The sequence below is a fragment of the Talpa europaea genome (genome assembly GCF_964194135.1).
Source record: "Talpa europaea genome assembly, chromosome: 13".
Lineage (NCBI taxonomy): Eukaryota > Metazoa > Chordata > Mammalia > Eulipotyphla > Talpidae > Talpa > Talpa europaea.
The window spans coordinates 2,817,479-2,889,567 of NC_140080.1; the positions used below are offsets into that span (position 1 = coordinate 2,817,479).

Below are 72,089 nucleotides of genomic sequence, written 5' to 3' on the forward strand. Positions count from 1 at the left end.
GCAAGCCTGCGCTGCCTCGAGCAGAGCTGGCCCAGCCCACTGAGCCAGTGTCCTGGAGGCCGCTTCCAGAAGCCTGCACAGACGGGGCTGGTGCAGCAGCACAGAGAAGCTCCTGGCATTGCCCTGAACCAGGCTGCAGACCCGGCTTCGCCCACATTCTCCAGCCCAAGACTCGGGCGACCGCCATCACACCACCCCTGAGAACCTGGGCTGCGTGGTTTTCTGTGCCACTGCTTGACCGTTACTCGGGGCGGGGGGTGGGGGGGGAGCTTTCTAAAATAAATCCTGACCTCAGACTACAGTAGAAAGAAGCCCTGAAAGGTGAAGTCTGGAAAGCTGTGAGTAAGAAACGCAGGAAGCGCATTAGGTAATGTCTCCCACGGGTATGAGGTCATTGCAGCATCTGTTAACTTTCTGCCTTTATTTATATTCTTTGGTTTTCAAAGCTGACAGTTCGAGCAAATGAATACATTTCTTTAATTTGGTGCAATAATAAGTCCAAATCAAAGAAAAATGATTCAGTGCACTTGGATTTTTGAATTTTGCAAAAAGTTGGCTGGGATTCACTCTCAATTCCACAACTTTTATTTATTAGGATCATTTTTCTTTGAGAGACAGCACCACCTAGACATCCCACTGCTGCTGCAGGTACAGAAGACAAAGTGTGGTCCTGGCCCTTTCCTACTGTGCCTTCTATTAAAGGGGATATTTAACTTCCAAAAATAGACAACCCGAGGTAAGCAGGAAGGAACAGCACCTGGTGGGGGTGGGGGGGGGCAGGTCATGACTCAGATGAGGCTGGCTACGGGATCCGCTGCTTTTTGGCCAGAGAGGCCCTTTCTTGCTGCCGAGGAGGTGCTCCCTGTGTGCACACTGGGCTCCTGGGCTGGATGCCGCCTCCGGCAGGTGCTCTCAGCAACATCAGCACAGGAGGAGCGAGTTCACAGGACAGTCAGTCAATGGCCACATCCTCTGCAGAGACTCAAAGAACACGTCCACTGGGCCTCCCCTGGTGGCGCAGCGGTTGAGCGCTGGGCTGCGAAGCTGCCCGCAGCCTCTGCAGCACCGGTTCGATCCCTGGCTGCCAGGTGAGGGTCCCACATGGTGCGCAGACCTCTCCTGCTGCGCCCACTGCTCTCCTCAGCAGTGTATTCCGTCAGTCTGCCTGCTTTGCTCCCTGCTCTGGCTCTGGTGAATTCTCTCACCCTCCTGCGCTTCTGACTGTACCCAGTGTTTGAATAAAATAAATAAATCTTAAAAAAAAGAACACGTCCACAGACTTCACTCTGCTCGGCACTCCTTCACAGTCACCTGCGTAGCCACTGCCTGGCTCAGCAAACAGAGACGAAGGCTCCAGGAGACCAGAGCAGGAGGCAGGCGGTGAGGTCCTGCAGCCAGGACCCGGCTGCAGAGGCAGCACCTTCTCCTAGAGGCCACATAGGGTCAGAAGGTGATTTTTCAGACACCATGGGGTTAGCAATTACGTCTGCTTCCTCCTTTGATGACAGGGCGAGACATTAGGATTCCAACAAGGAAGTGGGCCTGGGGCTCCTGGCCTGGCCTGGCAGCTGTGCATGCAGATTCCATCCCTGAGTGCTGCATTGGGCCCTGGAGATGCAGGGTTGCCGCCCCAGTGGATCCTCAGTCACAGCTAGTCCATTCTGGGCTAGAGATGCCCTGCAGCCCTCACCCCACTGACCTTCACACGACCAGAGCTGGACCCGCCCAGGCATAGGTGAGCACACCTGAGCTACACAGCTGCCACCAGGTGACATCTGCTGGGGTTTGCAGTTGGGCATCATCTCCCAGGCTGGTCACCGTGGGACTTGGGAACTGAGAAATGCAGTGTCCACTCGCTCATCCTTGGAGGCGGTGGAGAACAAGGTGAACAGGGGCTGCCTGGCACCAAGACGTGGACACTAACTCCCAAGCCCCATGGGTGCCGGCCTGCATTTCAGCTCCCAGACTGACCTGCTCCTAAGGCCCGCCACGCTGCTGTCCGGTCACCGTGTCGTTAGTTCTCTCTTCTTTAACTGCCTCGTGCAGATTTCACTCGAAACAACACGGTGGCCTCAGAGTATTCATGTGTCCATTTTGCTCACCAAGAAACAGACTCAGAGTTCAAGCGAGCTGCTGAAGATCATGCGGAGTGTGAAGTGAACCCAAGCCCAGCCCACGTGGCTGGAAGTGTGTGCTTCACGCCAGGTTACTGTGGCCTGCTGAAGACATCTGAATCCACTCAGCCCAAGTCTTTCTGGTTTCATAAGGTACTGCTTTGACTTCTCAGAGTTTAACACGCAAAGCTAATACTCCCTGGAGACAGGCCTGAGCATCCCTATTTTCTCCTTCCTGCTTTCCGGCCCAGCTGGCCTTTCAAGGACTCCAGTTCTAATTGCTTTCGCAGAACACGTCTAGCCCTGGTCAAACCCATCTCCTCCCAGGGGCGGGAAATCATTTTCTTTTGGTCAAATTTGTACGCACAATTTATCACTACTTGACCATCTTTATTGTTTGTCTTCATGGACCGTTTCCCAGAAACTGACAGGAATGATGGTTCCCCTAACAAGCCGCAAGCCCAGCCTTCGCCGTGTCAACTCTGAACAGCTCTGGAGGCAGCCACTCACCTTCCTCACAGGCAGAAAGAGCAGGACCAGGCCCCATGCTTTTACTCCCCTAGAACAGCAACATCACTGCTGACAACCCATCAACTTTGGTCACTTTAAATGTGCCACCCTTCCATCATAACTACATGAAATTTTGAAAATCACTCAGATGCCCGGACACCTTTCACCTGGGTTTAACAGATACTGCTCTGTATTTGGCTCACCTGCTCTTGAAGAAACGCATCCACCCACGTCAGACGTTGAACTTTCAGTGTCTCCAGAGGCCTCCTTCAGCAATTCTAAGTCTGGTCACTGCCCGACTTCCTCCCAGGGGACAAGCTCACCATCACCCCCTCAGTAGGCGTGGGGAGCGTGGGAGCCACGTGCAGACTTCCAGCTCCTTCCTCAGTTGAACAAACTGTCGCCAAGTGTGACTGGCACCGGCTCGTGAGCGTGGCTGCTGCAGGGGTGCTTGTGTTGAGGATGTCCCCACAATCCTCTGGTTGGTCATTTGTGCCACGTAACCATTCATCTATCTAGTAAAATTTACCTCACTTTCTGACCTAATCTGGTGACTCCCCATAAAATAGGGTTATTTTCCATTTCTTACCCTATGTATGTTAGGAATAAAAATTAACAATACTCATTTTATTTTTCCCGTAAAGCCACACTGGCAGGAGGAGAGATGACCCAGGGTATGAGGCTCCACTTGCCTGGGCGGATGAGCAGGTAGTCCTTCGGTGATCCAGGCGGAAATGAGGGAGCGGGGTCTATCAGCCAGGGCCCGCGGGTGACAGAGTAGGGAGTGAGGAAGGGGGGGGGTAGAAGGGCCGGAGAGCAGAGCAGGGGCATGAGCAGCATGGAAACAGTTCTCTGCGAGCACTTAAACTGTGGGCCAGAATGTCCTGGACAAATCCAGGAGGGAGCTTTCTCCCTCCCACCACAACTCGGACAGAGAGGGATGCGGGTGTCCCTGGTCCTGTGACCCCAAAGACAGTGATTTGGGCTTGGGCTGGAGGAAGGGAACTCATGCAATCACAGTCTGCTGTTCTTTCTCGCACGCACCACACCCAGACAGGCCAGTCCATTTCCTTGCCAAACAGCTGTGTGACATGGACCCGTACAGTAACTGGAAACAAAGGTGGGAAAGAGAAGGATCCCATTTTTCTTAGGGTACATATGCAGCCCATCCCTCAGCCTGACCTGTATACTGGGGAGTCCTTATTTGAAGTCAAGTCTGTGGAAATGTACGATTCTCGACTTTGTTACGGACTTGCCAGAGCCTACCGCATGCCCAGTCTCCTGTCAGGAATCTCCCCTGCCCCTCTGCCGGAGGTCGCCACCTGCTGCCACTGGGATTGCCAGCTTCCCCAGCCTCCCAGAGTGGACACCAGCATGTCCCCGCGGCTGATTCCAGCTGGTCCCTGAATCCGAGACCAGTGAGCCGCTCAGCCCATCACCGACCACAGAGACGTGTAAGTGACGGAGATTCAGTGGTGTGGGCTCGCTTCCCCAGCAGCTGTCAATTATACACAGATATATTCCAATGGTGTGCGAGGATGACTTGTAAAAGCCAACCAAGCTTGCAAAGGGTTTTAACTTAACAATTTCATTACAGGAAGTCTGTTGAGAATGGCAGACATGTTTAAAGCTACCAACGTTAGCTTTTCATTAGAAACTTGAGTTAAAGACTCAGAGGCGTGACAATTGACATTGTGGGGACAAAAGAAAAAACAATTCTGTGACCAAAAAAAAAAAAAAAAAACCTTCCCAGAAATAGTGGAGTTTGAAGTAACAGATGCCATTTAAAACTATTTTTCGTTGAAAGCTTACTATTGGATATAGAGCCCCAAGGGTTATCTTTTCTCATTTCTGATGACACATTATTATTATTTGTTCTTCCACCACATTATCTGGTCTTTCCTCACCATGCCTCTTGCGCTATTTCTCATCTGAAAGTCAAAATATGTTGCTTCTACTCCCAAGTTCGGAGGTTGTTCAAACACAGAGGTCGTTATCAGCAGATGCACCAAAGCATGGAAGAAGCCGCAAAAAGCCTGGCAGCCGAGCCCGGCCCACCATTAGGTGCTGCGTTTGCTTTTGCCTCATCTTCTCAGACAAGAGAGAGCACACATGACAGTCAGTCTTGGCATTTCCACCATTAAGGTATTGTTCTATGCAACTTAAACTTTCTTCCCTGGGCATTAGAGGAAGCTTGTGTGAAACCTCTGAAAATGCCTTAAATACTAAAAATAGGGGTGAGCCTTCCCAGAGGTTAATGATAACTTTCTGGTTATCATTTATTCTCTGGGAGAAAAAAAATGGGGGAAACTAGCTCTTATTTCGAAAAGCATACAACAGCCTAGCCTTCATGAGAAACAGACGTGGCATGCCCAGACGGGAGCACATCCCCCACTGGGGGACGCCACAGCAAAAAAGATTGTAATTTACAAAGGCATGAACAGAAATCTCAATGATGAGTACAATTTTAAGGAGCAAGAATGATGCAGCATGCATGAAAAAAAAGAAATGTAACAGTTCATTTTTGTACCTAAAGATTTATGAGTAACGAGTAGAATGATGGGGTCCACAGACTTGAAGGAGGTCGATTAAAAGCGCTGGATCTAGGTTAGAGATGCCTGGTGTCCTCTGGAGACCTGGTGAGGTATGGTGGGTGCTGCAAAGGTCACCCATGAACACTCAGGGGTAACAGTCCTGGGCTACCCGAAGGCCTGCCTTCTAGGAACCCCTTGGGCCTGAAGTGCTGCTTTTTGCAAAAGGGAAAATGCCAAGACTTCCTATGCCACCAGGGTGCTGAATCCATTGCACACAGCACACATGGGCTGTCTAGTGAGGCGAACTCTGTCCCAACGCCGTCTCTGCTTCTGTGGGGTCATCAGCTGCACAGCCGCAGCGGTGAGGCCAATACATGCAGCATGACCTCGATAACATGACAGAGGAACCAGCACAAGTGCCGCTCTCCTCTCCCTGCAGGAAGATCACTGAGCTCCACGGGGAAGGCTGGGGAGGCTTCACAGCAAAGGCAGCATGCAGCATGTGACTGTGAGCTGAAGGCAGCTCTGCTCCCTTCTGCCTGCACCTTCACCCCCTCCCTGGAGGCTTCCAGAAAGAAGCCTGTAAGGCCTTGGTCATGGAGCTCTGCCTGCTGGGCTGTGGGTTTAAACAGGGAGGAAGAGCCAAGTCTACTTGCTGCTTTCACCGTGGACTCAGCTGCTTTTGCCCTGTGGTGGCTAGAAATGCCCTGGAGGCAGGAGACCACCTGGACCATGGGTAACAGCAGTCTCCTCCACAGATGAGGAGGATGCTTTAAGATGGTGCTCCTCATCTGGCTCACGGCCCAGCCCTACTCGGGACCCTCGGATCAGCAGCTTTAACTGCACATGACTCTGCCCAGCATGCTCTCATCATGTCCTTGAAATCGGACCTTACTATTTTATCCATCCTTACTTTAATGTGAGCTTTATAAAAATGACTGACCTTTACATTTTTAACTTTTTACAGAGATCAGTTAGGGTCCTGCCTGAGAAGAGGAAAGCCTGAAGATTCCACCACTGCCCCGGTCAGCCCAGCACTAGGACCTCAGGGAACAGGTAAGATGTTTTATTCAAAAGTGGACCAAATGTTTTAAGCTGGGATCCAGCTTCGGGACCCAAATTTTGCTCCTAAAATTAAGAAATTAGCAAAAACACTCCAGCAGATAAACAGAACATTCATAAAAGGCATGGTAACTAGCAAACAGGAAAAACATTTAAAGCTATTATGGGTAATAGTAACAGCAGCAAAATGTCCCGTCTGAGGAAGGACAATAAATGAGAAATCTCACACAGTGCTGCTGGCAACAGAACCTTGAACAACCCTTGTCCTGGTGTGTCCTCTGCACCTTAGCGCTCTGCCCAGCCCCACCCAGCCCACGCCTGCCTGCTCCACCAGCTGCCGGGCAGGGCTGTCTGTCCATCCTCCAGGACCCTGCCCTGCCACACTGGTTTGAAGCTGCTGCTCACAACGCTGACCCCTGCTCTTCTACATACCACACAGACTATGCCTCACGCTTGTGCTCCGTTCCCCCATGCCAAATGCGAGGTCCATGGGCTGGACTTGGCGCCGACGTATTCTGCACCTTGCAGTGTCCCTGCATATTTACATGCAGGCCGTCCCCACGGTCTTTTGAAGAAAGCACAAATGAGGAAGCGTGTCTAACAACGGGGGGCCGCCCCGTGACACCGTAGCGGGAAGCCTTCGGTGTGACCGAACCAACCCCAACCCTCCTGCACACTCGACCTTTGCAAGCAGGGCCCCACGCTGGGTGCTCTGGGTGGAGCAGGGGACCCACCTGCGTCTCCCCTCAAGGAAGGTGGCGGCTCCTTTGGACTTGAGCCCACAAACTCCAAGTCCAGTAAGGCCTGGGGTTACATCAACGGCATCAGTAGTTCTCTACTTCCTATCTCATGATTTTCACCATTTTAAAAAGTCAATTATCAATGAAATTACAGTGACTTCTCTCCATAGGTTCTCTGACGCCCATCGGAGCTTCCCAACTCTAGGCCCACCAGTGAGGGCTGCTGCTTCCTTGGGCTCGGCCTGCAGCCCCTGCTGCCTCCTCACCAGTGACACAGCCCCGCATTCTGGCCGCTGGCCCAGTGCTGGGGTGGGTGGCAGCCGGGCAGCGGGCAGAGACCCTCAACACTCAGAGCCACAGTGCACAAGCTCCACTCCAGCTTGGAAACCCTCCAGCTGCGACGGGCATGTCACAGAGGCTCGGGAGGACGTGGGCACATCTACTGTGAGCTGGCCCTGAGGAGCAGCAGGGAGCCTGGCCTCAGTGGGCCGAGCCGGCCTGGTGCAGACGATGCCACCTTGATGTGGGCCAGGACATTGCTACGTGACTTCCAGAAAGCAGGCTATTCTGAGTTGGGAGCAGCAAGGCCATGGAGTCTGAGAGGTGCGCTTGTCTTTGCCCTTTCACTGTGCTCTCACTGCTTCCCCTTTTCACGACCTACAAGAATGCAGTTGGGGGGTTTCATCCAGATGTAGGCTTATCAGTGAACATGTCCTCTCTGAGAAGCTCCCTTTACACAGAGTGGGGACAAGGTCAGCCCCTCCTGGTCCATCCTGTGAAGTCTCCCCCTCTCTACTTAACACTCTATTTCCCTAAACACAGGATATCGGCCCTGAGCCAGCTCATTATTCTTTAGAATTGATAACCATGTAAATGCTCCCAAGTGTGTCATTAAAATTTGACCTTCTCTCCTAATGTGTTCTCTGTCCGCCTAGCCGCAGAAGGCTGGGGTTGTTTCCTCGCACCCTGACTCTACCTTCGGGTGCGTACACACAATGCCATCTACAGCACCAGCCCCTCGGACCCACAAGAGGCCGACAAGTGATCACTAACACCGGAACAGCGCTCTGTAGATTACACAACATATTATGTGAGTGCAGGGGCTCATGATGACCATGGAAAAGGGGGGAAAGTAGGAGCACAGCTGACGAGAGCAGCTCAGCACCGGTTGCGGCAGGAGAGACGTGCAGCACAGCTCAGCCCCAGAAACCATCTCCGAGAAGAAATACAAGGCCTGCACTTCAGAAAATAACTGGAGGATGGTGCAGAGGTAGAAATCCAGGAGCAAAGCCAGTGGGTTAGGAGATAAGAGCAGGACGCTGTGCCAGAGTGAACTGGGAGGCCGAGGGCCAGGGGCAGGCCCCGGGGCCGGGGAGGGGCCAGAAGGTGGCACACCAGTCCACCGGTGTAAGGTGAGGGGACCCCAGCACAACGTGGGTGTAAAGAAATGGGATGACAGGGAAAGAGATGTTCAGAGGGTCTTCATGAGTGAGGCCAGGAGAAGTCGGGATTAGCAGCACTCAGGGACTCAAGGGGAGTAGAGAACATTCTGTTTCAAGAGCAAAGGAAGACTAACAGAGCTCATTTTGGGGCCACAGGGGTCAAAGGCAAATCCCTGCCACAGCAGACCTCTTAGCAAGCCCTGCGCGTCTCACACAGATTTGGGATGCGGCACCAAAGAGAGGAGGACTGAATTAAGGGCTGGCTGAGAACCAGGAAGGATGTAGGGCCTCAAAACACTGAGAAAGAGCCTCTGAAGTGAGACACATGCACAGGCCAGGCTGCCACGTGAAGCCTGCACCAGCAGCAGAACTGAACAGAGGTCATATGGAATGAAAGTCAGAATCACATTGACAAGAAACTTGTTAACTTGCTAATTTATAATTTTTACCTTATCTGATAGGCATGAAAGCTAATAAAATCACTGGGCACCTTCACGTACAGAAACTAGAACTAGTCAAACTCAATGCTTCAAAACTTTTGCTGAAATTAGACAAACTCTTCTCATCAATAAACATCCAAAGGACATTCCAAATCTGTTTTTATTTATAAATTGCATATCTCAGAAAGTATGGAATAAAATGAAGTTTCAACAGGAAGTCAGCACATTCCCCTAGACCTGCCTGTCGCTAAGACTGGGGTGGGGGGGGGGGGCTTAGAAGCTCTAGAGATTGGATCTTGATAGCAGAACTTCAAATGTTCCCATTCTTGCCAAGGAAGTGCCACACTTGGTCTGTGTTTGAAAAGGGGGAGAAGGGTGTGAGGGAAGGGGTGAAGAGGGAAGAAGGGAGGAGGATAAGACAAATTAAATTCAGACCTTTAGGAAGTTTCAGGAAGACAAAACCAACCACAAGTTTAGTAGGACATATTTCTCTGTTCAAAGCTACTCCCCTGGTCCTAAGTGCACTCCCTGGGCTTAAACCTTATATGAAACTGAATCTTCCTACTTTATTTCCAGATCACATTAGTCACTACTGATAATAGAAGTTAGTGCCCGAGTTACAGCAAGAAGAGGCTGGAAGAACTCCATACTGTAAGTCTGGCTGGCTGCTCAGTACCCCAAATGGGAGGGTTCTGCAGAGAAGGGCTCCGCGAGCTTCCCCAAGCAGCGCCAGCTCCGCCGTGACCCCAGGTCTGGGGGCTGCTCCTTTCTCACCATCTCAGAACTTGACTCTATTCTCATTTTCCCTCCAAATTTGCGAACTGAATACACTTCTAATGTTTTACACTAAAACAAAAACTTGCAATATTTCAAAATACAAATGATATGAACATTTGCTGGTATTTTGAAAATTTTATGACGTTAACATTTTTACTTGTTTCTTAAGACAGCTTCAAATCTTTGTAATATAAATATGGTACCTTTAATCCTACTATAACTTAAATTTTGATTATAAAGTCTTCAGTCAACTCTCCAGTGACTCATTAGAACGATGAGACATAAAAAAGTTTCCCAGATTCAGACATGTGAGTCTTTTCAAATTTAGCAAATTACCTGGAATCGCTCAGCTCATCACACAAAAGAAGTCACTACATAATTAAACTATTTTCTAACCTGAAAGTAATAAACACGCTCCTTTTCATTTTCTGCAATTAGAAGACATGCCACCTGAAAATGTTAATGACTATCGATAAAAATACTTTACTTAGGTTATATGACTTTTAAATTAATTGATTGATTTGGGGGAGGATTTCACTAAAATAAACATAACTCTAGCTCCTCAAAAACCAAAATCTACCGTACCTTCCTCATTGCTCTCTTTACCCGGTGAAGACGGCACCTGGAACAGAAGAGCAGAGAGTCACCATCCATTGAATACTTAGATGTGGAAACTAATCGGAAGTTTGTTTTTCATGAAATTATAACATAAAGTTTACACACTACGATTCTCTAACCTGAAAAGAGTAAATATTTCTCTTTGCCTCTTATTATTGATTTTTCTTTCAGATAAACGAATCAGAGAATCAAGTAGAAAAAGCAGGCTTGAAACCACTTCTTCTGATTAATCCATGGGAGTCACCCAAGGTTGCATAGCTGAGAATGTGGAAAGGACAGGGGATTTCCTTCAATTACTTTTTTGGCTGAGGTCTTGAGAACAAACGTCACACACACCTTCCACAAGTGTACGCACATGCACACACCCACATCTCATTCACTCAGCTGCCACCTAGAGCTTTCCAATCAATTTTCTGTTTATTCCAATGACTGAGTCAATATTCATGGAGCAGAGGTGATGTAATCTGTGGTAGACAACTTTAAGTTTTCTCTGAGCTACAAGCTTGTTTCCTAATTAAGAACATTCTCAAACTGCCTTCTCAGGAGAGCCTTTATCCAGAGGAATGCAAGCTGGCCAAGAGCAGAATGGCAGAGACGGGGCTGTCCTCCCCTGCTGTACCTCCTCTCCCGGGGAGTACCACTACCCTGACTTTGCAGCACACTCCTCAGATGTCAAGTTGAACAGCTGCCTTCTACATCCCCCCACATTCACCCGGCATAGGTAAGAGTGGCCTCTGAACCCCCAAGGTCGGAGAAGAGATACAGGAGGGCCACACAACACACACGCCAATATTCAAGTCACATGCCAAACAAACAGACGACCTGAGGATGAAGTGTGCCCATCCACAGCCTTGATGAGCAGACTCTGCAAGGCCTCATAAGCTCCCTCCAGGACCTGGACACTGTAGAGATGTCTGGATCTGGCACAGAAAGGCCAGGACACTCCCTCTGTCTCCTCCTGAGTCAGCCTCATAACTACTGCGAGGGTCTCAGTGCACAAGTGCAGAAATCCAGCCCATACACCTGACAATCCTCTGCCCCCCTCTGCAAGGTAACTGAGAAGCTCACGGACCACATGGGGTATGTGTTTGGGTTTGTGGGTGTGTGTGTGGGGGGTGGGGCTGGAAGCCTCTGAAAACAGGTGTGAAGCTGTCTGAGCAGGAGATTCCCAAGTCCTGGGTAGCCAGAAGGCAATCAGGAATGGAGACTTGGGACCCTGGCAGGGCCATACCTTAAATAGTCTGACCCACAAGAAACACTGGGCAAGTTTTGACACACACTGATTCCACTGTCTTCAATTTCAAATATTTTAAGATTTCTTATAACTCATTTTTTGAGGCATGATTTATTTAGAAGTGTTTTAGTTTTCAAGCAAACTTGGCAAAGTTTGGAGACAATGCTTGATTGTTGTGAGTTAGAGGTAGGTGGGTGTGCTCTGTCGCCTGCTGGGTAGAGCACAGGGATGCTATAAACATCCTACAAAAAACAGGAGCACTCCCACAATGAAGAATGTGCTAGTCCCAAATGGGGTTTATTTCTTTTAATATTTTTGTAATTGACTAGTACCTTTATTATAGTATAGACAGAGAATGCGTGTGATTTGCATGATGCCACCTCTGCATCTTTTGCAACTTTCTGGCCAAACATACTCTGTCTTGTAGTCAAAAGGCCAAGAAGCGATCTAGACAATTTTTGGAAGCATCTGTGTGTATTAGAAAAAAACTATGTGTTACTTTAATTAATGATGTGTATCTACTGGACTAAACTTATAAATTAGCTCGGGGGATGGGGGTGATGGGCAGTGCATCCAGCCTCTCCGTCCAGTGTGCAGATCTATATACAAACCTTGCTTCTGACACAGTTAGGTTTTCCTGCTTGCAAATAATTCAAACATCGACATTCATAAACACAGCCAATCATTCTTTTCATTATTTCAATTCTCCTTCTAATATCTCCCCAGACCTAACTATGGCAAACTACTTCTGTAGATATTTTCTATTTGTTTTCTGAAAATGCTTCCTAGTAATATTCCTGGGGTTGTTGGTTTTTATTTTATCTTATTGTAGTGATGACCTTCTTGGTAACTGAGTTGTACATGTAGTTGGTTGACTACTCACTGATTTGTCTGGTCACTTGCTTTTGATCAAGTGTTTTCAATCAATTTATACTCACCAGAATATAATAATATAATTCCTGGAACAGTTCTATTAATCACTCAAAAGATGGGTCCACTTCCTTTCCTTATGTATTTTAAAATAATCTGTTCAGCAATGCAAGTATTTTACCCTAAAATTTCACTTAGTCAACTCATCCCAAGCATTGTCAATATATACACCAAGGTAGCGAAATGTCCACCACTATCTGACCTTGTTCTAACTATATTTCATACACATTTAACACCTGCAGCTCAGTGTCAAGATAACGTTACTTGGGTGTATTTCATGTTTTGTGTGTGTGTGGGGGGGTGATTTTTAAAAACCACTGATAAACCTTGGGGTTATAATTTGTTTCCCTACAAACTGAGGGCTGATATGGTCTGAGCATGATCAAGTTTGATGGATGGCTTCAACACCTGAAGTTATTCTGAGCAACTGAAGGCGAATGAATTGGAAGACCCTGATGTGGGTTCAGTATGTCTCGTGTGGTATAACAGAGAGAGCTGGTGCTCGAGGACGAAGTAATTCTGATTCTGACACCTTAATGTGGTTCTGCATACATAACTATGAAGTCACAGTGCTGGGACCACGAGCACTGCGTTATTACATGTTGATTCTGAGAAAGCATTACTTAAGCCGGGGGCTGAATTGCCAGCGAGGCTGCTGACAAGCAATTTTCTGACTTGCAGATTTTTAATGGAGAAATGGCATATATGGCAAGTTGTGTTTGATATTCAACTGTAGTATCTTCACTGAAAAATAAGTGCAGTCCCTTCTTTATCATGAAGCACAATGCAGTTGCCAGACCCTCGTTAAAGCTGGAGTTACTGATCTTATTTCTAGGTTTTGTGCCCAAATCTAACTATCATATCCTGTCTTCCAATTATTTTCTTTTGAAGATAATTATTTTCCTACTAATATGATAGGAAACAATTAAAAAACAGAGATAAAACGTTAATTTTTTTTTTTAATTTTAAGACTCTAGTACTAGTTCTAAATCCAAATCTAAAATAAACTCATCCAGAATGCCTTCCCTGCATCATTCACTCTGTGTCCTCCACCGTCCTCCTCACTACAACCCAAGGCCGTACCACTACTTCAGTCAAAACCCTGCAATGGTTCCTTATCACATCCAGAGTAAGCACAAAAACTCTTAAAATCATCTCTACATGGTCTTTCATAATTTGCTTCATTTCCACCCCCAGGTGCAAACATTTCCCGTCGTCTCTACCGCCCACTGAAACAGCCAGGGCTTGCCTTCTGTCCCATTCACCGTCCTTGCGCGCCTAGGACGCGAGCTGTAGGGGGCAGGGACTTGTGCCTTTCTCTAGTGCTGCACTGCCAGCATAAGAACCTGACCACAGAGCAGGTGCTGATCAACCATTGATGAATTAGTAAAAATAATAAATTCAAAGCAGCTGGAGGGAACCAATATTTTATTGTTCTGAAGGAAAGATCTAATTTTTTAAAAATAAAATTTAATTTGTAAAGTGGGACTGCCAGCCTTAGATCACACCTGAAAATACATTACTTGCTTATCTGAATATGAACCTTCTTTTTCTGTGCTGTCTAAATAAATCAGGCATTAATTTGCTAATAAATGCAGTTGCCTCCAGCCAGCATTATCACTAAGACACATAAAAACCTAAGGGTATCGATTTAGGTAGGAAAAGGAAAGCCAAGGAGATAGTCAAGCTAAGTGGAAAAAAAGGTAAAGGCATTATTTAATTTTTCTTCCACTGATACGCACCTGTAATTTTGACACTGGTGGGAAAGAACTTATGGGACCAGAATAGCACAGAGAAGAGCAAATATTACCAACAACAGGTAATGGGGGGCGGGGAGGGGGCAGCATAGGAAAAAGAACATTACGTCCAAACATTACATGGTCAACAAACTTTAGAAAGTTCGATTTAAAAACTCAACTAAGGGCCTCCCTAGTGGTGCAAAGGGTTAAGACGCAACCTAAGAAGCTGTCCGTAGCCACTGCAGCACGAGTTCGATCCCCGGTAGGCCAGGGAGCTACACACATGGCGCAGCAATCTCTCCTGTCTCGCCTACTGCTCCTCCCCTCAAAAGTGTATTTCAGTCAGCCTGCCCATGCTGTTCCCTGCTCTGTCTCTGGTGAGTCCTCTCACCCCCTCTACACCTCTGGCCTGTACCCCAGTTCTTATATGCATAGATAAATAAATCTTTTAAATAAAATAAAAACTCAACTAAAGGGATTTAAGGTTTTTGATTTAAATCCCCTGTATTTAAAAAACTGATTTTACTGTTAATTTTTAACTTTATGCTTCTCAAAAGACTTGATATCTTCATTACTATTCTTTCCAGAATTTCTACTAGGTTCCCCCCTAGCAGGTCCCCCGCTAACCCCATGATGTTTTTAAAAAGGAAGGACACTGTGGACACTCTTCTTACCGATTGAACTAAGGATCTTGCTTCCTCCTGAGAGCAGTGGAACGGGCTTTCACACATGTGCACGTTTGTGCTATAGAGGAAAAGAGAATTTTATTAGAGGGGAAAAGAGAAATCACAGAAAGAAAACCTGCCAGAGATCTCCACACTGACTGTAGGATTCCACTCAACAAAAAAGAAAAAAAAAAGGACCTGAGTGAAAACAAATTAGGGCAATTAAGATTACTGTTCATTCTTTTAGGCAAGATTATTGTGCATTCTTTTTAGCACTACACTCTGCAGAATCAAAAAAATTTTTAAAAGATATTATGCAAATCTAAAAGCCTCCTGGTACAAGGCTCTCAGTCAAATACACTGCACCTTCACTGAAGAGCTCCCGGCCCACAGGATGTGGTGATGTGATAAACAGTGTCTCCGGGCAACGCTCTGGAATTTCCTTCTCAGACAGGTATGAGGCGTCTGCTCAGCCGTGAGAGGAGCCTCTGAATATGAAAATTCAGCTTCCCACGGGAGGACACTCAGCAAGGTGTGGACAGCAGGCCCTGCCATGACTATCAGGATGCCAGGAGGTCAAAGGCCTCCCAGTAGGGATGAGGTGCTCACAGCTGCCGCCTGCGCATCCTGGTTCCTGCCTCCTGACCAAACAGAGGCAGCGGCCCTGTCAGACACAGGAAGTCTGACTTTCAAGCATTTCACCACAGGACTCACCAGGTTACGAAGGATGCAGAGAGGCAGTAATGAAGGGAGTTAAAGCCAAATTAAATGTTTTTAATAGATACAGTGATGAGCAGAAGCTGAATGGAGGAGCGGATCAAATGAAGCATACCCACATCGGCGGATGTCAAGGATATGCTCTGCCCGCTTGGTTTCCGTGAGGACTTAGTGAAATACCTCGGATAGATATGACGAAACCACCTGTCTGGTGAGTCATCTTTTTACCTTTTTTTTTTTTTTTTTATTAATTTTCTAGAGGCATGTCTTATTTATTTATCTATTTTGTTTTGTTTGTTTGTTTTTTGGTTCACACATGCACTGGGTACAGTCAGAAGCTGGGAGGGTGGGAGAATTCACCAGAGCCAGAGCAGGGAGCAGAACAGGCAGAAGGACCGAAGTACGCTGCTGAGGGGAGCAGCGGGCGGCAGGAGAGGTCTGCGCACCATGTGGGACCCTCCTCCGGTGGCCGGGGAGCAGCCGGGGATCGAACCAGGGCCGCAGAGGCTGCGGGCAGCTTCGCAACCCAGCGCTCAACCGCTGCGCCACCTGGGAGGCCCATCTTTTTACCTTTTTAAGAATAAAATTTGAAGAATAAAATTTGATGAGAGTTGGCATTGTCATCTTTTAGACTGTAGTTCTTTTACACAGTCTAGGTCAAAGTAACCTAAAATTTGAAAAACATAAGACTTATAAGTCATATGTTTCCCTAAAGGAAGTCAAAACTGAAAAGAACAAGGTAAAAAGCTGGTAGTGCCAAGTCTCAGCACTGGTCCTGTGGAGAGAGCTGGTGTGCACTAAATGTGCCACATATCTTTCATTTTTCTTCCACTGAAGGGGACACAAGGCAGACATTCCTCAGAAATTCTGGGGAAATGGGGGTGAGTGAACTAGGGAGTCTTCTTTTTTTTTTTTTAAATTTTTTTTTTTTTTTTACAAAGAGGCATGCTTTATTTATTTATTTTATTTATTTTGTTTGTTTGTTTTGTTTATACATGCACTGGGTATAGTCAGAAGCGCGGGAGGGTGAGAGAATTCACCAGAGCCAGAGCGGGGAGCAGAGCAGGCAGAAGGACCGAAGCACACTGCTGAGGGGAGCAGCGGGCGGCAGGAGAGGTCTGCGCGCCATGTGGGACCCTCCTCCGGAGGCCGGGGAGCAGCCGGGGATCGAACCGGCACCGCAGAGGTTGCGGGCAGCTTCGCAACCGAGCGCTCAACCGCTGCGCCACCGGGGAGGCCCTAGGGAGTCTTCTTTAAATAGGGTTGTCAGATAAAGTACAGGACATCTAATTCAAATTGAATTTCCCATAAACATCAAACTAAATTTTAGGGTAGGTATGCCCCAAGTATTGCATTAGACATGTTTATATGAAAAAGATGTGTAGCTCCGAAATTTAATTTACCTGGGTGTCCTCTATTTTTCTGTTATCGGATAACCTATTCCTAAAGTATTCTCTACTCCCACAACAAAGCAAAAGCAACAGAAATATCAAAAGAGACAGTAACAAAGCCAGCAGTAAATTTTTTAAACTCAGAATAACTTTTTAAATGTCTTAATAACATATCTTGAGGAGAAACTAGCAGAACCTGGGCAAGTGGACAGGCTCTGCCATGGGCCACACGGACAGGCAGTGGGCAGCGCAGCGGGCAGCATTCATGGATGGCAAGAATGGGAACTACACACAGATGGGTGCAAGAGATGCCCCAATGTAGGACGTGAGCTCACAAGCCCCCATTAGTACTCCTCCATAGGCTCTCACGTTAGCATTTCATCAGCCAGCTTCCTTACTGACACAGGTTTAGTTAATCTAGTATGATCTAGGCTGTAACATGCTTTTCTCAGGATTTAATAAAGTGATTCTTACCGTGAATGATTGAAAGTGTAATAAAAAGCAGATTATCAAGAAACATATTTCTTTCCTCTGTATTGGATCTTCTGTAAAAAGTTACTACTGATTTATATTTACTTACTGATTAAAAAAATAAACACAGCTAGGATATTTCTAGATGCTGGAGGTCCAATGCCACCCTGTAGGGGTCTGGCGCTCAGGCTGTGACTGGGCTCTAGGGAGCGTGTAGTCACTGAGGCAGGCGCCCGCTATCGATGGGCAAGAGAGCCTGATAAAGACAGTGCTTCCTGCAGCACCGGCCTTTTCACAAGACACTAAACACTGTGCCCTAAACTGTAAGGCCGAAATACACTCTTGCTAAACAAGAAAAGCAGACATAAGCTGAGTGCAAAAGGTGGGCAAAATCAAAAATGCCAATTGAGCCTGGCTACACCTAAACACCACAGAAAAGTGGATCAGCCGACTAAATAAACAGGATTACCTGCAAATATTAAACAGACACATGAAAGATGAAATTTACAGGCCAGCAATATAGAACTTTAGGAAAGAAAAAAATTAGCTTTTTCAGGATGCACAGTTTCGAGAATCCTTCGAGACCAAGCCTGAGATGCAGCTCTGTCAAGGGTTTTCATTCTTAAGCAGGGTAAGGAAAAAAGACTAGAATGAATTTAAACAGACAAAAATGACAGCAATTTTGGACCATAACCTCTACAGCCTGTAGAAGGAACATGATGGTGCAGTAAAAAGAAACAATTGCAAGACCTAAACAATTTATATAAATGAAAATATGTGTGTGTGTGTGCACTTTAACTCAGTAAGCACTAAGTGCTAAGGCACAAACTCAGTTCACAACACAGGAAGAACACACCCAAGTGCCCACAAGGTAGGTCCAGTGAGGAGAGCACGGGGAGAATGGCCAGAGCGGAGAATGGCCCGGAAGACACAAGCGTCCAGCAGAGCTGGCACCAAGGAGCTGTGTGTCCCGAAGGAAAGAGGAAGTTTCCGGCAGGACCCAGGTTGGAACAGGAGGTCTGGACAGACTGACTGACAGAGACAGCAGGACTATATTCTATCATCAAAGAGACCCACACAAGAGGTCTGTAAGCACAAAAGGATAACCACATTTATATTTTTCAAATACAGCACTACATAGAATATATTATACAGGAGTGCAGTTGCAATATAAAATGATCTATGAGTACAGAAATGATAAGCAACTGAATTAAAAGTTTTATAACTAGAAGGGCATTTGAGAATCAATCAAAACTTGAAGAATTCTGAGAACAAATAATCACAATAAATAATGGTTAGTGAAATCAAATAAACTGATAAAATAAGACACTTCTGATTTCTTTTAATAAAGTAGATAAATAAACTCTGCTTGAAGAGAGGGTAAGAGGAATTGAGAAAATCAAGTCTCAAGAAACTATAGTTGACCCCCATGAACATAACAGGAGTTAGGTGCCAAGAACCAAGGCTGACTTCTGACTCCCCAAAACTGGCACAGCCCGCTCTGCCAGGAGCCTTCTCCAGCACAGGGGATGGCCCAGTGACATGGGTTCTGCGTGTAACAGATTGCACTTGGTGTACCCTTACAACAGGGCTAGAGAAAAGAGGAGGAAATCGAAAGGGAGAGAACACACATTTTCAGTTCTGGACTGCAGGTACTAGAACAACTGTGTAGACAGGGATCGACTATCTATTTCTCCCACACTGGTGTAAAGTTACTTTAGGAAAGAATAGAAATATTGAAATTCTTCCCATTAAAGGAATATGTAGGTGGAAGTAAACAATGAAAGAAAAATAAATATTAACAAAACTTATGTGATACACAGGGTTAAAGTGTCAATGGGGGCCTCCACGGTAGCACTGTGGATTGAGCACAGCACTGTGAAGCTGTCTGCAGCCTCTGCAGCACGGGTTCGATTCCCGGCCGGCCAGCAAAATTCCCACATGATGCCGCAGACCTCTCCTGTCTCGCCTGCTGCTCCCCTCAGCAGTGCTTTCGGTCCATCTACCTGTTCTGCTCTGGACGCTGTGTCTCTAATGAATCCTCTCACATTCCGATGCCTCTGCCATATACCCCAGCTCTTGTATAAATAAATCTTTAAAAAATATACAAATGAATCAATAATTTTTAAAAATTTTAAAAAATAAAGTATCAGTGGATGAATTTAATCCACAAACGGGTCCTGTGAACAGAAGATTCCCTACTCAAATGAGGAAATAGGTATTTGTTGGTGCTGGAACAGCACTCAACAATGCACCCCAGAGCCGCACAGGGGAGCCACCCCAGGCTGGCCACTGCAGGGCAGGGGGGCAGGGCACAGGAACAGGCAGCTCAGGATATGCTAAAAATTTTTAAGCTAAAACAATTTACTTTGCTGTGTTCTTTAAAAATGCATTGGTCGGGCCTCCCCGGTGGCACAGCGGTTGAGTGCTGGGTTGCGAAGCTGCCCGCGGCCTCTGTGGCGCCGGTTCGATCCCCGGCTGCTCCCCGGCCACCGGAGGAGGGTCCCACATGGCGCGCAGACCTCTCCTGCCGCCCGCTGCTCCCCTCAGCAGCGTACTTCGGTCCTTCTGCCTGCTCTGCTCCCCGCTCTGGCTCTGGTGAATTCTCTCACCCTCCCGCGCTTCTGACTGTACCCAGTGCATGTATAAACAAAACAAACAAACAAACAAATAAATAAATAACATGCCTCTTTAAAAAAAATAAATAAATAAAAAATAAAAATAAAAATGCATTGGTCAAGAGGTTTGGAATGTTACTTCTACCTCCACTGGTGTGGTCTTCCTTGCACAGGCAATGAATGGCTCTGGGCCTTAACTTCCTTAGATGTACAATGGGGGACACAGGAGACCACGTGAGGGCTAATAGGTAACATATAAGACACGCAGAACCTGGGGTGTGCAGAGTCCAGTAAGCATCAGCACCCCCATGAAGGAGGCCCTTACCCCAGCCAGGAGGCTAGACAAATGGCCCAGCACTTAGCAGTAATGCCCCTCCTCTGGCTGAGAGTCTGCAGCTGCACAGGAGAATTTTAGCAGGCTGCAGGAGACCCACAAGCGGCCTAGAACTGTCAACTGAGGAAGCAGGAACACAGGCAGGCCCCGCAAGGCAGCAAAAGCTTCTCGGTGAGCGCCACAAGAAGGACGCTTAGGTAAGTAAGCAGGCAGCAAGCAAACACTCTTCAGATGATCTTGTCTCCATGGGGGAGCTCCACCACTAAAAACTGATCATAAACAGCTCGGTCTGCCTGTCACTGGGACAGCCATGCCTAGAAAACTTCTGTTGAACCCAGTTTTGTTGTTAATAACTGTACAATTAAAGTAATACTTACCTAAACACTAAGACTATGCTTAAAAAACCAAACAGGTAAGAATACAGGGAAGTGACATCAGTGAGTGGACAGCGTAGTATGCCTTCAGGCTGGGAGGCCCAAGCACCCACGGAAGGGGGAAGGCCAGCCTCTCTATGACCTGGCTGGACACTGCCTTAGTCTGGCTGCCTTGCTCCTCACTCCTCTAGCAGCTCCCAGGGTCTCTGGTCCCCCAGACCTCACGATCAGCCAGGGCTCTGGTCCTCTGTGCTGACAGCAGGCCCTCATAGGCTTGGCTCCAAGAGTGCGGGGGCCTGGACTCCTGGGTCAGGAGGGCACAGGGACTCCGCCCCACTCCATTCTCCAGACACCTGGCACTTTGCTTCCTGCAGTCAGGCTCACCAAGGGCAGCTGCTTCTGTTCCCAAACCACTGTCCGAGGGACTGAGTTCACAGTGTGGGCAGGAATCAAACACACCGTGAACAGAGTAGGAAAAGCAAACAGGAAGCCCTAAAACCACAGAGGCCGCAGACACTGCTGAGGCTCTAAGAAGCCTCGGTAAAGGGGAATCTCTATAAAAACTTGATGTTGGCTACACGTGGGTAAGAAAACCATGAAAGGATAGAAAAAAGAACCCTAAAAATCTGTAAAAGCATAAGGAGCTCAAGGATTACAGGATGTGATCTTTATTTTCTGTTATATATTACATTAGAATATAAAAAATCCATATGGACACTATCTAGAAAAGATCTTAGCCCTATGTCCATAAATGTGCAACTGAAAGTTCTAAAGTAAAATGAAATGTTATCTGTTACTATTGCTTGGTTTCCTTTAATCAATCAGTCAGGGACCCAGCTCATGCCGGGTGAGAAGGCTCTGACTATTCTCATCACATGAGGTGCCAGTTATCACAAGGAAAATAACAACATTTGCATATTGAAAACCATAATTTTTTTACTCTATTTTGCACAAATATTTTGCGAAAAGGGACCAAGTCAAGTCCCAGTTTCATGAAGTCCAGCACCTGTGATGCCTTCCAAATATTTGTTCTATAAGTACTTTTTAAATTAAAGGGAAAAGCTGCAATTCTCTTTTTATAAAAATCAGATTGAGTATAATAAGTGGCTGTTTAGCACCAATAAATGATAACATTACACAGAAAAGACAAATTCTCACCAGTTTATAGCACCTCCATCACACTTCTTCATCAGCAGTTCTTTCCAACATTCATGAGCAGATTTGATGACTTCAAGAGCAAAAGCCTAGGTGCAAACCAAAGAAAGAGCAACTGCATCACCACATGCAGGCAAGGAGCTGTTAAGAGTGAGGATGTGGGCTCAGGAGCTGCACAGACTTGAGCGTGGATCCTGGCCAGCAGGGTGCCTGGGCAGGCAGCTCATGTCTCCATCTGTGACTCGGGATTGAAAGGGGGACCCCAAAGCCAGGGGCCAGCAAAGGAGGGCCAATGCTGTCACCTGGCTCTTGTCAGTGCTGTTCATGGTGTGGTGTGCATGAAGGACGGCAACCGCTCCAGGCCACAGCAGCAGAGCTGGGCGGCCAAGACTGTGACCCAAGGCCCCACACAGCCTGAAACATTCACTCCCTGGTCCATGACAGCAAAGCCTGCTAACCCCTGCCTGAAATCAGAGCTGCTGAGGACAGAGGAGCTGCTGTTTATGAAGTGCTTAACCCAGCACCTGCTGGCCCCACCTTCACAGACTTGCCATTTCAGACCAGGCCCTGTCTCGGGGCAGTAAACCTCCCCAATACCTTCAAGTTTTGTTTCTTAGTATGAATACACATGGTGTCTAAAAGTGCCAAATCAACAACAGATGTACCTGTCACCTCATCTAGAGAGACCATCTTTGTTCAGCTTTCTTATTCTAAAGCAGAAATTTTTTTTAGATTTTTTTCTCAAAAATGTCGCTAATTCTCCTCAAGTAGAGTTCTTACGTATTAATTAATTCATAGTAGCTCCTTCTTCCTTCAGTAGCAACCAAACACGTTACAAGAAGAGAGAAAGAAAGTTAATTGTCTTGGGAACTGAAACACAGTCATGGGCACTCCATTCTGAAGAGGAATCTGAGGAGGAGGAGGAGCAGGCCTCCACTCTCACTGAGGAGGTGCTGGAGAGTCCTGATTGTGGGACAGGAAACCCCAGGTATTATCTAGATATTGCAAGGAGAGATGGTGAACCAAATCACAAAGACAAAAATGATCACTTCAGGCTCCCCTGCAGTACTTGCATGAAGGCGCGGGCAGGGAAAATGGCCACGGCCGTGCCTCCCACCAGGCTGAGAGGCATGACCCAACTTTCCTGAGTCAGACACTATTATATAAAAAACAGCAGTACAAAGCAACGCCAACAATGATGGCTTTTTGAAAGGAGGTTGCATGGATGACCTAATCTTCATTCAGAAAAGAATTAATGTTTATCAAAATCAAAAAGCAAAACCACCTCATTCTTTTTATAATTCATGGTTTGACACTTTTACCCTGAAGCAGCATGGGGCCATAAAAACACTGCATATTTTTGAAATTTATGTTATTTTGGGTATAAAACACAACATATTTTTGAGAAAAAAGATAAAAAATATATTTATATGTCTTCAATATTTTAAAAGAGAATCAACTCTAATTATAGTTCCTATTTATATTTAATAATCCAAGGTCCTGAAGATCTGAAGGGTTCTTTTTAAAAAATGCTGGGACTAGTGATAAACTCTTGTATAGTATAATGCTTACTGTACATACCACGTTTTCATTCAAATGGCCTACTTTCCTTACAAAACAGATGTTCCTTATTAGCACCCGCTTCAATGGCAGCTTATATAATATGTAACTTAAGCAGTGGTAGTATCTTTTTAAAAGACATTTCAAATTCTAGACTTTAATTCTCTGGCCTATTTTCTCTATTTGTGTATTAGAGACACTTAACGGCAACTGTAGTAGCCCAGTAGAAAACCCCATGACAGTAAGACACTTCCAGTGCTTTCTTAATTGCTGAGCAGGGTAATTCAAACATTGCCGAATGAGCACTTAGGAGCTCCAGAGGGGGTTACATGAACGCCCAGGAACTCTCCCCCAGAGTGGGAAATAATACACAATTTGTGGAGTTGTTGGACTGATGAGGAAATTCCTCCATTTTCTGAGATGAATGCAATCCTGAGAGACAGCTGGAAACAGATATTTATCAGCCTTACCAATTCAGTCAGACCTCTTAAAAAAAACCTTTAAGTAAAAATAATAATGTCCTTACCAACGAAAGTCAGTGAGAAAAGCACTTTTGCTATCATGCTTTATATATAAACATTCACACAAAAAAGCCTCCCAAATGAACAAACATTGCAGAGGTATCACGAAATAGGTCGCACAATAAAAATCTCCACCTTGTTTTTGAATTCTCCATTAAATGCGAACTGGTTTTCTGGTTTTCCATCTGGGATCTTATACAATCTAAACCAATTCAGCGTGGCTTCCAAATAACCTGGCTTGTACTTCTTAACATCATCAATATCTGTAAACGAGGACACAAAAGACTTGTTAAAAATCACACTTTCTCGAGCAGTCAGAAGGCACTGCGTCCAGCCCAGCTCGGTGGCAGCAGCACAAAGTCCGCACTCATCTCCCCCAGGATGTCCGTTTTCCCAAATGCAAACTGAAATCCTTTCATCTACGCACACTTCTCGAGCCCTGCGCACAGGTGTCTCAAAGCTCTCCTCTTTGGGAAGCCCTGAGGTGTAATCAAAGGAAGCAGACAATGAGCAGACTTCAGGCAGAAGTGAGAAGAGGGTTAACAGAGCCCCAGCCAGGCGATGGGCCCCGCACGGGAGGTGAGAGAAAGCACCATGAGAGCGGGCCACCAGCCAGCAGAGGAGGAGAGGCAGAGGGGTACCATGGGTCGGAGGAAGAACTGCAAGCCATAGAACACAGACCCAGATGTTTCCGGGCTGTTAGGAGGCAGGGGCTAGGAGACACTCCACAGGGCCAAGGGCTCAATGATGTCATTCAGGGACAGTGGAGGTGGAGGGTGCTGACGAGGGAAGATTCAGGATCCATGTTCCAGAAATATGAGGTGAAGGAGAAGAGAGAAGAGAGGGTGGCGCCCAGAGCAGAGCACATGGGCGCTGGGCGAGGGGTTCCCACACCTGCACGCCAAGCATCTAGCCAGTTCTCACCATGTGTCAGGCGCTGTTCTAAGCAGGGAAACAGAACAGTGGACAGAACAAGGCCCCATTCTCATGGCTTACACAGCAGAAGAGACAGACAACCAGTAAAGAAACAAACACAAAATGCTAAGTAGTGGAAAGTTCCATTAAGAAAAAGAAAGTGAAGTAAGGGAGACAGTGTGGACAGGATGGGTTGGCGGGGGACTCCGGATGGTTCTGGGGGTGTTTTCTTTCAAATTTTGGGAAGACTTACAGGATTCATCACAAAGTTCTATTACCACAGAAACAGCTTAACCATTATCTTCTGATGACAGTTAAGTATGACTGGAAATAATGTTACTGGACTTATAATACAACCTTCTCCCAAAGAGGTCCCCAGGGAATGTATCCTTTCCATAAATGTTGATTCAAAAAAATAGGACAAATAACTACATCAAGCCAGAGCTCAAGCTTAAGTTGTCTGGACTCGAAAAGAAAGAAACTCTTCAGCACAACAATCTGTTTCAGGAAGTTAATTTTCTGGGACATCAAAATCTTGGAGGAGGGCTGCCATCTCTCTCTCTGTTGGTGAAGGAGAAAACACCGAGTGTGGAAACAGCCTGGGGCTCCGAGGAACGAGGAACGGCTCCCTGGCCTTTCTCCTGTTACTCAAAAGACAGATACAATAACTGAAAGAAAGAAAGAAAGAAGGTGGGGGAGCGAGGGCGCCCACTCAGGGCCCTTAGTTAGCAGTATCAGTTGTCTGCCACCTCCCTGCCTGTCCCTGACCCCCCTGCAATGACACCCCTCAGCCCCAGTCACTCGGCTGCCCCACGTTTCCAGGAGAGAGAATGAAAAACAAAGTGCACACTTAAATCCCAAACACGTACATTGTGTTTTATGTGGGTCCCTTCTGAATTCTAAGACTTCCCAAAACACTTCTTACTTCTGCTTCTGAGCCTTACAGACTTACCATGAAACTTCGAGGCATCAGGGTCATTCATATTGATAGCAATTAATTTCCAATCTGTTTCACCTTGATCAATAAGACCCAAGATTCCAAGGATTTTCACATGAATAACTTCTCCACGGGGAAGAACCTGTGGAGAGCAAAGAAATTCAGCCTTTGCAGGATCTGGAGACGTTTGTTCATATATCACAAAAATTCACATGAAAAGATTAAAAGCCCTATGGAGTGAAATTTAGCAAAGCTTTAATAAACAAAAGTAATAATGAAAAAATTAGCCACAAAGACTTTCCTGAGTATGCTGATCTTCTCGAAACTGAAGTCACTCATAGATCTTGAAATGTAATGTCCTAGGGATAAGATACTCAGCCGCACACACAAAATCAACCTCACAAACCTGGCTCCAGCAGCTCTGGGGAAGGCCCAAGAACACTGTCATTTCTTCACAGTGCCTTTTATGTAAACCACAGTCATCAGTGACTAGTAAAAATAACTTTTAACATTACTAGAATACAGCCCTAAGACAATGAAAGAATTATTAATCTGCTAAATACCAAAAAAAAAAAAAAAACAAAAAAAAAAACAAACCAGGTTTCATAAAGTGCTTTCAAAAGACTTTGAGAGAAACGGAAATAGCACGACACTGAAGCAGACGCTCTGTGCTTAAGTTATTTCAGTAGTTCCTTCAAATTGTCAACACCAAATTTATATGTATGTGTTCTTTCTATATTCTTTTATTTTTAAAGGTTTAGCTGGCTATAGAGTTTCACTGCAAGCTGCACACAGGATTCAAAATACATTCCCTTATTATTCAAATTGGAGCTTTACTCTTGAAAGGCAAGGTATGCAAAATAAAGTCACTTTTGTGTGACATTATTTCAGAGGAAAAAATGGACCTTAAACCATACAGTCAAATAAATCCTTTCAGAATATTTGCAAAGGAATCTAAAGTCTTAATGTAAATCTGCATGAAGTTGTAATTAGTTTACACAACAGATTAGTGTGATTATGTAAACTAAACTGAAATGTCACTTTGAGGGGCACTGACACTATTACATCAGCTCTAGGAAGAGCCAGAACTGCATCGGGCACTGCATCCTACAAAGAAAGGACCCCTGTTCTCAAAGGTTTACAGACTTGACGGGGAGACTTAACGTACCCCGTGCCAGTCACCACTGGCAATGAAAGGCTGGCCGCAATGGCTTACTCAGTGATCAGCCACATCACTGGTCCTCAAGCAGAGGCAATTTTCTCTGGAGACAATCCAGCAGTGTCTGGAGACACTGATGGTGTCACGGCCGTCAGGGATGCCCCGCCTCTCATCAGCAAAGGCCCAAGCTGAGAAGCCTGTGGTAGACCCTGGTGGTAGGGATGTCTAGCAGAATTCCTGCTTCTTAAAGCACATTCTAAATTATTTTAAGTTTATTCATAAAAGTTCATTTACCCTGAAAACTCACTGAATGTAAGAGCAGTTTGAGATTTTTCTGGGTTCCCAGGGCAAGCAAGACACCTCTCTGGGGGTTCTTAAGTTCCATCAGAATGACACATGCTCTTTGAGCTAAGAAGCAAGGAAAAGGACAGCTTTATTTTAGATAAGCCCCACCTTCCTAAAATACTTTTAAAAATTAGAGGGAACTAAACCAAAACTCTGAATAAGATGCTGAGGAGCAAATGGAAAACTTATCAAACCCCAACAATTCAATTCATTCTCAATTCAACAAATTTATGATGAACCTACGTTAGACACCAAGTGAATGATTTATAATCCCTCAAGGAACACATGAAGATGTCTGTAGCTGTGAGTCTCAGCCTATAACCTTGTGGGATGCTCTGTTCTTTTCTCTTTGCCCATTTACAATGTGGTGCTAAGAGAGCCTTTCTACCAAGACACTTCTCAGAGGCCTTACAGACAGCTGCCAGGCACGGGAAGACAGGAGCATGCTCTTAAAATATTACAGTCAAGTCAACTGAAAGGACGTTCACGTGACCATTTCTAACACTACCTTTTATACACGAAAATAACAATAGTCGGTATATTTTTTAATAAAACTGTGCTAAATATTCTGTACCAAGTTTTCTATGTAAAATGTAAATGTATGCTTTCATGATTAATTATATATACCTTATGAAAAATCACTTATACTGAAACCTTGAATTTTATTCTGCATATTCAGTGACTTTGACAGATTTATTTAAAAAACATGTATATCAGTTTTTCTTACATATTACTTTGTTTCATCATTAAGAAATTAGTGTTACCAAGTCAAAACAATTTATTAGGCACATACATTTTATATGTTTCCTTTCAGTTACCAACCTCAGTAATTTATACATTCACTGACAAATGTTCGCATAAGTGAAAATAAGATACTCCCATTTAATCTTTCACTCACACTTGATATCTGTGAAGATTTAAATTAACCTACCATGAACTCAATCGCCCAGGGATTACACCCTCAGTGTAAGCATTTTCTAAAATATCATCTTGCCCTCAACGTAGTATTATTTAATTGAGTGACTCCTGCTAATGAAGTAAGTCATGGGAAAGTGACTAGAGCATCTCGCACAGCACTAGAACACACAAGGTACTCATTTAAACATACATTCTTCCTTCCTTTTAATCTATTAATTTTATATACACGTTATTACCTCTCTAGGGAGAAAATGTCCAAAATGACAAAGGAAGCTAACAATTCAGCTTTACCAGAAGAGATACAGGAATTACACATACACATGCAAACACATCCCTATTTGTCCTATCCATGTGTAAAAATACATGTAAAAGTTGGAATGGAAATCTCCACTGCAGGAAAGGAGCAGGAGAGAAAGAGAAGGAACAGAGGAGAGAACAAGGAAGAAAAATAGGACATGAAAGGACAGAAGGAGAAACAGAAGTAGGAAGAAAAGACTACGAGGATAAAGTGGGGGGAGAAATAAGGGAGAAAGAAAAAAAGAGAGTATCAAATGAATATGGTAAATATACAAAGTGACAGAAAATCAGAAGAAACTATTTACTAATATTCTAGAAGTCTGAAGTCCTAGCATGAGTTTCTAGAGACAACTGAGTACCTCTCAGCTGGAAGAATAGGACTCCAGTCATAACCAGACATAGCATTCCTTGCATGTCATGTGCTGGGTGGTGAGTCTTGTCCTCCAGGAGCTGAGCACACCCCATAGAAAAGACAAAGAGCAGAGCAAAGACAGCACACAGAGCAAAGAGCAGTTATTTCAGGCCGTGGAGGGTGAAGGGAGACACCTGAGAGGAGACGATGCTTTAGCTGAGGCCTGAGGGGTGAGCAGGGGAAATGCAGTACCAAAGGGGGAGAGGAAGGAGGGAGGTGCCTTGTGCAGAGGGGACAGTCTACGCTCAGCCCGAGTCCCCACAGGCAGACACATCCCAGTGCGGCAAGATCAACAAGGTGGGACGCAGATCACCGCATGACCCAGGTGTGGCAGGAGAGGGCAAGAAAAGAAGTGGGTGTCAGCGCTGAAACAGTAAAGCAGGAGGAGTAGGGAATAAACGATAAAACAGAAAGTAAGACTCGACAGGAGCAGGAATAATTCCTGAGATTTAACAGAGGTCTACCCAAAGCTAGGGGCTGGAGGACTAGAAAGAAGCACGTTAATGGCTATTTAAAACATAGAGTCACTGTTTCACAATTAATGGGAGGAAAAGAAGAAAAGAGTAACCAAGGATGACCCCCTCAGTTTCTGATGTACACATCTGGGGGTGGGGAGCAGAAGAGGAGAGTCATTCACCAGACTGGTAATACTGAGAGAGGAAGAAATCGTGGATTCGATTTTGGACAGGATGAAGCTGAGATGCCTGGGAAACACCAAGTATGGCTGCAGGCAGTGGAGAACATGGGTCTGAGCTGGCATATCTAGTGGAGGGCAAAATCCCAAATGGCCAGGATTGGGTCACCAATCCTGGGTGGCCGCATGGGAAGAGGATTTGGCCAAGAGCTCAGTCTATAAGTTAACCAACTCTCCTGCCCAGGCAGAAGAAACCAGAATGATCAGACAATATCCCAGATGTTATGATACAGTCAAAGCAAAGGAAAAAGAGGCTGTCTCAAGAGGGCAGATGAGGTTAACAGTGTAAGATTCTAAGGCAAATTAAAGCTACACAAAGTCTGTGAAGCAGGCTTGCAGGTTGTAGCAAAAAGTCACTGGTAACCTTAGTGAGAGCAGTTCCAATGAAGTGATGAAGGGATGGAACAATTTTGAATCACGCTGGAGATTAAGTGGGAAGTAGGAGGAGATAAGCACGGAAAACGCTTTTGACAAGTCTTCACCTGAAGGGAAAGGAGAGAGGAGGATGTGGGAGGCAGCCAAGAGGAAGTGAAGTTCACTGCAGGACTGAGCAAAGACAAGAAAACACTGTCACTCATGAGGCAGGATGGGCAGGGGCCCAGAACAGAGAAGGGAAGCCTGGTCTTAGAGGAAAAAAGCCCGCTTTGTGGACAGAAGGCCAGGAAGACACGGCATCTGGAGGCACAGGAAGCGTACACGCTAAGGGGACAGGTGAGGGGGCTCTTTCCTGTCGGCCCCCATGAGCTCCACACAATTAAGGATGGAGGTTCAGCTGAGAGGGTGAAGCAAGTGAGAGGGGAAGAATGTCTGCAGATGAGCGGAGTTAGCACAGCAAAACCTAAATAAACTTACATACCAGTGTTTCGTCAATAAAAAATTTTTAAGAAGTATTGGTAAAAAATACAGGGGAAAATAGAAGGGCAGAGCAGAACACATTGCGTTCTATGGGCAGCACCGATGTGGGAGACTGGGCTTGTTCCTCCCGAGTTGAACTCGGACCCCAGAAGCAGGCTCGCTGCAAAAAGCATCCCAGATGTCTTTCTCACTCTTGACCTGTGGTCTGGAGGATGGGCCAGGGGCTAAAGATGTGACCCAGCAAACGTCCCGTGTAAAGGGTCACATAGTGCAAGCTTGGACTGCGCACGTACCTCAGCTTTGCTGGGGGTGCAGAGTGACCAGACAACACTGAATGACCAGCGGCAGCTGAGCTATTTATAAAAACTGTACCTCCCCAACCCGTGTCTAAAGGTACAAGAGCGCACTGACACCAGTGGCAGAGTTGGAGAACAGCACCTTCTGGGAGAACTGGTTTACTGGCATGAACAAAAGAACATGTGGATGCAGAGTTCACAAAACCAACCTTTGAGCCTATTTCACACACATCGATAGGATCGTTATCTCCACAGCAGCCTGTGCTCTTATCTTTTCGATGGGGATCTTCCCAAGTCTGAAAAAGGAGAGGAATTATAGGTTAAAACAATAATGTATCTAGCTCTTTCCACATGATCATGAAGTTTTATAAACAGCCATGATCCAAAGGAAGAAGTCTCCGAAGTTCCGTGGGTTCACGGCCAGTATGCCAGTGCATCCCCAAGCACTGTCATAATTAAAACAGATTTATAGTATGTCCTCCCTCTCACCTCACACTCATCTGTATGATCACATCTGAATGTCCACATCCTGTCCATGTCTGACCATCATATTATGATACCATGTTTTGGTAGTAATAGCAATTGAATGGTAAGTACTATACATGTATAACTATATTTTATTTCATGATTCTCTTTTTAAAAATACCTTCTCTTACTCTCAGAATCTTCTAAGTATATTTCCTTTTTTCCTTTGCTTGTGGTACGTATTTATGCCAGTATGCATGCATGTATATAACATTGGTTTACAACATTTACGTCATGGAGAGGTACAGGATGACCCTCCCGGTGTATACCACCACATCTCACCCTCCACCACAGCCCAAGTGCTCCCTCCCCACTTCGCTCTATCCCGTAGTAGCCTTAATTCTACAGGTTTGTTATTGGTTTGTTATTGTTCGGTTTCTCTATATTCGACACAGACTTGAAATCATCCAGTAATCATCTTTCTCCTTCTAACTTGTTTCACTGAGCATGATCCCCTCCAATTCCATCCACACTATCATGAATGGCAAAGTTTATCTCTCTGATCGCTAAGTAATACTGTGTATACAGATCACAGTTTCCTAATCCACTCGTCTGTCTGTGGGCATTTCGGTTGTTTCCACAGCCTGGCTATTGTAAATAATGCTGCCATGAACACAGTGCTTACATCCCTTCCAATCAATGGTTTTACATTCTTCAGGTGAAGACCCAGGAGTGGAACTGTTGGGCCATATAATACATTCATTTCTAATATTTTCAGAACCTTCAACACATTTCATTCTTTTTGAAGCAGTTGTAAATGGAATTGTTTTCTTGGTTGCTTCCTCTTCAAGCTCATTGTTTAGATATAGGAACACAACTGATTTCTGTATATTGATATTGAGGTCTGCCACTTTGCCTAACTGACTTATTGTTTGAATTAGCTTTTTTAGTGGAATATTAGGGTTTTCTATGTATGTCATGTCATCTGCAAATAATGATCAATTTACTTCTTTCCCAATTTAGATTCCTTTTATATCCTTGGTTTGCTTAATTGCTCTAGCTAGGAATTCCAATACCATGTTGAATAGCTGTGGTGAGAGTGAACATCCTTTTCAGGTACCAGATCTTAGTGGGAAAGTGCTTAGTTTTTGCTCACCATGGAGTATGGTGTGAGCTGTGGGTTTATCATATATGGTTTTTATTATTTGAGAGATATCCAATCTTACCCAAATTTTTGAGTCTATCATAAATGATGTTGACTCTTACCAAATGCTTTCTTATCTATTGAGAGGATCATATGTTTTTTGTCTTCCCCTTTGTTAATGATTACTTTTGTTGACTGTCGAGGTTTTACCATTATCACAAATGTTACCTGCGGGAGGGCACCATAATTCCATATGTAGCCCTTGTGAGGGAAGATGTTGGCCACGTAGCGCAGCTTGTCACCCTTCGTATCTTGTTTAATGGGGTTCAACGGCTCTTCTGCAGCAATCTAAGCAGGCCACAGAAGTGGGGGGAGAGAAATGTTAAGAATTCATTCTAATTCTATATTCAAATAGTATTTTTGAATATACTAAATCTGTAAATCTGTATTTTCAGACTAAATATTCACAAATTAAGGCAGCTCTATTACTAATTTATGGTACTGTGTTAGAACTACTGTCCAGAAAGGAGAAAGGAAACATCAGATTACATATTTAGATAATCTGTTATTTACATACTGCATTATTTATATTACAAGTAATAAAATGACTGAAATGCAAAGATAAGGATTTTTTTTTAAAGATTTATTTATTTATTTATAAAAGCACTGGGTATAGTCAGAAGCGCAGGAGGGTGAGAGAATTCACTAGAACCAGAATGGGGAACAGAACAGGCAGACTGACTGAAGTACACTGCTGAGGGGAGCAGTGGGCGAGACAGGAGAGGTCTGTCGCGCCACGAGGGACCCTTGCTGGTGGCCAGGGATCGAACTGGAGCTGCAGAGGCAGCCTCGCAGCCCAGCGCTCAATCACTGCGACATCAGGGGAGGCCCAAAGATAAGGATTATTCACCTTGCCTTTTCTTAGAAATCTTGGGCTTTTTTCCATTAATTTTACATTAATCAAGTGAACTCAAAGATTTTCAGGTGATTTCATTTTAAAGTTACGCTTCTACCAAACATATCCAAATTGCCATGCAAAAAAATAAAACAAAAACAAAAAACCTGTGCCATAAAGTGAAAACAAAGTAACTAAAGCCAAGTTTGAATGAAGAAATAAAAAATGTTCAACATCACTTGTCATCAGGGAAATGCAAATCAAAACTACCATGAGATACCATCTTACACCAGTGAGAATGGCACATATTAAAAAAACTAGCAACAACAAATGTTGGCGAGGTTGTGGAGAAAAAGGAACTCTCCTGCACTGTTGGTGGGAGTGCAAACTGGTCCAACCACTATGGAGAGCTGTGTGGAGATTTCTGGACCTACTAAACATAGAGCTTCCATATGATCCAGCAACCCCACTCCTAGGTATTTACCCAAAGGACATAGAAACATCAATTCCAAAGAGCACCTGCACGCCTATGTTTATAGCAGCACTGTTTACAATAGCTAAGCTTTGGAAACAGCCCAAATGCCCAAAAATAGATGACTGGATCAAGAAGATGTGGTACATATATACCATGGAATATTCCTCAGCATTCAAAAAAGATAAACACATGCAATTTGCAGCAACATGGATGGCGCTGGAAGGGATCATGCTCAGTGAAATAAGCCAAAAAGAAAAAGAAAAATACCCGATGGTCTCACTCATAGCAGGAATCTAGAAAACTTAAATAAGGGACCAGGAAAATGAATAACTATAAGAAAGTGAAAATCAAAATCAACAAAAAACTATGAACCAGAGACACTTTTGGGGGGTGGGGGACGGGAGGGGAGGGATTGGGGTCAGAATGGGGGGGTTGCAATTGTATGGGGAATATAAAAATAAAATTTATTATAAAAAAAAAAGAAATAATGTTTCAGATAGAGGCTCACAGATTCTTAATCCTACAGCTGAACTAGAGAGAGGCTACAATGGTAAGGCATAGTATCTTTGTCAAGACCAATATTCTAATACCCAAAAATATTACCAGGACTTGGTAAAACTACTGCCAATTCCCCAAATATAAATTCTGAAAAATATATATCTACAAAAAAAAGTCCTACTTTAAAACCTTGGAATGATCTGCCATCACATCCAAAATAGTAGGAAAAGTTTAAACTGAACAAAATGCCATGCACTGAAGTTCACTCAGAAATACAAGGGACCTTACCCAACGAAGACAAAACAATAAAATTCTGAAAAGCACCAAGGTAATTCTTGACAGAGCCAAGTCTCATGGAAAAGAGTAAAATTCAAAAAAACCAAAAAATTCTAACTAGGGAACAGCATCTGCGCTTGGTGCTCATAAATCAAGAACTGGCCAGGAAAATGCTTTCCTTCCAGGCAGAGAAAGCCTACGGGGCAATGAAGTCCTTTGAGGCTGCCATTAGTCCCCCAAAACGTTCCAGTGGAGTCCATGAACAAAATACTCTGAGTTCAGTCTGAGTATGAAATGAATGAGTGCCATTCTCAAAGACAGGAGTCAAGGAAAAGTAAATAGAGGAATTGCAAGGTAGTCAGGCAAAAATAGAAATCACTCTCTTTAAAGCATATATTCAGCTTTGAATATTTTCTGAAATGGGATTCAAAGTCCATTCATAAGTTTTTAAAAATTGTTTTCATTATAAAGAATTGTGTCATCCATTCCCAATTCAAAATTTTATGGCAAACAAATTTAAATAAACTTTTTATATTTGATGTTAATACAGGATATTCGTACCTCCATTTTTGCATTTGTCCACCGAGGTACTTCTACAACCATATTAAACAAATTCTGCAAAAAAAACAAAAAACAAAAACAAGTAGAGAAAATTTAAAACATATTACCTGTGTTTTATTTTTTTACTTACCTCCTGTAAAAGAATGCTGAGCCCCTGGCCCCCATGTGTAAAGTCTATGTCAAACATATGCCTATGCCTTTAATTTCTTCTAAGGAAGTCAGAGCAGCTCTCTAACCACAGAACTTCGGTCACTGTAGCACATGACCAGGATGGCACGGTGTTAGAGGCTGCTGCATTTCTGGGAAGGCCTCTGCTGTGCAGCCGCAGAACCAGAATGGAGTCGGGAAACAGGCTGCACTTTTTATTCTCCAACTAAAACAGATCAGAGCAAGGCCAACCACGGACACTGCGTGCCTTGCCTTTCCAATCTGCAAGGCAAGTGTGACACTCACTCTGTCCTACTCAACACGCCAAGTTCTCACCAAGACCAATGAAATGAATACACACCAAAATTTATGAAGTAATATGTGTTGAAAATTATAACAGTTAAATCCCAGTTAGTATGGACATATTGTAAAATGAGGGGCCTCAACACAGAGAGTTTCAAAGCTTACACAGAGCAGCCTGACTCCTTTTTATGCCCAGTTGCAGAGCAAGTGGCCTCCAGTTTCCTAAGTCACACAAGAATCCTGAGTCTCTTTACCATTTCTGAACTTTGCAGAGTGCTGCAAGACTATAAGGAGGACTCCAGGTCAATGGTGAGAAAATATAATTTTCAATAGTCATCAGGAATGTAAGTTTCCTACAGTTTGGCCTCACAAAGAGGAAGTTTTTGGTTACAGTTGACTTGCATGCCATTTGATACCAGTAACTAACCACTCATCACAGCAGAGCGCTGGTTCAAAATCAGGGTTCCTTGGGAGGCTGAGGGTGGCTGGTTCATTTGGAAATATCCTGAGCAACCTGACAGAGAAATCTTTACATCCTTTGAATATAACAATTAAAATTTGAAATTTGAATTATACTTTTCCAATAATTCATTTTGATTATACTTTCAGAAGAGTCAGTTCACAAGAGACTAGAAATAACTCAAAGTGAGTACTTCACCATGGATCACATGAGAAGCAAGGACTGAATGTACTTGTATTGGGTGGAGTTACACAGCGGAATCACCTGGAGAGTAATCAATTCCAAGAAGAAAAGACTCCTAGGGTCCTACCTCCCATATATTTGAATTGAATATTTCTGGGATGGAGCCAGGGCACAGCTTATTTTCAAAAGCTCTCCAAGCATTTTTATGACTTAAAGTACTCCTAGACAATATCTGGGGCTTCTTAATGAAATATAAACAGAGCCGCAAAAGCAGTGATGGTTTTTAAGTTTTTCTAGATGACACTAAAGTTCACAAAGGATAGAGCTGCAAACCCTTATGAGATGATGTAAAAGGCCACGAGTGAATTCTTAACAACTGCCCCTTGCAGGACGGCCTAGCACGTTGCAAAGTCTGCTGCTGAGAACGCTCCCCTGCCCATGGTCTTTTGTGAGCTGCCGGGCACCGCTCAAACAGGTCTGAAGTAGTAATTATGTTCACACAATTAATTCATCCCCGGAAGTAAGTCAGAGGAGGAGAGGACAAACGCATGTGGAGGGTCACTCAGGAGGTGAGAGAAGGCCAGGCTCCTGACAACTGTTTACGCAGGGACAGACCACCTGCAGAGACCCAGCTGGGTTGTTCCTGCTCCTGAGGAGCTGTTCTCAGCCTGCTTTCCCCTCCCTCTGACAGAAACGCCTATGACGTGTCACTTTTAAAACCAGCATTAATCTGATCAATGTTAAGATTAACATTAATTTTTTTTATTTCTTCTTCTTCAGATTTATTGTTTGTGTACAGGAAGGCTACTGACTTTTGCGTGTTGATTTTGTATCCTGCCACTTTACTGAACTGATTGATGAGTTGAATTAGTTTTTCTGTGGAGTTTTTGGGGTTCTCTATGTATATTATCATATCATCTGCAAATAGTGATAGTTTGACTTCTTCTTTTCCTATTTGGATTCCTTGGATGTCTTTCTCTTGTCTTATTGCTCTGGCTAGGACTTCCAGTATTATATTGAAAAGCAGTGGTGAGAGTGGACATCCTTGTCTTGTTCCAGATCTTAATGGAATTGCTTTCAGCTTTTCACCATTGAGAATGATACTGGCTGTTGGCTTGTCATAGATGGCCTTTATGATGCTGAGGTATGTTCCTTGTATCCCAAGAATTTCAAGGGCTTTTATCATGAATGGGTGTTGCACTTTGTCGAAAGCTTTCTCGGCATCTATTGATATTATCATATGGTTTTTATATTTCTTTTTGTTGATGTGTTGGATAACGTTGATTGATTTTCGGATGTTAAACCATCTTTGTGTCCCTGGAATGAATCCTACTTGGTCGTGGTGAATTATCTTATGGATACAAGAAACATCAATTCCAAAGAACACCTGCACCCCTATGTTTATAGCAGCTCTATTTACAATAGCTAAGCTATGGAAACAGCCCAAATGCCCCAAAATAGATGACTGGATCAAGAAGATGTGGTACATCTACACCATGGAATATTACTCAGCATTCAAAAAAGATAAACACATGCAATTTGCAGCAACATGGATGGCGCTGGAAGGGATCATGCTCAGCGAAATAAGCCAGAAAGAATAAGAAAAAATATCGGATGGTCTCACTCATAGCAGGAATCTAGAGAAATTAAATAAGGGACCAGGAAAATGAATAACTATAAGAAAGTGAAAATCAAAATCAACAAACAACTATGAACCAGAGACAGTTTTTGGGGAGTGGGGGGCGGGAGGAGAGGGACTGGGGTCAGAATGGGGGGGTTGCAAATGTATGGGGAATATAAAAATAAAATTTATTATTTAAAAAAAAAGAAATAATAGTTTAAGGGAAAAAAAAGATTAACATTAGTTATAAACCAATAAAGTCTTGCTGAAATTTATCAGACAATCAGAAAGACAAAAGGGATTTAAAACAAATCAGCGAGTTGGGGGTGGGCGATGGACACTGGCTTTCAGTTCTTTTCTTTCTTTCCACTCCATCCCTGACCCCCACTTCTATTGAAGAAATCACAGAAAAACTAGTAAGATATGAAAGAGTATTCAGTAAATTTTATGTAACTGGAATAAAAAATGGAAGAAGTACTTCTTTCCTCTAACTCTTAAAATATCAAATAAAGTTTGGATTTGACAGCAAAAGCAAAAGCAACAAAAGCAAAAGCAAACAAGCGGGACTACACCAACTGAAAAGCTTCTGTACAGCAAAGGAAATCATCACCAAAATCAAAAGACAACCAGCGGAGGGGAAGAAGTTCTTTGCAAACCAGACATCTGATAAGGGGTTAATATGCAAAATACATCGAGAACTCACACAACAGCAATAAAACAACTAAATTAAAAAATGGACAGGAGAGCTGAATAGACACTTCTCCAGAGAACACACACAGACGACCCACAGGTACATGAACAGGAGCTCGACTTCTCTAAATACCAGGGAAATGCAAATCAGAACCACAGGGAGACAGCCCCTTACAGCAGCCACAAAGACAAGCAACCAGAGTCCATATGTGCTGTTGGTGGGACTGTGAGCGGGTGCAGCCTCTATGTAAAACAGTATGGGGGTCCCTTGGACAATTTAAAAAGTAATTTGCCATATGATCCAGCAAGTGCACCTCTGGGTGTATATTGAGAGGATGTGAAATCAGGATCTTGAAGAGATGTGCATGCCCATGTTCACAGAAACAGTACTTCCCCAGAAGCAATTTAGGAAACAGCCTAAATGCCCATCAGTGGGTAACTGGACAAAGCATATGTGGGAATACCGTATACACACACATGTATGCACAAGGGAGTATTATTCAGCCCTGAGAGAAGGAAATTCTGTCATCTGTGACAACATGGATGGCTCTCGATGGCTTTACACTGTGTGAAATAAATCAGAGAAAGACCATGTGTGAGGGCAGTGGGGGGTGGTGAAACTCATATAAACAGAATAGAAAAGTGATTGCCAAGGACTTGGGGGAAGTGGAGAGAGGAGAGAAAAAAAATCAAATAAATTCAAGTCAGGCAGTCTCCAACATATAAACTATTCTAAGAATTAAATTTTAAGTCTGTATAGGTTAAGAATACATTTCCCACAGAAACCACTGCTTCCAGATTAATACACAAGATTAAAGTCCCTAGGAACCTATAAGCCTTGACCTCTGAATTCCACGCACCCAACACTCAGGGCCATCGTCCCCTAACTTCAGCGTGGGCAGGACGCACCCGGAAAATCTGGTAAACATGGAGATGAACGTCTCTAGCAAGCAGAGATGTGGAATTAGGAGGTAAGAACGGGCTGGGCATCCGGACTTCAGCAAGTGCTCTGAATGGCTCCGACGCAGCTGGCTCACGCACCACTCTGACAAACACCAGTTTAGGCAAATACAAGACAAACACAGGGAAATGTAGCAGGGATTAAACAGCCCTGCACCTAAGTTGGGATGCATATCCAGAGACTGGGGTCACTGCATGCAGAGCAGGAACTGGGTGGAAGTAAGGCTGGGAAGGGGGAAGAAGGCTGAGAAGGTCCGGGCAGGGAAGCTTGCTGGGACCACAAGGGACAGGGTGACAAGTCCTGGTCAGAGACTCTGGTTCCAAGTGAGGAGGCTTGTGAGGGCAGACAGTCACCCATTTGAAAGACGCATTTAGAACACTTGCTTTAGCATATAATTGGTGTAACTGTTTTTTTCCTTTTCCTCCACTCTTGAAAGGTTTATTCCTGGATTCTAAAACAGACTGTCATGCCCTATTTTCCCCTTACAATAAAAACATCTATTAAGTGACCAATTTTCATGAAGTTCCTTTCTTTTAGATGATCTACCGTGATGAAAACCTTACTGTCAAAATCTGGGTTCATTTCCTGATTCCCTCTGGGTTTTCACCTAAAAATGAAATGGTAAGGAGGGACCTATGACGGTCCAACTCACAAACAGGAGCAGGACAGGGGTTCCCGAGTGGGCCGAGGGCACAGGGAGTTCCCGCTCCCTGTGCAGAGTGTGGCTGGGGAAGATGGGAAAGCCTGGGGCATGGCGGCGACCATGCCCAGCACAAGAAAGGGCCTACTGCCCCCTAACTGCACACTTTACAAAAGTGTGCAACCAGTAAAACGTGATTCCATGTATTTTACCAGAAGAACACAGTGAAGCGGGTTAGCTGTCTTAAAGAGAAACTAGAAGAAAACCCCAGCATGCACACCAAAGTCTTGCAGAGGGAAAAACCCAGAAGCACTGTACAAATGCAAACGGTCGTCACAGTCCTGCAGACAATACAGGAACAATTCACAGAAATAAAAGCCTTTCAATATACCTCATATTCACCACTCCGCGCTCTCTTTGTGGGAATGCCATTTTCCTATAAAAGAAAAGACGATCATGCTTGCAGGATTTCAGGGATGAGGACAGCGGCTCCACAAGTGGCTTGGCACAGAGTCCTGTCTATGTACAGAGGCGCCGCCAGGGCTGGGGAGCGCCTCCTCCGCACCCACAACCCCAGTGCACGAGCAGCAAGGGCTTCATAAATGATCAGAAAAGCCGGTTCTTGTTCATGTATATCCTAGTTTTTATGGCATAAGCAAAGGCTCTGTGCCGTCTTTAAGGAAGACTGGCAGTTTCCAACAATTACGCTAGCAACATCCGCGTCATTATTGAAATGAAACTCTAGGGAGCATGACTAACGGGCCATGAAAGTACTCGCACCTCCTCCGGGGGACCCCACCACGTGTGATGGGATGTCTCCACCAGGCACCGGGAACAGTGCGGTGGGCTGGGAAGGCAAGGACACCTCCACAGGGACGCGTGTGTTACACACAACTGTTACTCACCCAAGCGAGCGCTAATGAAGGAAACAGAATGAAAATGATTATTCCAAGTCAGCTCTGCCTCGTTACTCTGTTCCTAAGATACCACGTCCCAAAGTGCAAGTGCAACAACTCTAATCATTACAGCTGAGGAGGGAAAGCTACTAACACAACCTGCAGACCAATCTCCGCCAGCCCAGAATCCATGGGCAAAGCCTGGGGTACTCTGCCCTGCCCTGTCCTAATCCTGCCTATCTCCTAATCTCTTAGTCCCCAAAGCCCATCCTCCTAGATGGGCTATTATGCCACTGGGATAGTTCTAGCTCACTCGTGCTACACCTCCGTCCCCATGACATGATTCCTGATGATGATGGTGATGCTGCTGCTGCTGCTGCTGCTAGCAGGCACACAGAAGCACTCCCCCTATGGAGCAGTCCCCACCAGCCACCCCTAAACTGTCATCACCCTGTTCTGGTGTAGGGTACTTAACATTATCTTACTGACTTACTTGTTTCCTGATTGTCTGCTTCCTTCAACCGAGTGCAAACCATTTTTATCTTACTTGCCACAGCAATCCCAGTACCCAGAGTAGTCTGGCTCATAATTAGATACAGTGATAATTTACTGGGTGATTACATTAATGACCACTGAATACATGCACTTATAGTCAAAGCAGGAGAAGTGTTGGGACACATGAGATATTTTGGAATGAGAGTTCACTGGCCAAAGAAGAAGACATATGCATGTTCTCTCCCCCACCCCGCTCTTGCACGCTCTCCCTCCCTCCCCCCCTCTCTCAGCTGGAAGGATTACACAGGACAAGCTTTGGGGTTAGAGCTCCTAAGTTCACATTCTGCCTCCACAGGTGACTGGATGCATGATCCCAGGAAGGGACTCACCTCTTAAAGGAGGAAGGGTAACGGCAGCCTGGAAGCACCGACAACAAGAGGTCCAGCACTTCTGAGAAGTGTGACTTATTGATAAGCCCGCAATACATCTCCACTCTCATTACCCACTTGCATCTCAGCCGCCAGTCCAGGCTCCAAAGGGCCACAAGGCGGCACCAACCCACAGCCTAAGAATGAGTCTGGCATCGCTCCAGTCAGTGACACAGAGGTCAAGCCACTCCAGCACCAGGAAGTTTCCAAGCCTTTCTTGGATGCTACCCCCAAAGTTCTAGGAAATCCAAATTCATTAACCAGTCGAATCATCTCAACCTGGAATGCAGCCCTGGCTATTTACTTAAGAGCTATGCTCCTCAAAAATGTGATAATGAAATATGCCAATTAACTGCTCGAAATTAAAGGAAAAAAATTCCAAATTAGTGATGATCACTAACTCATGTCTTCCACACAAGCGGGGTTGGAGGCGAGCACCCTCAGTTCCATATCTGGTAGAGGTCACCCACTCCCACTTGATGACAGTCTTCATGTCCTCACAGCTGCCAACGCCAGCGCGGGAGAGGACTACCTGGGGAGGACTACCATTACCAGCTGCTCCTTTCTGACATCCACAAAAGGGTGCTTGGGGAGCATGAGCTGTGTGGTCAGAAAAGCTGGCTCAAAACCTGGACCTGGGACCTTACATGGCTGAGCACATGCCTTCGGCCTCAGTGTCCCTGGAGGCCTTAAGAGCCACGCACAAGGAGACAGGGACACAGCACGGTCACCTGGTGAGTAGTGAGCAGAAAGGAACCCACCGTGCTAACTCGATCATGAGTAAAATAAACCTCTAGTGAACCTCCTCACTTCTTAGTTTTAAATCTTTATTCCTATCAAATTCTAAGCTTGACGGACCACCAACACCCCCTACCCCAGGAGCTCCTGGGAGAAGCCCCTTCTCCCACACATTCTAATTCATGAAGGAGACCGAAGATCCTGTTAGAGGAATTGCGCCACCATTCCTGACTTTTAGCCACATACTTTCAAGATGTTTCCAAAAACATTTCACGGTGATACTGAAGGCATATGCTTTCCTGTCCAAAGCCAGGTAAAAACGTACCTCTCTGGAATCCGCCTTCAGAGGGATGTCGTGAAAGGGGGAGACGTAGTGACCAGCTACATCCTCTGCAAAGGAACAGAAGCACCATTAAAGCAGCTGACAGTCCTGCTCTCTAGGGGTTATATGCTCTATCCACTTTCAAACGTAACCACTGTTGTCAAGCTAACTTTAATGCTAAGTTTAATTCAACTCCAGCCTGATGACCAATGACAAATGCAAACCAAACAAACCATATCTGGGCTGGTGAGATCATTTACTTATCTCTGTGGCTTGAAATAGCCAAAGCAGGAAATGTCTAAAATACACTAAAATCCCAAATATGAAAAAAATCTCAATTTTGTCGTCTCTTCAAGATTACACTGGATTAAAATTAATGTCAGTTTCCCAGTGAGAAACAGAAAAAGGGAATTCCCAGTGTCCACCTATAATCCATAGGAAGAAAGGATCTGGGGATCCTGCCCAATTACAAAACAAATCACTGTCATTTCTGTTCAACCTGATAAGGATGCTAATACTAAGGTAAACATAAAAACAACTTGGGTAACAAAGTATCTTTAAAATTGCCTCTGAAACATGTATTTTAAATACTTTTAGCAGTAGATAATATTTACATAAAATACAATGACCCAACCACCACCCTTCTACGGGAATACATGCGTTTCCCAGAGCTGGGCTCAAGAATGCCACAGGTAACTTCCAGTTTAATTTCCTAAGCCAGGGTCTGTTTTATTTTAGCCGGCTACTTCTTGGATGTAATGCTGAAATTTTTTTAAAAAAATAACACAAAGTTTATTTGACACCTCAGTAGCAGCAAGCACAGTCAGCACCTTTAAGGCTGACTTCTACATGACCTCTCCCAACAGAAGAAGAAAGACTTCCTGAAGCAGGGGCCAAGGCTGAGCTGGAGAAAGAATACAGGGTGAGCCTGAGCAGCGGTGAGTGAGCAGGCACTCAAAGACAAAAGGGCAGAGGTTTATCCAAGAGAAACAGGAGCCAAATGAAGGAAAGAAAAACCCAAAGGTCTAAGCAGGGATGATTTGAGCAACAAAGTAAAAATGAAGGGAAAGACAAATATACACCAGTCCACACTAACACACGAAAGACTGTGCAGGACAATGAGGGAGGAGGGTGACTCTTCTTTACAGAAAATTCCAGACACTACCTGTAGAGCCTCCCCCACAGGAAGTAAAGCCCCTGCCTCTTGGGGTGTGAAAAAGACTTGGAGATTCACCTCTGAACAGGATATGGACATGGGGACAGGTGACAAGGCAGGTCAGTGGCATCTATCTCCCAATGTGCCCTGATGACGTCATCCCCTAGCTCCCTTCTTGAAGAAGCTCGACAGCAAGAGGGTCACTAAGCTTTAGGGTTATCCTTTTCATTCCCTGACTGTCACCTTAACAGGAAATTAACCAGGAGGAGGGTAAGAGAAACACTGTATTCACACCTATCAGACACCAAACTGCACCCTGACATCCTGTCAACCCACACGCCATCACTAGATATCACATCCAAATTTCCCTTCGACTCCTGATATGAGACTGTATCCTATCATTTTGCTACTTATCTAATGTTTCCTCTCATTACAGCAAGTTATTTAAAGTTTATTACCTGTCGCAGCAAGTAAGAAAGATAAATATAATGTAAAACCTGAATCTGATTTTACATATATACACTGAACAGCTACCTGTATATGTCATGGACCAACATACTACTACATATTATTACTAAAACCGTTTACCCATCAGAAGAGCAAAAGAAATAATTTTTCTATATTCATACAGTAAACACTGTTCTATTGTGCCAATTCAAGTTCTATGAAATGGGTCGACTTAAAAGAGAAACAGCTTAGGGGGAAGACATATGTGTAAGACTTGAACACATGATTTTGTGGATTCCTCACAGGAATTTTTTTTTTAAAGATTTATTTATTTATTTATTTATTTATTTATTTATTTATTTATTTATACAAGCACTGGGTACAGTCAGAAGTGCGGGAGGGTGAGAGAATTCACCAGAGTCAGAGCAGAGAGGAGAGCAGGCAGACTGACAAAGTACACTGCTGAGGGGAGCAGTGGGCGGCAGGAGAGGTCTGCGCGCCATGTGGGACCCTCGCCCGGTGGCCGGGGATCGAACCGGCGCTGCAGAGGCTGTGGGCAGCTTCGCAACCCAGTGCTCAACCGCTGCACCACCGCGGATGCCCAAGAAATGTTTTTAAGGTCATGTAAATGGCACCTCCAAAGTCAGATTCCATCTCTCACTCCAATGACATGTTTAGGAAAGGAAACTTAAAGTAATTTCAATATACACATACATGCACTCTAAGGGCAAAGCAAAGTCCTGACTGCAGAATGATTCATTCTCACATAAGCAGAATCAACCTCAAGTACCCACAGCTCTTTTGAGGGACCCAGTTACCTCAAAAGTAGTAGAAACAATCACTGTCATTATGAAAAGCATAGCTTCTCCCCTGTCCTTTGAGAGAAGTTAAAAAGTCTAAACTACTGAATCTTCAAATTACTGGCAAAACCAAACAAAGACACGCAGGCTACTGACGGAGTGTCGACTGGCAGCGCTAGCTGCATCCCAAGCAGACCATCAGGCTTCACAGCAAACTCAGAACCCACTAAAACTGGGCCCCAGGAAGGCATAAACTGGGGCACATTCAAGACATTCCATTTTACCCACACCCTGTTGTTTTCAGCCTACACAGAATGTAACAAGCAGACTTTTGATCTTACGGTTAGAAGTCATGAGAGAAAAAGAAGTCTAGTAAATATCCATTCTGTGTGAGACACTTATCTCGCGCATGGTCTCACTGAGTGGCCCCAGGGTTTTGCAGCGGATGAGCGCTACCCCCTTACGCTGGGCCAATAGCCCAGCTGCTGTCACCAGGAGTCAGAGCAGCTTCCATGCACACTTACTTCTGGAGTCTGTTTCAGACATCATCTCAGTCCGTGGTTCCCAGATTGAATTCAACGAAGCTCAACACGTAAATCCCCATGATGTTAGCAAACACTGAGATATCGTGGGTCTGGGGTTCAAAAGTCTAGGGTAAGTGACATCAGACTTTCCCAGAACTTTGATATGTGCGCTGCAACTGACCAAGAAAAACCAGTGAAACGGGCAGCATTCTGCTAACTCCCCAGAGCCCAAAGCCATGTATTTAAGGGAAAACCTAGTAATAGCCCATGGGATGCTTGTACTCAGCAAGCAGAGTTTGGAATGAGACCATCTAGTCCAGTCTCAGCGGTTAAGACACTTGCTCCAGGCCACAGAAAGGGTTACTATCAGAGCTGGGCTGCACTAGGGAGGCCTATGAAGCCCCCCAAGATGCTCTTTCCCAGAACTACCCCATCCACTTCTATACTGCTTCCAGTATAGAGGTTCAACGCCTTAAAAAGGAAAAATAAAGTATTACATCAATTCTTCACTCTGACTTCTCAACAGCAGCGAGGAGAAACATCAGTAGAAACGGGATGCATATCTGGAGATACGGGAGTTGTCTACACACTAGTAACGCCAGCAGGCTGCTAGGGAAAGAGCTGCACCAGCAGCGCAAAGAGACGCTGCCAGAGTATAAGACACCCCACCTAGTAGCTTGCTCTTACCCCTCCCCCAGACCCAGGGGGTCTTTTCTCTCTGCCCTTCTCTCTGTCCCACCTCTACTGCAGTGGCAAGACCTGAGCAAGGACACCAGGTGGATAGCTCGGAATTGCTGCCTGGCCTCTGCTCAAAACCACACTGCCCTTTCTTGCTATTTGTGCCCAAAGACCTCAGCACAGCCTTCCTTTTTCTTTTCTGCTATTTATACCAACAGAGTGAAAAAATATGTTATCGGTGTACTCTACTTACAAAAAGCCATGAGTCTGAAATACAATTGCAGCTGAACAGCAAACCACAGGAAGAGGAGAATGTAGCCCAGAATCATCCCAACAGAGATCCTCTTCCTCCTGCCATTCCTCCAGGGCCCTCAAGGAGCACTGGCACCAAGAGGGACATTCAAGAGCACAGCCAGGTTGGCTTCCATTTAACAGCTAAAGCAAGAGTTCCTGCAGGAATATTGCATCATTTCCCTCCCTGCCTCCTCCCCAGCCCCCAGGCTCCTCAACACTGGTTTTTAGTAATCAACAGTCAAGTAAAATGTAACCAACATTCAATTAAAATGTAACCAACAGTCAAGTAAAATGTTTCAGTGTTTTCACATCTACCTTAATTCATTACACTTTACAATGATATCAGCAATCTCTTGAGGGTAGACTAGTCTCCCCATGGGTCTACTGTGTCCAGCACACCTCATTTAGTCTACTAGTAACTGCTGTGCTCAGGGAGATCTAGTATACTTGCATCATCTTCAGGGTGAAGCAAGTTTTTATCCACTTACAAACCTAACTGCCACTTAACAGTTTCTAAGGAAATTGTCTCCAGTAATCATCACTTTATAACTTTTTGGAACACAATTCATTCAGAAAATTGGGTAAGGAAGGGGTCCTGTCAATCCTATCAGTTTGGCAATAAAAAGCGGGGGGGGGGGGGCGGGGAGTGGAAAATTATTTACAGCAGAAGGGGAACAGAAATAACTAATTTTTAAGAAAATGGTTAAGTTAGTTCCAGGTGCATTATAACCACAAGCTGAGTTTTCTCTCCTGTAAAATCTTCTCCACCCAAGCTCATATATGAGCTTATAAATCTTTTGTAAATTATAGATCTCAGTGATAAGGTACTAATACTAGTATTTTATTGCTGGGGCCTGTGACTCATCACTTTACATGCACTAGGTTATGTATGTAACTGACAGGTGAGAAAAACCAAGGTTTTAATTAGAACAGGAATTCAGCACAGAACTGAAGTCCCTTCTCTTCACCCAGTCACTGAACAAACAGTTGTGCACATTCTGAAGTACAGCCCCAGCCCCATCAGTTTAGACTCTTATCTCACATTGGCTGCCACTAGTTGTAAAACATCTATCATACTCCACCGACAGGATGTTAAGGCTCAGTGGTCTTAATTAAACAAAACTGGTCAGAAACTGTTCAGAACCCCATCTGTGGTCTCTTGTCCCCTCAGGCTACTCACATATTTCTGACAGCAGCCTTAAAACCCAAGGGGCCATTCTTCCTGGAATCTGCCTGCACTCTTTATTGAGTGTGTCCTCTCACCTGCAATCAAGTTTCATTTCTAACGCACCTCTTCTGATTCCATGAGAATTCTTTCTTGCACTCAAAAGTCAAGAATCCCCGGGGTCCCTCAGCACCTGCCCCGCCCCCCCTCTTCCCTCCAGTTTAACAAGCTAACTCATTGGGGCCAAAGAGCTGAGGAGGGAAGGCTCTACAACCCGAACTCAGACGTGAACTCTTCAGGGCTGCGCTCTCAACAGGTGGGCGATAATGCAAAGCCTACTTTCCAGAAAGAGGTACCACTCCCCAGAGGCTCTGAAGGTAATTCCACCACCTCATCCAGCAAACAGCAGCGCAGAGGAAAGTGAGAATAACCTAGTCCTGGTGTCCTCCTGGACCCTGAAAGTCCCCTTGCCCTCTGAGCTTCTCAATTGGGGGAGCAGAGGAGGCTATTCTGGCGCCAAGAGGCCCCTAACCACAAATGACAAACTTGGGAGTACTATTCGTGTTTCGGGGAGAAGAGCTGCTGGGGCCAAAGACAGGGTGCCGAGGAGTGCCTGCGTGGCATGCTGGTAAGTGGGTTCCAAGGAATTAAGAGAAGGTGCAAGGACTCTGGCCTAATACTCCACCCTTCCAGGGACAGGAAGTCCCGCTCTCCTGAGGGCCATCACCAGCGACCAGAGGAAGGCAGGGTCTGTTTAACACGCCTACGCCGCTAAACACCCTCAAGCGCCTTCTTCTCTCAGGTGCCGCGTTCTTCGCGGTGTCTCCACCTAACTCGGTGGCTGCGGCTGGCTCCACTACTCTAGACAAGGGACTCCGGGGGCCGGTCTGCGCGGCTCGTCCTCGGCCCTGCGCCCGCGCCACGGCAGTCGGGCTCGCTGCGGGGCAGAGCCGGGGGCTGAGCGCCAGCCCGACGGGCCTGCCCCGCCGTCCCCGGCAGGCGGCGCCCCCGGCGCACGCGCCCGGAAGGGGCCGGCCGGCTCCACGGACAACCGCCCGGCGCGCGGGGACACGGCCCGGCGCGGAGGCCCCAGCCCGCCCGCGTCTCCGCGACTCCGCGGCCGCCCGAGGCCCGGCGCGGCGAGGGCCCGCGCGAGCCGGCGACGAGGAGGGAGCGGGAGCCGGAGCGGGAGCGCGGGCGGCCCCACCCCGCCCGCCGGCCGGCCGCGCTACTCACTGAAGAAAAGGCGGTAGGCGGGCGAGCGGGGCTGGCCGCGCTCCTCCGTGCGGTACGCGGCCATGGCGCGGCGCGGCGCGGGCCCGGCGCTCGCTCCCCACGGCCGGCCGCCCGCCCCGGGGACGCCGCCGCGCCAGCCCCGGCCCGCGCGCAGCAGCGGCAGCAGCGGCAGCAGCGCGCGCATGGCGTCCTCCGCGCACTCGGGCCCGCGCGCCCCCTGCCGCCGCCGCCAGCACGGCCGCCCGCGCGCGCCCCCTGCCGCCCGAGGCGCCCCGCGCCGCCTGGAGTCGGCGCTGGCACGTGGTCCCAGCACCCGCCCGCTGGCCCGCAGACGGGGACTGGGGACGCCAGAGCGGTCAGCGGTGCAAGTCCAGGCGCTGCACCCAGGACGCCGGGCTGTGCCGATGAGCAAGGCACGATGCCCTGAGGCGCTCACTGCCCCTTAGGAACGCACGCATCCACCATTCCTTCCCGCACCCGCTCGTATTTACGACCATACCAGGTCTACTGTAACACAGCGACTGCTCTGTGGCAGGACCTGCTCAAGATCCTGCCAGTGTGAGAGACAAACACGCACACACGAACATCTGTTGGACAACGATCAGGCCTCCTTGGGAGACTTGACCTTGACCCCAGCACACCAAAATACAAGAGTAACTTCCTTACATGGCATCTAGAGGCCCCTTCCTACTAACCAGACGAGAGGCAATTTATCTTTTTTTCCCTTACACTTCCACTCTGTGAACCTATCATGTTCCCTAATTCACCTGTCCACTCCATTGTAACCGTGCCAAGCACTTCGACTTAAGATTGAGTATCCGGCATCCCTGCAGGCCTTAGGGCCCAGCCGTGCACATAATAAAGCTCCTTTGTTGCTGAATTAAATGCTCCCAGAACACTCCCTCCACCAAATCTTTCTCATTACTATATGAATTTTCCATTATTGATTTTGCAGGAAAACTGTGGAAACAGTTGTCTGCAGGCGCTGTCTTCATTTTGCTCTTCCCTCACCTCAGTCTAACCGGACTCCCTCCACCTTCTCAGGGTCATCACTGACCCCCTTGTCAAATATCATAGTCAGCTCTATAATGAATCAGTGACAGAATCAAGCCTTAGTCTATAAAAGTGAAAGCAAGCACAGAAGCAATTTTAGAGAAAGTGGCAAAAAAGATGTACCCTTATCAGCACTGCAAAAAAGAAGTAAAATGTTTTTAGTTAAAAGAAGGAGTATCTGAAAAATAATATATTGATTAAAAGTACTGTAATAAAATTGGCTTATAAGTAAAATTTTAATGAGCACAATATATACATTAATGAAAATTTTAAATAGAACACAGCCATCCTTACATAAATTGTGTTAACTAATGTATAGTAATTAAGTCATGATCACAGTTCTGACCCTATTTTAAACTGGTTAACGTATCTCAGTTCCATGGCTACAAATTAGATCCTATGGTTATTAATGTTAACAACACGGACAGGATTTTATAAAATTGGTGTCACAAACTTTTACTCATAAAAAAGCCTGAAAGCAGAAATCTTACCCAAGATGGCTCTATAGCCATCATGTAACTTTATAGGGAAGGTGTAGATACTACATAATAGCCTTTATCTAGGCAGAGGTCAGGATTTGGGTCAACATAAATGTCTGGAGGTAGATGACACAGAACTCTCCCATCTGAGGAGAGCTCTTCTGTCTTTCAGTTCTCACGTCTGATCTCTGCTTCTTAGGTCAACCTCATGGTTCAAAATGACTGCCACAGTTCTGACCATCATATACTCATTCAATCAAGCAAGAAAGAAGAAACAGATGCAGCGTTTGCCTTTTCCTTAAGAACTCATCCCACAGGGCCTCCACTTATGGCCCAGGGGTTAAGTCTCAGCACTATCATCTCTATGGCCTGAATTCAATCCCTGGCCAGGGAGCTGACCCACATATAGCATAGTAGTCCTCTCCTGTCTCACCCACTGCTCCGCTCGGCAGTGTATTTCAGTATATCTGCCTGTTCTGCTCCCTGCTCTGTTTCTTGTGAATCCTTTCACACACACACACCCCACTTCTGGCCTACATCCCAGTTCTTTCTACAAAATAAATATTTAAAAAAACACACACATTGGGGCCTCCCCGGTGGCGCAGCGGTTGAGCGCTGGATTGCGAAGCTGCCGGCAGCCTCTGCAGCGCTGGCTCAATCCCCGGCTGCTGGTGAGGGTCCCACATGGCGAAGCAGACCTCTCCTGCCACGCCCGCTGTTCCCCTCAGCAGTGTATTTCGTCAGTCTGCCTGTTCTGTTCCCCGCTCTGGCTCTGGTGAATTCTCTCACCCTCGCGCGCTTCTGACTGTACCCACTGCTTGTATAAATAAATAAATAAATCTTTAAAGAAAAACAAACACAAAAAACCACACACATTCCGCAAATTGCATACACCACTTCTACTTGCAGCACTTGGTCTAATGCCCACAACTAACTGTAAATTAGCAGCAGCAATTTTTCTGCATGATCATAGGATCAGAAAAAAATTGGGAGTGGTGCTACTACAGAAAAAGGGGGAAATGAACATGGGAAACAACCGCAAGAATCAGTTTCAGTTTCGGTCCCAAGGAAAGAAGTCCAACTTCTTAGGAAAGGTGGGTGAAAACACCCCAGGTTCTTCCACCCCACTTGTGATCAGGCTTCACATGCTTCCCTCCTGAGCACTTGGGCTCTCTTAGCATCTGTCATTATTTCACGGCAGTTAATAATAGGCGCCTGGGTTACCCAAGTCCAGAAAGGATTTCCAGGAGACACGGCCACCAACTGCTCTGATTTTCTGCTTAGATTGTAGCTCCTAAAATGTTAATGTCAGGTGGTAGCTTTGTAATGCATCAACTAGAGTAGGCTAGACTGCCCCATAAAAGGCAGGGGCAACTTCTTTTGTGCATATATCACAGTGGTTGTATGAGTTTGTGGTTTCCTCATGTGAGAAAAAAATCTTAATTGTTGTGTTAACCTTTGAAGATCAGACATTTCAACAAAGCAAAGTCCTACTGAGACAAAATTGTAGACTAATTTCTGATGATATATAGATTCTTAGAATAAGATCAAACTTTCCAGGTGTCTGATTTTTATACATATTACTGCTTTGTGGCATTAAAACAATGGTCCTCTTAGCAAATGGCAAGAAAAGAATTTCCCCAGAGAATCTGTCCTCAAACTAACCCCATTCTCTGCTCCCTAACACACTAGTTATACACAACATGCAGTTATGCATGCCCCAATAACTTTCCTTAGCTCTAGCATGGGATGGGTGTGAGGGACATTTACAGACATCTGCAAGATGGAAAAGTGACACAATAATCACCATTCACACCATTCACCATTCACAGTAGAAACACCATTTCTACTGGAGACAAAAATCATGGTGAGCACTAACACCACTACAGGGTCTTTGCCTACATTCATCAATGCCATATCTTAGTTAGAAATTAATGAAAGATGTCATCTCTTTAAAAATCCAAGTTCCCTGGCCCCCTAAATTGTAGGCAAACACCTAGCAAAGGGCGGGGCCATGTGTTCCTTCTCCATTGCTGGTGGAGGTTTAAGGAGCATTAGCAAGCAAAGCACGCTGGTATATCGGGTTCCTCTTTAGATGGCCATGATGGCAAAGCAGGAAGAGGTGTACCTGCTGGTCCTCTGTTTGATTTTTAAATGTTTTTGTTCCCTATTAAAGATTTTGATCCTAGTTTTCATGAAAGAAATGGCCCAAGAAGCAAACTTACCCAGCAAATAGAGACAAAATTGGGTGAAAGCTGAGAAATTAGTTTTGCTTCCCCTTGACTGGGAAAAAAAAAAAAACAAAACTGTTAGCAGTAGGTTCTTTTCTGAATGACTTTATGTGTGAGTCCAGACCACGCCTGGAGCCATATGTCTCCTAAAAACAGAGCACAGTCAGGTCATCCATCCTAGTCCCAAAGAGATGTACAAGACATCCAGGGTTAAGCTTTCAGTCATTTTTGGCTATTTACTATATTGTATCTAATAAAATGTATCCATCATACAAAACTCACATGTGATTTAACTACACATTGTTAAATGGCATGAAAAAATAAGAAGTTTTGCTTGATTAAGTATTATTTCTGCTTCCAGGCTAAAATAATCATGAGAAATTTCAGCTCCAAATGACATATTATAAATCCCCTGTAAAATTACAAATATAGTAATCATGGTAATAGTCTAATCCAATTCAAGGGCAAGTTACTAAATTGGTAATAACAGGTCCTGAGCAAAACCTAATGAGACAACCCATTTTCTCTGCCCACTTTGTAGATTTTCCCTTGAGGCCTTAAGCAGTAGAAATTATTTTTGTTTTCACCTGGGCTAACCACAGAAGTGCTATTTCTTTCTCTTTTATACTACTTTTAATTACATGGAATAGTGGTTTTCAAACTGGATTCAAAAGAACCCTGGGTTCCAAAGGTGATTCCTTGAATTAAATTTCAAGTAATCCATTGCAAGAAAATGTGGACAGGATTAATTTATATCAAACCACATTCCCATATCACAAAAGAATCCCAGGGCCCCCAAAAGAATGCAGAGCACTTTCATAGTTTCAGTTGATGATTCCTATATGAGAAACTCAGCAGCTGAGGGCTTTTTCATGTTTGAAAATCATGCCCCTGGAAAGAGAACTCCTCTCTCTTCTGCCTATATTCATCCCTTCATTCATTCAACTGGTACTTTCTAAAGCTGTATTATCTGTCAGGAGCTATGAGAGTAACTTGATATGGAATGATGAAAAAATAAGGAAATTACCTGCCCTCATGGCTTTTAGATGCCAATGAAGGATTTTGGCATTAACGGATTATCACATAAATAAACTGATGGGATTAAACACTGCGATAAGTGCTATGAAGGCACACAGAAGAGGTATGACAGAAAATAATATGGAGACTTGATTTAGGCTGAAGATGAGGGAAGCTAATACCTGAGGATATATAGAAGGTAGCCAAGAGGAAGTGGTAAAAGCAAAAGAATATGCAAAATAGGCAATATTTGCCTAAGAAATATTTTTCTGAGAAAGCATTTACTACATGAAATATCTATTTGCTGCAGGTTGGGTTCTCCAGAAAGCAGGCACTGAAACACAGTATGTATTTCAGGAAGAGACTTTAAAGCCGATTCCTATAGAGGGCAAGGGCAGAATTCAGGATTTGGCCATGGTTCCAGTTCTACCTTACAGCTCTCACCTTGGTTGGAGCCGGACCAGTTGATGGACGGTACAAGCACTGACCTTGGGGATCTGCTTAGGAGACCAGCGGCAGGATCCAATCCGGACACAGGCACTGGGAGTGCTCCCCAGAAGTGATGGAGAACAGTCACGCTTTGGCAGACACAGAGGAAAGCCAGAGAAGCTGAACCAGAACAAATCCAGCAGGCAGGAAGACGGAGAGTCTAAGGGAAAGGGGGAGGACAAAGCACACTATGGTTGTTCCCCTGTTACAGAAGAGTTTCTCTTTTTTATAAAATTTCAGAACACGTGACTCATCTGTTCAGCGGTACCTGCGGAGCAGCTGGTTCATCATGACTTTCCTGACTTACCTTTGGAGCTACTTGATTCTACAATAGGATTCCCCCAGAGCCACTTACTATGCTTTCCTCCAGCCAGGGGACTTTTCTGTTGTGCCTCACACAAAGCAGCATGCCTTTACAACACATCTGGAGGCAAAAGACTTTGTGTAAGAAAGACTTTTGTGTAAGAAAGGACTCGCTCAGCCCCATCCAGGTGTCAGGTTAGGAGCCCCTCAAGGAAAGCTGTCATAGAGCTTGGGGGGGCTATGGGCTCTGAGGACCTGGAGAAGGGAGAGCACTTACATATCCTATTCATGCTGGGGGTACCAGATTCCTTATGGGGGTCCCATTCCTGTTTTTGTTATCAGTTACAGTCCTGGGTACACCAACCCTTCTCATACAAGACCAGTGAAGGCTAATGTAACAACAGAGTCTCCAACCCGCCAGTCAGACAGACTAGAGCTGGTGGCACCAGCAGCAAGGATGTGGGCTGTCTGCCCACCCAGGGCTGGGACTGGCCTCATGTGTGGGGGAGCAAAAGCCACCTGGGGGCCCCTGGCAGCTGGCACTGCCTTTGGGTTTGGGAATAAATAGGTGGGTACATGGTCTGCAGAGAGACTTTTAGGACAACACAAAATCAGCTAGATGTTAATCCACTGCTTCCCGGAGTACAGGGACTTGTAAAAGCTCTGACTTAGTATTTGTACTTATTCTGATAAAACATATTTATCCCATTGTAACATATATGTACAAGCTTATATTTATGTACATATATGATTAATGTGAATTAATGTGGAGTATTTTTTTTAAGCAAATTCTTTTTTTTTTTTATTTATACAAGAACCGGGGTACATTCAGAAGCACGGGAGGGTGAGAGATTTCACCAGAGCCAGAGCGGGGAACAGAACAAGCAGACTGATGAACTACATTGCTGAGAGGAGCAGCGGGCGAGACAGGAGAGGTCTGCCGCGCCATGTGGGAACCTCGCCAATAGCCGGGGATCGAACCCGCACTGCAGAGGCTGCGGGCAGCTTCTTAGCCCAGCGCCATTACTGCTGTGCCACCAGGGGAGGCCCGGAATATTATTTATTAGATACAATTTTGGTTTTGTATTTTTTACACCCATTTTCTCTCTTTTAAAACATTTTTTCCTAAGCCTTATCCCAAATAGAAATATCAGAATTACCTAACCATTCTGCTCACACCCGTCTGTCTCCTCTGATGCCATACTGCCACCCACCATGCTGATAGACAGTGAGGCCTCCCCAGGGAAAGCCAGCTGCTACCCCAGAGACGTCTGACCATGCTGGTCTTCGATCAGCCTCATTTGATCAAATCATTTTCCTTCTTATTAATTATTTTTGTATCAGGGCCTCCCTGGAGGCCCAGGTGGTTGAGCGCCGCACTGTGAAGCTGTCCACAGCCTCTGCAGCATGGGTTCGATCCCGGCCGGCCAGCGAGAATTCCACATGGCGCAGCAGACCTCTCCTGTCTCACCCGCTGCTCCCCTCAGCAGTACGTTTCTCTTCAATCTGCCTGTTCTGTTCCCTGCTCTGTCTCTGGTGAATCCTCTCACCCTCCCGCACTTCTCGGCTGCACCCTGGTTCTTATATAAAAATAAATAAATCTTTTAATAAAATTATTTTTGTATCAGTGACTAAGAAATCATTATATGTTGTAAGTAAAATGAAACTCCAGATGTAATACTTGAAATTAATTTCCATTCATCATCTCCAAAATAGAAAAAAAATTCAAGCTAAAAAAATGATATCATGGTAAGCAAATATTAAGATGAAAATATAGAAGCGACTATACTAAGGTACTTATAACTTTGAAAATCAACACCTTGTCCCTACTTGTAAATTGCTTATTTCACTTAATTCTTGTTGGCTTTTCTTTCAAATGATTACCAGCAAGATTCAAATTTCCCCACCCTAGAAATGAGGTTTAAATCTTTCCTTAGACCCTGGGCAAGAGAGATAGATGATAGCACAGCATTTAACTACTTTGTAACAAATGTTCAAATGAGCCTTTTCCCTTATTTGCAACCATCATCCAGTTATTTCAATTCCCCTGCCTTGGCTCAGGACACTTGAGTAACCTTTTCTTGGAAATGTCCAGACCAGGGCACAACCATGTTTAAAATGTCAATCTCATCAGAGCATAACATGTCACTTTAGACCCCCAAATATTATTGCCCTGTGACATATGTCCTTTCCCTACTCCAAATGACACTTAGCGCTTTCCAAAAATCAAATTATTCAGAGGGCAAAGATGGGACACCACTGGCAATATTCCCAAAGAATAACACAGGCTCTGCATAAAGGAAAGACAAAGAGTATCTGTAGATGGTCACCCTTTCAAATTTACAAATCATTGTCACATTTCATTTATTCTTCAAGACTTCCCCTAGGTAATATTACTGCCATACAGGGGAAAAAAGTGAAGCCTAAAGTGAAGCCACGGTGACTCGTGGCAGTTTCTCCCGCATGCACACTGCTGGGCTGTGTTCTCCTGTTGACGTGTGATCAGAAACTTGACATGCAGTTTCTAGCATCTCCCAACATCACTCTAACCACCCCACTGGCTGCTGCCCGACAGTCTGTCCACAGAGGGAGGCATTCAGGCACTGTCCTTAGCGTTCAGAGTCTGACACATCATAATTCTGAGAAAAATTTAGCAATAAATGAGCTTAATGTTTTGAGATCATATGTAATTGTTAGTGCTGGAAAGGGGCCCAAAGGAGAGGAAGCAGGTCTGCTCACGGCTTGCTTGGACTTCATGGGGGCCAGTCTTTTCTGAGTCACAGATCCAGATTAGGGTCTGATGAAAGCACCTACCCCAGGAAGAGCACAGGACACATAAAGTCTGCTCACGTTTTCAAGAGGCTCACAATCTTTGAACCTGTGGTCTTTACTTTAAAAGTTCTGTTAAAGCAGAGTGTGAAACAATGCAGAAAACTCTTTTTTTTTTTAGATTTATTTTTATTTTATTTATTCATTCATTCATTCATTTATACAAGCACTGGACAGTCAGAAGTGCGGGAGGGTGAGAGAATTCACCAGAGCCAGTGCGGGGAGCAGAGCAGGCAGAAGGGCCGAAGTACACTGCTGAGGGGAGCAGCAGGAGAGGTTTGCGCGCCATGTGGGACCCTCCTCCGGTAGCCAGGGAGCAGCTGGGGATCAAACCGGCGCTGCAGAGGCTGCGGGCAGCTTTGCAACCCAGCGCTCAACCGCTGCGCCACCGGGGAGGCCCAACAGAAAACTCTTCATAGTCACTTCTAAGTGACTTTGGGGCTAGGCAGCCTCATCAATTCTCCATAGCCTGGTGTCAGGATGATTTAACCAAATTAAGCGCTCTTTAAATCAGTCATTTTGAAAAAGGAAAAGACAAACTCTTAAAACTACAAGAACCAAATGGTGGTCCTAGGGGGGAAAGAGGAGGCAGGGAGAGTTAATTGGGTGAAAGGAGTCAACAGTATGGTGAACAACAGAAACTAGACATTAGGTGATGAGCACAGAGTGGCATATACAGATGTTAATTTGCAATGCTGGGCATCTGGAATCTGCATCATGTCATAGAACAATGTTACTCCAATAAAGAATTGAAAAATTGAAAACAAAACATGTTTATTATTATTATTACTTGCAGTGGGCAAAAAACCAACCAACCACGGGAAAAATGATGTCGACTCCCCCTCCTTGCTGACTTCCAGTCCTTCTCCCAATTTAGAAAATCTGTAACCTCAGACTGGACAAGACGGTCCAGAAGGGTGAGGTTAATAACACTCTATTAACAAAACCTTACCACCTGAGTCTGAATATTTGTATGGACTCTGTTCTTGATTTGTTTTTAAGGGTAAGATGAGATGAAAGGGAACAAAAAAAATCCACTGATTTCTTAATCAGTACTTAAGAAAATCTTCTCTAGTATTATGCTTTGATAGATCTCTGCTGCCTGAGAACCAAGGAGGAAACACAAGATGATAAGAGAATTATTGTCACATAAGTTTAAAGTCAAAGGCTACATCATGTAACCTGACACATTGGTTTCACAAATTAAAACACTGAGACACAGCGAATTTAAAGTAACCTTTTCTAGCTCTCTAGATCTTTGCCAGGACCCCTGTAACAGATTCTTCACTCTCTCCATGTTAACAGCATTATCCTCCAACACATTACCAGGTGTCACTGCAATTCATCACTGGAGCAGGTAATATTTTTCTATCTCATTCATGCTGAGTTTGGCCACATGACTTGTTCTGGCCAATGAAATATTAGCAGGAACTTCAAAAGTGTTTGTGAGATTTGGCTGGTCTTTTTGCTTCGTCTCCACCATCGGAAGCAGAGAGTGTAGGCAGCTGCCAGACAGAAGATGTCAAGCGGAACATCCACTCTTGACGTGGAGTCTGGAGCCTGCCATGCTCAGCCCAAAACATCACCATAACAAGGTCAGCAGAATGGCACTGATGTGCAGACCCATCGCCAGAAAAGCCTGCTGTCTTAAGCCACTGGGTGGTTGGGGACTGACCTGCACGCAGTCTCATCACAGTTCAAGAGCTGAGAACAGACTCTCCTAAAGAACTGGCAAAGGAGAACATCCAGACACTTTTTCCAAATGATTGTACTGATTGAAATTCGATTCACATGCATATAAGAGAAAAACTTAGAAGACAATGATTTAATCAAAGTTGAATTTTACTTCTCTCTGAGAAAAGGGAGTCTGGAATTAGGCAATTCAGAGAGTTACTGGTTCTCTGAGGTCCTCAGGCTCTTCCCTGAGCTGAGGTCTACCACGAGTAGGATATGGCTCTGGCCTTAACAGTTCAAAATAGCCTGTAGTGTTTTCCTGTCCAAGACTCAGGAAGAAGATAGGGGAAGAAAGAATGGAGTGACACAACCTCTCTCCATTAAAGAGACTTGCTGAAACTCTGCCACAGAATCTCTGCTTTGATTTTCTGACCAGGACTTACTAAAATTACCATTCCTAGATGCAAGGGAGACAGAAAAATAGTGTATAGCTAAACAGCAATAGGCCAAGTGAAGTTACAGGGTTCTAGTTCTGAAAAGAAGGTAAAAATAGACACTTTCCAGCTACTGGCAGCTTTTGTCTTATAATAGATAAATAGTTGTTGCCCTATAGGAAGTACCCAATAAATGTTAGGTGGCTGAATGAGAATATTAATTAATCTTCATCATCTAAATCACCAGAAGGGAAAAGACATAACTCGGATTTGATTAAACAATTTATTTAAAATTTGCTGCCTGGTAAAGATGATGTTTTGCTATGCATTATAAATGTTTGCAATTTCACCCAGTAAGTACAGTCCTGAGCACTGCAATGAGCAAAGCAACAGTGCCTGGAACTGTTAGAATCCCGACAGAAGGAAGACACAGTTCCCAACTATATGGGATTCAGACTCTAGAGGAAATTCTGTAGCTACAACACTGAGTTACATGCTGTACTGGACCTTTTTTTTTTTTTACACACTGAGCTTTCTCCAAAGCACCTGGTCCGTCAGTTTCTCTTGCTGAGAAATTTCTCCAGCATATTGAATCCGTGGATAGGATAAGCCAGAACTTAACTCACCCTGTGTGTGAAGGGGTCACCATGTGCCTCGTAGGATGACTATGTTTATCATTAGGTTTAACTGAAGAGACTGGGTTTCTCAAAGCTTTCAATATATACTAGATACTCAATATACTTAAATTGATTAGAAGCTGTAATAGAAGGCATAGCAAAAGTTGTGACTATGATGAGCTCTTTTTAGTCTTTTTGAAATAAAAAATGTTTGGGGCCTCCCCAGCAGCGCAGCGGGTTGAGCACCATAGTGGGTTGAGCACCACGTTGTGAAGCTGTCTGCAGCCTCTGCAGCGTGGGTTCAATTCCCGGCCCGCCAGGGAGATTCCCATATGGCAGGGCAGGCCTCTCCTGTCTCGCCCGCTGCTCCCTCAGCAGTGTATTTCAGTTGTCTGCCTGTTCTGCTCCCCGCTCTGTCTCTTGTGAATCCCCTCACCCTCCTGTGCCTCTGACTGTACCCCACTTCTTGTATAAATAAATCTTAAAAAAAGGAAATGAAAAATGTTTGCAAATTATTAGCAGGAATGAGGAACAACAAGCCAATAAAAAAGAGCAAGCATTTTACAAAAGAAATATACAAACAGCTAGTGAGCACATGGAAAGATCATATTATCAGTCATCAAGAAGATGTAAATTAAAATCACAAGTACCACCACATACCTACTAAAATGGCTAAAATTAAAAAGGTTGATATCTTCACATATTTGAGAGGATGTGAACAATTGAAATTCACATACATTGCTGGAAGAAAAAAAATGGCATAGCACTTTGGTAAAGAGTATGACAAAAATAACTCTTAGATTGTGAAAAATATAGTGGTTATAAGGCTGGTAGGGGGAAGGAGAAAGCTGGGGAATGTGGTGCAATAGCGTAGAAGCACTAGAGCTTTGGTGGGGGTGAGTGCAGCAAGGGCACGTGTGCACATGTGGAGGGGAGAAGCTGTCCTCCCATAGATATAGTTACATAAATGATTGGCAAATGAATGAAATTTGAGGAGAAAAAGAGATGGACTATTTTCATAAGGTTTATAATAGGCACAGATTACATCAGTAACAGAAATATCTAGTAGCTCTTGTAATCACGTAGAAAGGGGGTTTAACAGTAATGCACACACCATAACCTAGTAAGAGTGTTCCGAAGTAGATGAATTAGTCAAGTTTCTTAAAGAGAAATGTGTAGACCTGTTCTTGCTTTTCTTAAGAGATGAAACTCTCAAGTGACCCTACAAACAGAAACAAAATGCTAGTAAGGAATAAAAAGAGTTGAAATAATGCTAGCAGGTCAGGGAGCCATCCAAACACCTCACTGTGAGCAAGACAACTGGGTGCAACATATAGCCACAGTAGGACCATACTAATCATGGTCTCGATTGCTTATCTGCTTGGAAGGTTCAGGTAAGCTCCATACCTAATTCTCTATCGATTGTCAATTGGTTGCTCACTCAGAGCCTCACAGCTTGGCTACTTCAAAAGCCTGTTTCTTTTTTTTAAATCAGGAAAGGTAAGTACCCCCTGGACATATTATATAAAATCTTAGGAAGCTATTAAATTGAGTAAAGTGAACACACTATACAATAAAAAGAACTATTGAGAATATTAATGAAACCTACAATGCTGATATTTTGGAATAAATATAAAAATATATGCAACAACCAGTCACATACTCTTTGTATTTGCATATATTATGTCCCATTTAAGGTATTCCAAGACACTAAATAAGGAATTGCTGCTTATCCATTTTTCTTTAAAGATTTATTTATTTATACAAGAATAAGGGTACAGAGCAGAGGCACGAGAGGGTGAGAGAATTCACCAGACACAGAGAGGGGAGCAGAAGAGGCAGACTGATGAAATACACTGCTGAGGGGAGCAGAGGGCAAGACAGGAGAGGTCTGGCCCGCCATGTGGGTATCTCCCTGGCCGGCCGGGATCGAACCTCTGCCACAGAGGCTGTGGACAGCTTCACATGGCTGCACTCAACCTGCTACACCACCAGGGAGGCCCTGCTGCTTATCTTTTTAAGCAAAAAAGTTAGATAGCCAAATTTACATCAGTGTAAATACATGAGTTTAGTACATAAGACAAATTAAAAATAAAGAATAAAATTAAACAAAGTATAAATACTACTGGTTTTTCCTCTCTGTACACAAAAGCCTCTGGGCACTAAAAGATAAATAATCAAGCACAAACATAAACATATAGAGCTAACTGATACCAGCAGCTCAAGGTTGAACCCCAAGCCTAGCACAGAGCCTGACATAGTAAGAACCTGGCCAATGTGTGTTAAGTGAGTAACATGAGGGCACTGTGGGAGGAGTTACAGATTCTGGGAGTGCAGCGCGACACGATGTATAGGTAGGCACCTGCTGGTAGGCCACGACGTACAGGTAGGCCTCACGGGGCATAATGGAGCGTGAAGGGGAACTGAGCTAGATGTACACGTGTTTAAAATAAAGTGAAAACTGAGAAAATGGCAGTCTTACTCTAATATCCAATCACACATGACCCAGCAGGAGTGACTTACTTGAAATATTTGGCAGCAAAAAGAGGAAGAGAAACTGGATAGCAGCTTGAATGAGCCAACAGGGCAACCAGAGCCCACTTTCTTTCCCTTCTCTCTTTCTGAAGCGTAAAGCCTCATAATCAAGTCTCTGCCCCTCAGCACAACTAGGGAGAACCGGGCACCCTCCAGCCTGGGCCCAGCCTGAGCCTTCTCAACTCATTTCCTCCGCTCCCACACAATCTCTAACCGCACGAGTAAAAGCTGCCGTGAAGACAAGCACAAAGACAGGAGGGCATGGTGCAACCTAACCAGGAGAGCATCTCGAAAGCCCAGAGGGGCTGCTCAAGAGTATGATTTAATTCAGAACCAAAGAATTTGCTGCCATGACTTCAGTTTCTTTTGTTTCTAATCAATAAAATTATAAAAATTGTTGGTTCTTTGCTCAGTCTAAGTGCCTAGGAGGCTGAAATGTGGAAAAAATTAACTTCACAAGTTGCTGGAGACACACTGTGGACACATCCAGAGAAGGATTTCAGGAATGAGCCATCTTAATGTTTTGGGCTCTGATTTTTAAATCAGGCACTAAATCAAAGATTGGTAAAAGAGAGGGGAAAAGAAAGAAGGTGGGTGTTTTTGGTACCCAATTAGTTCACTTTGCATCTCTATCCACCATTAAACAGAGGACTCCTTCAGATCTGATACAAAAAACATGGCTTGCTGGTTATGATCACAAGAACCACACATGACTGCTGCCGGTTTTGATATCTTTTCAGCAAAATGGCTTACGTTGACCATGGATGTTATCAAGTACCTAGAATATCACATTCTGCATATTCCCCAGTTTTCAGCTTTCCCAAATAATCACCATTCTTCAAAAGTATGTATCTGGACATCTTCATCGCTTCATTTAAAAGTTACTACTATTGTCTATTAATGCTCCACCCAGCTTGGAACTTGAAATGAACTTTTTTTTAATTTTTTTTTTATTTTTATATTCCCCATACAATTGCAACCCCCTGATTTTGGCACCAATCACTCCTTTCCCCGCCCCCCCCCCCAAAGTGTGTCTCTGGTTCATAGTTGTTTGTTGATTCTGATTTTTTTTCTTTCTTATAGTTATTCTTTTCCCTGGTCCATATTTAGGTTTTCTAGATTCCTGTTATGAGTGAGACCATCGGGTATTTTTCTTTTTCTTTCTGGCTTATTTCGCTGAGCATGATCCCTTCCAGCGCCATCCATGTTGCTGCAAATTTCATGTGTTTATCTCTTTTGAATGCTGAGTAATATTCCATGGTGTATATGTACCACATCTTCTTGATCCAGTCATCTATTTTTGGGCATTTGGGTTGTTTCCAAAGCTTAGCTATCGTAAATTGTGCTGCCATAAACATAGGGGTGCCGGTGCTCTTTGGAATTAATGTTTCTGTGTCCATTGGGTACATACCTAGGAGTGGAATTGCTGGATCATATGGAAGCTCTATCTTTAGTAGCTCAAGAAATCTCCACACAGCTCTCCATAGTGGTTGGACCAGTTTGCACTACCACCAGCAGTGCAGGAGAGTTCCTTTTTCTCCACATCCTCGCCAACATTTGTTGTTGCTAATTTGTTTAATATGTGCCATTATCACTGGTGTGAAATGGTATCTCATTGTAATTTTGATTTGCATTTCCCTGATTGCAAGTGACGTTGAACATTTTTTCATATGCCTGGTGGCCACTTGTATTTCCTCTGTGGAGAAGTTTCTTTTTAGCTCTTTTGCCCATTTTTTGACTGGATTATTTTCTTTGTTTTTGTTGAGTCTCATCAGCTCTTTGTAGATTTTTGTGATCAGTCCTTTATCGTTAGTGTTGGGTGCAAAAATGTTCTCCCAGTCGGTGGAGTTTCTTTTTGTTTTGGTTATTGTCTCTTTTGCTGTGCAGAAGCTCTTTAATTTGATGTAGTCCCAGCTGTTGATCTTTGCCTTCACTATCACTGCTTTGGGTAATGCGTCTGTAAAGTTGTCTTTGAGGTGCATGTCATGCAGTGTTTCGCCTATATTTCCTTCTACATATTTTATGGTTTCAGGTCTTATGTCTAGTTCTTTAATCCATTTTAAGTTGGTTTTTGTGCATGGTGTGAGGTAGTGGTCAAGCTTCATTCTTTGCATGTAGCGACCCAGTTTTCCCAGCACCATTTATTGAACAAACTTTCTTTGCTCCAGTGCATATTCTTTGCTCCTTTGTCAAAGATTAGTTGACCATAGATCTGTGGGTTTATTGAACTTCTAAAGAATTTTGAGTTACTCTACTAGCTATCAATGAAGTCAGGAAAATATATTGGTAAGAGTTGTTTCACAATATTGATTTATAGCATTTATTTTTTCCTTATAAAGTTACATTTTTGCTTCCTATTAAATCACTATAAATCTCCAAGAAACACAGTAAAGGAATATATGATTTCTGATTATAATTTTCAAAATAGAAATACTTGTATTGAGCTGTATTTGAAGACTCAAGACGATGATACTTTGGGGTGGGAGGGCAAAGTTAGAAAATAAGTGAACAGGATAGCATGCATTTACTAATATTCGTGAAGAGAACAAAGCATTTTGTTCCTTGCAAGCACTGGCTTTTTGCTACCCTCCTTAGAGTTCTGTGAGCTGATTATCCGTGGAGATGCTAGTCAATGTAGCAGAACTTAACTGAGGACCTCCACTTAGTAAGGTCCCCTGAAAAGAGATTTGCTAGAGGTTTCTACAGATAGAAACGTTCTCATTTCTTACAAAAAGGCCTCTATGTGGCTCCCCAGTAACAGCAGCAGCAACACTAACCTTTGAGGAGCTGGTGACAGACCAGCACCATGAGGGGGAGCCAACAGGAGAGTGAAGTGGAGGTGATCCCAAGCAACTGGAGACTTGGGGAAAATGAGCTGTCAGAGAATGGGTTTAGCTGCTGAATCAAGCTTATCCTGATCAATTTTTAACTTCCCAATTATTTGAATCTCTATATTCCTGTAACTGTTCACTCCAGTTTTTGCTATTGAGACTCAAAGGTTAGTCCTAGCCAATGCAGAGGTCTCCAATGTAAATACTGTGTACTTCTCTCCACTGGCACTTTCCCAAGGGGATTGTGATCACCAGCGACCTGCCGATGCCCATGCATAACTAGGGGGTCTAGAACCTCTCAGGTATTTGCTGACTGTGCAAGAAGAATTACACTATCAAGGAACCTAACACAATTTCTTTCTTCCACTTATTACGCACTACAGAAAAATACATAAATCCCTGTATGTACTACCTGCAAGCAACAAATATTTATACTAAATAGTTCTTAATCCCAATTTCTTCTTTTTCATCCAGAAACAATGATTATCCTTACCCACCAGGGGATAGGCTAAGTTTTTTTAATAGTACCATCGTGTATGATTTTTAATAGTACCATCAAAAATTTATGCAAAAAATTAATATTCAGCCACCTATTTTTGATACTCGACATAAGTGTTCTTGATATTTATCAGTGGTAATTCATATGGCTCTAGTTCATTCGTCTAACTGCTACATGGGTTTTCATTATAGGAAAATGCCACATCTTATTTATGCAGCCACACATTAGCACAGCAATCTTTGTTTCTGTCTCCTGTAGACCTCATCTACCACAGGCCTGCGCAAGGAACTGATGGTCATGGGGTATGCACATTCACAAGTGTACTAGATCCCCAAACTCCCTTCCTTCCAAAACAGCTGCAGATGTTCCATTTTTTAACATGGTGTAAAACTGCTTTCCAAAGTAGTCAGAGCAATTTACACCTCTACCAACAACGAAAAAGAGTAATCATTAGTCCTCATCACTAACACCTGGGATTATCAGACTCTTTTACACTTCACATCGTGATGGATGTGAAATGATTCTTCATTATTGACTTAATGTTTTTGCCAAGATTACTAGCGACATTCTGTTTTCTTTACACATTTAATCATCGGCTTCAGTTACTCGCCTGCTCAACCTCCATTGCCCACTGCCAACTCTGGGCCGAAAGGGTGGATTTCAAAATCTTTTTTCTGCTTTAATGTAATGATTTATAACATAAGTTTGATATAGTGCAATGTGAATGTCTTATCCTCTTCTTACAATTATCTTTCAGACGTGTTTTGTGATGTTTTTTGCTATTTAGAAATTCTTCATTGTGAAGCCATGTATTTTTTTTTTTTTTGGTCTCAGTTAAAAAAAAAACCCTCCCCACTCAAATGTAATCAATATATTCTTTTATTTTTTTAAAGATTTATTTATTTATTTATACAAGCACTGGGTACAGTCAGAAGTGCGGGAGGGTGAGAGAATTCACCAGAGCCAGAGCGGAGAGCAGAGCAGGCAGACTGATGAAGTACACTGCTGAGGGGAGCAGCGGGCAGCAGGAGAGGTCTGCGTGCCATGTGGGACCCTCGCCCAGCGGCTGGGGATCGAACCGGCGCTGCAGAGGTTGTGGGCAGCTTCGTAACCCAGCACTCAACCACTACGCCACTGGGGAGGCCCATCAATATATTCTTTTAAAAATAACTAAATACTTAAATTTTTTGTTATACACATTTACATCTGTAATTCATCTGGGCTTTACATTGCTTACAGTAGAAGGGACGTTATTTTTTCATAGAATACACTCACCACACCTACCTACCTCTCCTGGATTTGTAATGCTTCCTCTAGGATACATCAACTTCTTCATGTGTTTTCACCGGTTTCTGCACTTCCTATTCTGTTCCACTGATCTACGTGTTTGTCTCTTAGCCAATGCTACATTTGCTCTTAGAAATTCTTTTTTTTTTTTTTAAGATTTATTTTTTCATGCATTACAAGAACCAGAGTACAAGCCAGATGTGCAGGAAGGTGAGATGATTCACCAAAGACAGAGCAGGGAACAGAACAGGCTGACTGACTGAAATACACTGCTGAGGGGAGCAGCGGGCAAGACAAGAGAGGTCTGCAACGCCCTGTAGGTCAGACCCCTGGCCGGCCGGGGATTGAACTTGTGCTGCGCGCATGTACTGGTTATGGCATGTCTGCTCTGAGTGAGTTTTCCAGCCCCAGGACACAACCCAAGGAGTGCAGGGAGCACTGCTGTATGAAGCCCAGCCTCAGCACAGTGGGAGAGCAAGGCAGGGGTCCAGAAGGGTGATAGGGGGTCCAGGGCTGGACATTACGGCTCCTGGCAGTGGAAAAGGCCCGCTTACTGCTGAACTGTCTTTGTTCAACTCACCATAAAAGGCCAGCTGGAAATGAAATGGGAAGGCATTTCTTTAGGGTGTTAACCCCCCATCTTCCAGATTGCCAGCTGTCTGATTAAATCGCACCTTAAAGATTCAATGCACTTTACTAGCATTCGGTGGTAACAGGTGGCCTGAACGCCAGTCTTCCCATTACATCAGAATCTTGGGGTAATATCTCTCTTTCTGTTTCCTTACACTTATGTGCACTTTTCAAATATTGATGTTCCCTCAAAAAACACCTAAAAATTAACAGAAGTGGGGCCTCCTCGGTGGCGCAGCAGGTTGACCGCAGCTCTGTGAAGTTGTCTGCAGCCTCTGCAGTGCGGGTTCTATCCCGGCTGGCCAGGAAGATTCCCACATTTGAGGGGCAGACCTCAGCAGTGCTTTTGGTTCATCTGCCTGTTCTGCTCCCCACTCTGTCTCTGGTGAATCCTCTCACCCTCCCGCGCCTCTGGCTTGTACCCCAGCTCTTGTATAAATAAAAAATAAATCTTTGTATGGGTAAAAAAAATTAACAGAAGTTAAGAAGTCAAAACAGGATCAACAGCTATTATCTGCTAGACACACGTAGAGTTAAGAAGTATTTTCCTGCCAACCGTCACCCTGGGGCGCTTCAGGGACAAGCTTCCTGGATGCACGCCCATGCCTTACTCTCCAGCTGCTCTCCCACAGCCATCCCTCCAAGTCCCCGAATGCTGGCTGCTGTCACTCCACTCTTCTGAAAAAGCTCAAATGCCACCAGCTACAGATTGCTTCCTAATGAACATTCTCCTAGCTATGACCTGTAACTTCTTCTCCTTAAAATAACCTCATAGAAAGTGGAGAAAAATCATGTCAGCAGGGAAGTAAAAATGACCCAGTTTTAGAAAGAGATGGTGCTGTCCACTGGGAAGGGAGACAGAGGGAGCAGCGCTGCTGCAAACCGCCATGCGTATTTCCTTGTCGGTGAAATGTGTCTGTTCACGACCTTTGCCCATGTTTTATGAGTGTGTTGTGGGTGTCTTTCTTATCAATGTGCTTAAACTCGTCCCATTAAGATAAGCTTGAAGACCCTAATTGTGTTTCACACTCACAATTTTCTCCCCGTTTACTACTTGCCTTCTAACTTCATTTTTGTCTTTTTGGGTGTTTATTTTCATTATAATGTCAAACATATCCCTTGTAACAAACTCAAGCATAAAGCATAAGGAAAGGGGAGGGCAATGTGGTATAAAAATCATCCTGAATTTAAACTAGCCCCACCGACGCACTCTGAGAGTGTGCCTAGCCGTACAACTCTGCAGACCTTCAGCAGAGGTTTCCAGTCTCTCAGACGGCGGGTGTTCTGGATTTAAAGCAGAAGAGAAAGGGGTACACAGCCTCAGTTGGGTCCCCATGTACCTTCTGCCTAGCATTCTGAGGGGAAACCTCACTGAACACAAGTCACGTTTTTCCAGGACTTCCAGGGCAAGTAGTTGTCGGTACAATAATTTGGTGAAGAACATGAACTGGCCCTCTGTTTAAGACATGATCTGTTAAGTCACCTATAAAAACAAACAGCAAAATCATTAATAAGAGTTAGGGAAAGCTAGGTTCAAACACTCGACAAACACAAGCAGCTGTTCCCACAGTAAAGCATGAAGGGACCTCCTAGTGCTTGACTCGCAGCAGGAAAAGGCACTGTGTCCTGAAGTCCAGGGGTTCTCCAGCAGGGCAGGCACAGGAAGTCACTCAGGGGCGCCCCAGGCTGTTGGTATTTGCTGCTCTTTGCTTTCTTTGTGAAAAGTGAAAAGGGAGACACACATTTGTCCTAAGAACCCAGATAAACAGTTTTTTCCCTAAGTCGAAAACCTCCATTAACATACTATGGATTCTGTGGTTTTGCTCAAGTTTGCGCTCTGCGCGTGTGTTTAACTGAACAGGCTGGACACACAGCGAGAAGCCGACAATTTGCTCATAGGACTGTTGAGTGCAGAACTCCTCCTCCTTTCTTCACGTCCCTCCTCTCTCTCCCTCCCTCCCTCCCTCCCTTCCACTAGTCCTCTCCTCTCTTCTTCCAACAGTTCCATTTCAGGCAAAACACAGTCCAGGCAATACATTCTCCCGACATCTCCTGTATCCCCATCGGAACAGTCAATACAACTCTTTTTTGGGAAGTGGTAGACTTGCCTTTCATGTATGCATCCCATAAACATGCAGAGAGTAATTTGCAAATGCTAGCTACCTCTTACTCGCCAGAGAAACAAAGATGAACAAAACACAACTGCTCTTTGAGTCCCTTCCAGAGAAGTCCAAGTTACCAGGTATTCGTACAGTGATCACAAGCGGATGATATGACACACAAAGGAAAGAAGCTTGATGTCTAAAAAAGTAGCTTAGAGAGCACACACAAAAACTGCCCCATTACGAACACCGAACACGGGGGCAGGTGATGGAAAGCCTCCCTGGGAGGTGATGCTCCCGCTGAATGTAAATTTAGGTTGTGGAAGGCTTATTCAGGTAGACAAGGCAGGGACAACTAGTCTCGGAAAAGCAGACAGCAAAAAAATGAGCATAAAAGAATTGGCTCCTTTCTCTGTCTTCGCGATAAACTCTTCCCTGCCACTCTCTTTCATTACTCTCATTTTAAAAAATTGACCCACAAAATGAAGGGAGGTAAGTCTTATGAATATAAAATAATTTAAGTTGTTCTGAGGAAGGAAGTTCTAGAACTATAAATAAATGTTAAAATATCACTGGGCTAATAGATCAGCGTTTCTGAAATCCTATTTTCTTTTCTGAAAGATCACTCAGCTCTGTGACAAGTTGAACAAAGAGCATGCACGCAAAGATTCATGTGCAAAGACGCTTAGTGTCAAATTATTTATAATAAAGAAAAACATGAATATTGAAATTCCAACTTGAGACAACTGGCCATATAAATCATTATGCTCCCTCGGCTGAAACAGCTGCAGAGGCCCAAAGCATGGTCTCGTATTTGTACAGAAACGTACATGGAGAGACAGCTCAGTAGAGGACATACTGTGTATGAAAAAACAGCATTCTTTCTAGGTTTTGGAATTACAGATAACTTTTTTATTATCTTTTCCCATGTTTTCAATACTGTCTATAATGAACTCATCTCACTTTATAATCATAAGAAAAAAAATCACAATTTCTGCAGTAGATGTTGAGAAATAAAATATCCATGAATGGTTTAGTGGTTTAGACTTGCAGACTCTGGTTTCTAAATTAAAGGTTAAAACTATTGATAAATGCAAGGAATGATGCTGCATGACAGTTAAGCCACTCGATTTTAGCTTATTGGAGAAATATTTGGGGGAAAAAAGTGGAATTATAATACAGATTTGAATACTTCTACTTGCAACCAAAATTTCAAGTATTTTTCTTCCCTCAAGTAAATGACTTTTTAAAAAATGGCACATATTTTGAATTATAAATGTTTGTCTGTGGATGAACTTTAAAACATACCTTTAAGAGATGACTTTGATGGATAATTGATATTAGTTGACTACTAGTTTAAGGAGTATTTCTTTGAACCGTACGCTACTGTGCTTTAATTTTGCTGCCAGACACAGATTAGCATTTACCAGTGAAGGTGACCTTTACTCTGTCAATAATGTTGCTAAGAAATAGGCTATTAAAATTTGTCTTTGTTACTACCAGTACATGTTCTGACTTTTGGAATTATTCTCTTCTCTCACAGATGGGAAATGTGAGAAAGATGTTGAAAATCACGGTACTAACCGCATTTACTTGTCCGTGCTGAGGCTACGGAGAGACCATGAGGAGATAACGAGGTCCACACAATTCAAATCGTGGTTTCTTTAAACCTAAGATGTTCAGTTCTTTCGTGAAGGGGCACATGGTTAGGAGGCTTCCGCCTGAGCTAGACTTCTGACTTCTACGTTTAATATTCATGATGTCGGGAAATCCCACGAAGCCCTCACCTGATACCTCCTCTGTGAAA

At 44.4% G+C, this 72,089-nt stretch overlaps 1 protein-coding gene across 4 annotated transcripts; it reads right to left on the minus strand.

Annotated features, from left to right (window-relative positions):
- Nucleotides 1-9,115: 9,115 nt before the first annotated feature.
- On the minus strand, nt 9,116-49,456 carry PPA2 (inorganic pyrophosphatase 2; the record flags this gene model as incomplete). Of its 4 annotated transcripts, XM_084252393.1 has the most annotated exons (12): nt 9,116-9,193; nt 10,205-10,241; nt 14,815-14,884; nt 21,869-21,954; nt 24,082-24,209; nt 25,814-25,940; nt 30,984-31,070; nt 32,612-32,731; nt 35,089-35,142; nt 40,485-40,529; nt 42,976-43,040; nt 49,273-49,456. In XM_084252393.1, the coding sequence occupies 12 exons, from the start codon at nt 49,454-49,456 to the stop codon at nt 9,153-9,155; spliced, it is 1,044 nt and encodes a 347-aa protein (XP_084108519.1). In that variant the 3' UTR covers nt 9,116-9,152. The 4 variants fall into 4 exon arrangements, with proteins under 4 accessions (XP_084108519.1, XP_084108520.1, XP_084108521.1 ...); XM_084252394.1 differs by lacking the exon at nt 30,984-31,070 and having other exon boundaries at nt 49,273-49,417; XM_084252395.1 differs by lacking the exons at nt 30,984-31,070; nt 32,612-32,731; nt 35,089-35,142; nt 40,485-40,529 and having other exon boundaries at nt 49,273-49,417.
- Between the last annotated feature and the right edge of the window lie 22,633 nt (nt 49,457-72,089).